This window comes from Podarcis bocagei (genome assembly GCF_964188305.1).
Source record: "Podarcis bocagei genome assembly, chromosome: 1".
Taxonomy (NCBI): Eukaryota; Metazoa; Chordata; class Lepidosauria; order Squamata; family Lacertidae; genus Podarcis; species Podarcis bocagei.
The window spans coordinates 118,960,521-119,032,609 of NC_138125.1; the positions used below are offsets into that span (position 1 = coordinate 118,960,521).

Here is a 72,089-nt window from a genome sequence, read left to right on the forward strand (position 1 = left end):
GAAGGCTATGTGAAGGTGGTTGGGAACCTGGTTAGGAAGCCCTGGTGCTTTCATGCAATTACAACCCCCAAAGTCCTTTCTGAAAGAGAGCTGTGACAGTTAATAATTTTATTAGTTTTCAATTACAGTCCAATAATACCCTCATTATAACAATGCCAAATTATAATACAATTAGATACCATTCAGATACCAAATTATATAATTTAGGTTGCCCCCTGCATGCTAGAATTGATGGTTTGATTATTTTCTTTATTTCTGCATTCCAAACTCTTATTAATTTCAGTTACACTCCAGTCACGATTACAATCCCTTATGCAACAACTGCAAGATTAGCAAGTTCCATTCGTATTGACACATTAAATTATTTATAAAACTACAGATGAAGCACTCAAACTATATTCTTATTCTACGTGTGTGTGGCAATTATTCTGTCTGTGATGTTTCTTCCTGTCCTTGTAAAATGCTATGTCTATCTTTTCCTGGTTGTTGCTGTTTTCCATCATGCCTTGGGCAGAGCTAATATCCCATTGTTGTAAGCCATGACAACTAAGCAGTTTTCAAACCAGCTTGAGATTGGCTGTATAGACATGCCTTAAAATGCAGCAGATTCCTCTGAGGTAGTGTGTGCTTAAGGTGTAGTTATGGGGGGGGTGCGCGTGCGCGCACGTGTGTGCATGCACACACACACACACACACACACACACACACACACACACACACACACATGAATCACCTCCAAGTTTCAGCATTGCACAGCAAGTGGTATTTTGACTAAACATAATACACTCAGATAGGTGTTTCACTGGTTCTCAGAAGAACAAATACTTAAAACCAGCTCAGGTGAAAGCTTGATACAAAATGGTTCGTGGCAAAGTTCATACCTTAAGTTGACAGAGCGGTGCAGATTATTGCAAGGACAATGGCCCGCGTACGTCAACCAATTTGCAAAATAATTTATGTCACCTTCTCCTCCATTATTATTATTATTATTTTGCAAAGGACATACACTGTGTCACCACTACGAAGCTGCCTCTCCCTTGAAAGCCTAGCTCAGCCTTTTTTTTGCCTTCCTTCCTTCCCCTCCCACCAGGCCAAGGCTGCAGAACCATCTGTGGAGAGACAAACATGCATATGGCCATCATTTGTCCAACGCTTTACACAATGTGAAGGTTTTTTTTACAATCCCCCCCCCCAACTTGAAACGCCAGCCCATGTGGCAGATGATGTATGTGTTTCTTCAGGCCTGTGATTACCAGCGCAGGAATGCTGTGCAGTACTCTTCACCTCATCAGTTCCACAAGCTGCACTCCAAGGTGTGTGAAGCATTTGTAGCAAGATGGCTTCTGACATGTAGCCAGGCAGAAGCGTTCTGCTGTGAATATTTGACTCGATAGATTTTCTTCCAATCAAGGTCAGATTTTGACCCGCTGGAATTAGTGTGCGGCTGCGCATGTGTGTGCATGCGGCCCGCGCGTGTATGTGGGTGGATTGGCAGCGAGATGAGATTTAGTGCAGCAAAACAGCAATTTGAAACCCAGGATGAATGAATTTGAAGGGAAGGGTAGCAAAGGGCACCAGGGGTTGTCTGGCGCCTCTTAAAACACCCTTAACGCTATAAGGAGAAAAGGAAGATTAATCCAGTGTGATGCACAACTTTTTAAAGTGGAAGGACAACCAAGGGGAGATGGGGGGGAAATCAATCTGGTTCCGATCAAGTGATTTACCTACTGGCTTTCCAAACACAAATACGTTTTTTGTTTTTTTTTTATGTCTTATTAGATGTTGTGTTCTATCACAAACCTGCATAAACTTCCTTTTTGTAGGTTTCCTTACTGTAACTTGAACGTTGGCCAAAACTCAACAGTAAGCGAAGACTGTCTGGCAACTGTGGGTTAGTTTAATAAACGCTATTCATTCATAGGTACCACTCTGGTGGAAAGGTAAACGGCATTTCCGTGCGCTGCTCTGGTTCGCCAGAAGCGGCTTAGTCATGCTGGTCACATGACCCGGAAGCTGTACACCGGCTCCCTCGCCAATAAAGCGAGATGAGCACCGCAACCTCAGAGTTGGCCATGACTGGACCTAATGGTCAGGGGTCCCTTTACCTTTACCTTTATTCATTGCTGACTTAAGACATTCCAGTAGCGTGTTGGTATGGATTGGCAGGTCAACTTTTTAAGCAACTCTTCAGTGATAGTGAAATGAAAATTTTGCGTTAAGTTTCCAAATATTAAATTTAAGAATCTGAGAATTTTCCATTCGTAATTGATTTCAGGAACTGGGACATTGAAATTTGAAGCAATCACATTGGGAAGTAAGGAGGAATGAATAAAATAATGTTCTTTGAATCTTTGGAATCAGGTTCAAAAACCCAGCTGTATTGCACAGATGTAACCCACCAAGCAAATCCAGCTGTAGTGCTGCAATAGTTTCCATACCAACTGGTGGAAAACCTATGGCCCTTCAGAGATTGTTGGACTCCAATTCCCATCAGGCCAAAAGCCCATCTTGTCCACCATTCTGTTCTAACAGTGGTTAACACCGGATGCCCACAAGCAGTAGAGTTGCATCATGAATTTGGGCTTCGAAACCTGAGTTTCGTATGCGCTCTTGCCACTTGTAGCAGCTTCTACTAAACTCCTTTTAATAATATGTATTTTGATTTTATAGCATTTTATCTTAAGTTTTGCACCATCCACTTGAGGGGTCACGTTGTTGGGACAGACAGGCAGGGTATTTTTGATAACCACCTAGAAATTCTAAAATATTTCGGCTCTTAGCAAAACTGCTCTTTTGTGTGTCAGAATAAGATGATCTGTTCTATCACAGGCCCACAACCTTTTATTTAGCTTAAGTAGCCTAAAACCTATAAGGACATTTTGTTTCTCCACACATATAGAGGCCATGTGTCTCAAGGCATCTGTTCAAAAAAACAAAACCCCATTCTTTACCGGAGAATTTCCCACCCAAACTTGCCTCTGGAATGCAAGTGACACATTTCTCCCCTTCCTCTAGAAAGTAGATGGATCTGCCATTTAAGCCATAGTTGCAGCGGAGATGTACTCAGTGAAGTGTAGGTGGGTTCCCATGAGGCAAGACACAGTGATAACAACAATAACCTTTATTGAACTAACAGAACTGGACAACAGGGGCAAAGCAACTGCTTATATACATTTCTGAAGGCCTGGGCCACTCCCACTCTCAACGTGATTGGCTGTCTAAACTTCCAAGCTGCGAATCATAACTCACGAGTTTAAGGGCCAATGGCAGAGGCCCAAATCCTGAAATGTTCTGTGATTGGATATCATGTATCAAATCAGAGCACAGGGGCTCAGAATCCTTAGTCCAGACTCAAGCTCAGGCAAACACAGACCACTGAATACATAACACTCAGGAAGGTGCAAGAGTGTTGCTTTAGCAGTTCACTGCTCCCAAGTATATTTGCCTGTGAACAGGAATACTGGCACACATCGATCAGGATTTTTCTTTGTGCATGCATCCTGTAAAGATGGATAGATACATATGTAAATAGAACAGCACCAGAGCAATAAAGGTGAATAAAGCCCAAACTGCAGCAGAAGTTGACTCTGATGCTGACATAGGTTATGTCTTGGGCCCTAAACGTACTTTCTTGACAACTGCAGAATGGTTATGAAGCCCTTTGGAATAAGTAATATGCAAACGCTTAATTATCATTAACATGCTTAGAGGCCCATTCATTGCTTTCAAGACAACATCCATCTATTCAAGGCAAGTTGCTCAGATGCCCCCTAATTAACTATTAATCATGATGCAATTTGCTACCAAGGGAACTGGTACCCATGCAAATGTTTCCTTTAGGTGATGTCTATGCAGCAAAGTAGCCATGATGGAGACACATCCCATGGGCTAGAATGAGGACCATGCCCAATTCCTATAAAGCAGAGGATGGACAGAAAGGGGGATAACAATGCCTGGTCTCTCTTCCTCCCTCCCCCCACCCCACCTCACCCCAGCAAAAAAATGCTTTTTTCCCAGCTTAAAGGTTTTGCCTAAGACCTCAAAGCTGCAGTAGGAGAAAAAGGATCTAGGTCAGGCATAGCTAGGGATCATGGGAGTTGTAGGCCAAAAACATCTGGAGGACTGAGGTTGAGGAAGCCTGCTTCAGAACAACCTCTAAACAACAGGATTTTTTCTCCATGTGATGACTGTAACATTCATTTTACTCTATCTATGCATGTTTATTTTTTTCAAAAAATCTACATGTTGTTGGGTTGTAGAAAACCTCAAAGCTTTCTTATTGAATTTTTCAGTAAGAAAAATTCGCAACCATACTTTAAAATAGGCATAGGCAAACTCGGCCCTCCAGATGTTTTGAGACTACAATTCCCCTGACCACTGGTCCTGTTAGCTAGGGATGATGGGAGTTGTGGTCCCAAAACATCTGGGGGGCCAAGTTTGCCTATGCCTGCTTTAAAACATACAAAAATTAAAATGCTAAAAACTTATCAAAATCAAACGCACACACCGCTTGATTGTAAATGAACCTCTAAGCAGTTTACGAACTACAAAGTCAGCATGGATCAAAGAGCTCCACTTGACATGCTCCAGCAATATCCATGCAGAAGGACACAAAAGGGTCAAACTGAAGGAGGCAAGAGGCAAGAATGATTCCAGCGCCTTCTACCAGTACAGAAACCTTTTTAGAGTATCTGAAATGAGATCCCCATTATCTCCAGGCTGGTCGCCAAATGCTAGTTCAAAGAAGAATGTTTCAGCTAAATCAGAGGAATAGACCCAAAGGGAGCCTAAGAAAGCCTTTAAATTAAGCTGTTCTGCTGTACCACAAAATATAAATTCAACACATATATTGTAATGTAGACATGTTTTTGATATTACCTCTTAGAACTCCCTGTCGGTTGACATCAGACGGCTTCCTTCACTGTACTCTGTACACTGTATTTTAATATTTTGTTGGAAGCTGTCCAGAGTGGCTGGGGAAACCCAGCCAGATGGGCGTGGTATAAATTAATTTATTATTATTAATTATTATTATTATTATTATTATCATCATCATCATTCTATTCGGTGCCTGCTAAAAATATTTTTGTTTACACAGGTCTATCCAGATATCTAGAATGTTGGTGTATCTTTCAATCCATTTTTAGTTTATTGCTGATTTTAATTTTTGGGGTGTTTAAAACTGTTGTTTGTAACTATTTTTACCAATAATTCTATTGTTTTATTATTTCTGTAAACTGTGGTTTTTTTAAAAAAAACAATCAAGTGTTGTAGAAATTTTATGCAATGAGATAATAGATAGTATTGATGAAATTAATGGACCTAACTTACTCATGCACACTAATTTCTTCAATTTTACTCCAAGTAAATCTTAGTTGAATATCACTCATGGACATTGTATATGCTCACACCAGATAAGTGAATTGGTTCTGTATAGGGTTACTTCTGGAGGTATTTTCAAGAAGTATGCAACTGGTGCAGAACATTGACTTTCAGCAGGGTAGATCACTGACCATCGCTCTGGTTTGCAATTGCCCCACCTCCTCCTCTAAGTCCACTCCAGGTCTTTTCCCCAAGCAATCAGAGACTGTACCTGTGTGTAGCCTGACACTGCTCCACCCTATTCAGCCCTCTTCTGATTCTGGGAGATGTAGGGAGGGAAGCTTGTCGCAACAGGAGGGGGAGACGCCTGTGACTCTTCACCAGCCTAACTCATCTCTACCTACTGGCCTCCTTCCTCCTGCTCACCTGCTTCAGTTTCTGATTCTGGACGACTCTCCTCCACACTCTGTCCCAACTTCAGCTTCCAATAGCTCCTCTTCCCCATCTTCTCCCTCTGACCACTTGTCGCCCCACCACTGTTCCCTGGGCTCCCTGAGCCTTCTTCCCTTACTGGTTCCCCTGCTAGTTCCTCTCATCATTCATCTACATCCAACCAGCCCATGACACCGTCCGGTAGCCTACTTCCACCCCTTCCTCAGCACAATTTAAGCTGCCAAGGGAACCAGGAAGGAGCACAAGTATTGTCCTCAAGTGAGGTGAGCAGTCAGGCAAGTCTTCAAGCCAATCAGGCAAGTCTTCAAGGAAAGAAATGATGTCCATGCAAGCCTCTTCCCCAATGTTCACAGGAACATGGACAAGCTGGGGATGGGGAAGGGGTATTCGCAAGTTCCGGGGGGTTGGGCAGCAGAGTACGGGAAGCCTTTCCTGCAGTGCAAGTAACAACCTGGTTCATCAATTGTTGGTCTAAACTGCAGCCTAAACCTTTAATGGATTAATTACACTGATTAAATATTACAATTCTAACTATCAGTGGTATGACTTGTGCACAGCTTCCATTCCTTGCTGCTATAAGAATACATTGCAATCCAATGGCACTTCCAAACTTTGTTATACGGCAGTTTGATTAGCTTTCAAAATTAATTTTCCAAACTTTGAAACGCTAAGCTTTTTAAACAAGGCATACACTCAAGGCAACATGATTGCATTAGTTATTGGAATGCCACTTCCTCCGAATTAAAAGAGCGTAGGAAGTACTTAGTCCTATATCCTTTGAACAAGCGTTCCTGATTCTTAACCTAATTCAAATGGAGTGTTCTGATAACTCAATTAGAGCAACGGAAAATGGGGTGATACAGGGGACTGAGAAGAAGACAGCTTAGTTTACAAAAAAATATTTATCTGCAATAGTCTTACAGCCTTGCAGCTCATCTTCCTTTAGTTATCGAGTTTGCAACATAATTCACTCATCTCCATATCCTTAAGTGCAGTCTGAGTGGCTCAAATAGATTTGTGCATGCTTTATTTGCTTATAATAGATCAGTATTCTCTTGCTAAATCGTTTCTAGATAGCTGGGATTTCTAATCTGAAAGACACTTCCAAACTGAGTTAATGCATAGTGTCAGACTTTAAGAAGAAGTTAAAAGGTTGATGGGATGCTGCTGAACAAGACATGCAGTCATTTTCTGCTGCAAATTGGCATCCAAGAGATTACTGTTGATTCAAACAAGAAACATATCTGAACAACACCAACACAAGAAAAATAACAACAAAGAGAGCCACCACGTTACAAAGAATAAAATCAACTGGACATGGGAAGCATAGGCAAGAACCTATGGTGGTTGTTCCATATTTGAATAATTATTTTTCTATGAAGAACTCAAATCTGAGCACTTTAAAAAACACACACACAGAAAACACCTTTGATTTTGAGTGACAAAGCTGAGCTAGCTGGGTTTATCAATCTGAGAAGGGCAAAAATGAGGCAAGGAAGGGAGTGCTCTGAATGGGATTTGATGGTTCTATTTTGATTAAGTTTTTGAGAGTTTGTTTGTTTTAAATCTAATAATCCTGAAGCAGGGCAAAGTCTAAATGATCAGCTAAACTCAGCATGTAATAAACAAGATTTAGAGGAAAGGTTAGCAAACTCTTTTTTGCATACTGTGCTTATTTACAGAAATATACAAAAATTAAGGCAGAGCAGAAACTTTCATGGTACTTCAAGCCATGGAGGAGAGGAGATGAGGCTAGGGTGTTTATTAAATCTGGCCTGTAAGAAATTTCTTCTTTATCCTTCTTAATGATGACTGGTTAGATATAGAAGCCCAAATATTTTATTCTGGGTGAATCTTAATCATGTATTCAACTTTTAACTCTACAGAATAAAATGAATATTGCAGTAAGAATCTGAAGACCCCAAGAGAATGCAAAAGGAAAGATTACAGAAAGGTTTTTGCAGAGTTGTCATAAATTTTATTGTTGTTGAATTCTGATACAACGTTGTTTTTCAAGGACACTTTAGAGTTATGTTAAAACAGCATGCAGGCTAATATTACAACAAAGCCCACTCTTAATTATTTCATTGTAATGTGTGTTTGTAGAATTAGTCACAAGGACATACTCTTGGGCTACAACAGTTTTGGCAGTTTTCAAACAGAAAGTGTGCAGTGCATCCAATTTTCCAAAGTCGTTACTTGCCTCTTTTAAACAATGCACAAATCAAAGATCCGTTTGCCAAATTTCTGCCACCAAAGAACATTCAGGTCATCAATGACCGCCTCAACGTCGGAGATGGAACAGTTGCCAAGCTGTCTTTGTCACGCCCCTCAAAGTAGTGCTGCTCTATTCTTCTGCAAAATGCAATGAGGTTGCTATAGCCTTTCACTTTCTCCGATAGTTCGTCACTGATCAGCTGGGTAGTAAGGATTGTAAACAGGTGCCCAAACACCAAGGCATCTAATTCAGTTGGCCTAGGAGTAAAGGGGAAAACAATATTCTGAAAAGAGACAAATAAACCATTGCATTTCATACTAAGCATCAGTAGAAGCTCCACATACAGACCACAGAGTGTGCTGAACTGTCATTTTAAAGGACAAAATTCTACCAGACACCATCAGGGAGGGGATTCATAACAACAACAACAACAACCCTCAGGGAAGGGTGATTGCTCAGTAGTAGTGTATATACTTTGCATTCAAAGATCCCCACGTCCAGCGCTTGGTGTTTCAAGGTAGGGGTGGAAATTTCTCCTGCCCCAAACCATGGAGAACCACTAGCAATCAGTGCCATCAGTCCTGAGCTCTATGGACCAGTGATCTGACTTGGTAGAAGACATCTTCCTATGTTTTCTACTACCTCTCCTGGTTCCTCTGGCATCCACAAAATAAAAATATGAACCCATTTCTACTCTTTGCTTCAAATTTGGTTGTCAAAGCAATTCCACAGCGTAGGAAATAACGGAAGCAGTGGCAACAGCACATCCACTCCGGGATTACTCCACACACATCACATTTTATCATCAATGTAACTTGGGCTTCCTAGTACTGGAATCATTTTTGCATTTTAAAAGGCGGCTATACCATTCTCGAAAGCAATATTTGAACTTCAAACCTACCAATGTATGGGCAGAGCAATCCTAAGCCCAGCCAGGGAGTAAAGGTAAAGGTAAAGGGACCTCTGACAATTAGGTCCAGTCATGGCTGACTCTGCGGTTGCGGCACTCATCTCGCTTTATTGGCCGAGGAAGCCAGCGTACAGCTTCCGGGTCATGTGGCCAACATGACTAAGCCGCTTCTGGCAAACCAGAGCAGCGCACGGAAACACCGTTTACCTTCCCGCCAGAGTGGTACCTATTTATCTACTTCCACTTTGACGTGCTTTCGAACTGCTAGGTTGGCAGGAGCAGGGACCGAGCGACGGGAGCTCACCCCGTCGCGGGGATTCGAACCGCCGACCCTCTGATCAGCAAGTCCTAGGTTATGTGGTTTAACCCACAGCACCACCCATGTCCCTAAAGCCAGGGAGTAGCAGGGCTCAAATTAAACTATCCGTACATACCGCAGAACTATACAGCAGAGCTTCCTTTTGTGGCTTTCAGGGGCTATCTGCAGTAAACACTGCCAGTGTTGGGCTGATAAACTCTGGCACCCTTTAGATCAGGCTTCCTCAGCCTCAGCCCTTCAGATGTTTTTGGCCTACAACTCCCATGATCCCTAGCTAGCAGGACCAATGGTCGGGGTGATGGGAATTGTAGTCTCAGAATATCTGGAGGGCCGAGGTTGAGGAAGCCTGCTTTAGATGTTGTTGGACTACCAGCTCCCCTCAGCCCCAGTCAGAAGAGCAAACAGAGATGATCAGAGCTGTACATCTGAAGGGTCGCCATATTGGCTGCCACAGAGCTATAGGGTAAGAAAGTATTTTCCCCAGCCTAGGCACAGTCCTAGTTCCAGCAGTGCAAACAACGCCTGGCTTGCCCTTGGATGTGGTTCAGATAAGAGAGGGTGGGGTGGGGGAAAAGATAGGAAGGACGTGGCAGAACAGACTCCACACACCCATTCACTTGGGAAAGGAGGTGCAGGGGTTTTTTTGGAGGGGAGAGGGATTGCCTTCCTTGGCTCAATAAGCACTCCACAACCATCAACGACTAAAAACTCCTTAATATAAATATGAAAGCAACTTACTTCTTATTGAAGAAATACTGCTGCGTTCCAAGCCTTTGAGAAAGGGCTTGGCAACACTGATCTACGTCTTCTAGCACCTAAAATGGCAAAGAGAAAAAGAAAGCAGAATGCATTTTTTATTTTTTTGCCAGGTGGCTACAGGACCATACAAAACTAGCTGCATGTTTAGAACAGATTGTAGATACCGGAGAAATTTGGACTTCAAATAGAAGAGTGTTGCAGGTGGAAGCTGAAGTGAAATGCAAAACAGCTTCAGGTATGCAGAGATTCGTTTTTGTGCCCAATGTGGTTCGGGGAAGGGAATCGCTCTTTATTCTGGTACTAACACTGCATGAAGCAGCTCTTGGGGATTTCTCAGAATACACTGTTTTTGTAAAATAAAATAAAAAACCAAACCAAAGAAACAATAGAACGAACAGGAACGACTAATACAATTGGCACGTTTCTATAGCTGTAGCTAGTCTTTAACCAGAATACGTAGGGTCACATCTCTGTGCATATTGGGACTTTCCAGTTCCCCCTTTGATGCCCTCCCCTCTCCAAACCTCTTCACTCCAGAGGGGAGCGGCAGTTGATCAACTTCTGCCACCAGAAAGAAAAGATCCCAGTTGCACACACTGAAGAGCTTCATGAGCTGGTCTCTCCCCAACCACATTTTTATGCTAGCTCTTTAGATGGCTTTTAATTATTAAAATAGGGGAAACAAGCAAAATTCAGCTGAAACACGCCGTGGGGAGGATACTGAGGACATCCCCATGGGAATCCCCATGGGCAATCCCATTTCCTTTGCAGGATTCATTGGGAGAAGCCATGTGCTTCTTCCCAGCAGTCACGAAATTAAAAGACGCCTGCTCCTTGGGAGAAAGGCGATGGCAAACCTGGACAGCATCACCTTGCTAACAAAGGTCCGTATAGTTAAAGCTATGGTTTTCCCAGTAGTGATGTATGGAAGTGAGAGCTGGACCATAAAGAAGGCTGATCGCCGAAGAATTGATGCTTTTGAATTATGGTGCTTGGAGGAGACTCTTGAGAGCCCCATGGACTGCAAGAAGATCAAACGCATCCATTCTTAAGGAAATCAGCCCTGAGTGCTCACTGGAAGGACAGATCCTGAAGCTGAGGCTCCAATACTTTGGCCACCTCATGAGAAGAGAAGACTCCCTGGAAAAGACTCATAAGATTGAGGGCACAAGGAGAAGGGGATGACAGAGGACGAGATGGTTGGACAGTGTTCTTGAAGCTGCCAGCATGAGTTTGACCAAACTGCGGGAGGCAGTGGAAGACAGGAGTGCCTGGCGTGCTCTGGTACATGGGGTCACGAAGAGTCGGACACGACTAAACGACTAAACAACAACAAATGTGCTTTCAACATATGGTGTGGATGGGACCTCTATTTCCAATGATTGGCCTTTCTTTTCTTTTTTTTCTTTTTGCTAGCACAGAAGAAGCTTCCTTCTTGAGAATAATTAGGACGGTTCTGGAAGAGGAAGCGCCTCTGGATTCAACCCAACCATTTCATATCCATGCAGATGTAAATCAGCTGACTAAGCAGCGCAATCCTACGCATGCTTAATAAATTATTTATTTATACATACATGCATACCCACCCCGTCCATCTGGCTGGGTTTCCCCAGCCACTCTGAGAAACTCCCAACAGAATATAAAAAACAGAATAAAATATCAAACATTAAAAACTTCCCTAAACAGGGCTGCCTTCAGATGTCTTCTAAAAGTCAGATAGTTGTTTATTTCCTTGACATCTGGTGGGAGGGCATTCCACAGGGCAGGTGCCACTCCCGAGAAGGCCCTCTGCCTGGTTCTCTGTAACCTCGCTTCTCGCAGCAAGGGAACCGCCAGAAGGCCCTCAGAGATGGACCTCAGTGTCTGGGCTGAACGATGGGGGTGGAGACGCTCCTTCAGGTCTACTGGGCCGAGGCCATTTAGGGCTTTAAAGGTCAGCACCAACACTTTGAATTGTGCTTGGAAATGTACTGGGAGCCAGTGTAGGTCTCTCAGAGGTTAAGACCCACTGTGCTCAAATGCGGATTATTTCGGAAGAATTCTGTTTAGGGTTGCAGCCTGAAACTCATACGATTTATTGACAAAATTTCTTTAATCATGTGGTAACTGTTCTAAGATTATGGATTACATATGTGTATGTGTGTGCACATGTACTAAGAAACCAACACGTCCTTGAAGCCTTGTTTTTTAATATTTCATTACTATAGGAACCATTCAGGTTTGGCGCATAACCGACTGACCTGATCAAGCGACTTGCTGCCCCAGCCAATAGCTTTCATTTTACGTCGGACCTCCCATTGTTTCTGATAGGCCAGAATACGATTCAAGGGCCAAGGATAAGGAGATCCATATCTTGGATGGGTAATCTTTAAAGTGGAAAAAAATGTCACTTTTACAAAGAAAAAAAGATGCTGTGGCTTTTATTGCCACGGCACTGCTTTCATACACCATTTTATGCAATTATTTATAACTTGCAGCTAAAAAAAAAAGCTTTTAAAATTATATTAAAAACATTTTCACTTTGAAACCAGTGTATCCAGTAATGACATAGAGCTCCCCCCAAAATGTGTATGCAAGCAAAATTAAAGTGAAAAAAATATGCTATCATTAGTGGTATAAACCTCTATGTTTCATTTATGAGTAGGGACTTGCAATTGTGAGCAAAAGTGTTTTCTCATTAAAATTTAATTAAGATAAATGTTGCAGAATCACTCACCTCCTGGACTGTAGCATCATCACACCACTGAAGATACAGCTAGGAAACCAAGGAATACTAAAATTTCATAACATGTAAGGTTACACAGACAGCTTATTCCTTGCAGCTTTGTCTTCCCTCCCTACCAAGCAAGCCATTAATAATCATATTTAGAACACAGAAAGGTGGTTGCCAGTTCTGTCATGGAGCAGGCACAAAATCCCATTTGACAGAGAAAACGGAATTGAGATTGCAATATGTAAATTAGCGGTGTGCTGCTTTTTGAACCTAGCTGGAACCGTAAGCCCACCCTTGTGTTTTATTAAAAAATAAAGTAGGTAGGAACTCGCTTGCAGCATCACAAAGAAAACAGCATTCTATTTCCCCCCACCCTCCAATCCCCAATATCATTCATTTCACAAGACTGACAAATTACTAGTGTTTTGCCATACCTCTGCTGTCAAAAGCATATTATTGACTAATTCCATGTAGGCTTTCATCTCAGCTTTTTGGACTTCATCCAACCCATCACTAAGTGAATGGCCCTTAGGCAAGGAGAGAGAGAGAAAAAAGAGGGGGGTGAGAAAAGGAAGGGCAGGGAAAACGATCCGTTTGGGTCCCTTCCAAAGCCCACTCAAGTTGAGGGCTCTGGCTCACTCCAAAAGCTCCCTGCATTGCAACGTTACACGTTAAAATGCTGCTTTGTAGATCATAAAGGCAATTGAAGTTTCACAGAAAAATGAAACAAATACTGCAAAGTTCCTAATACAGTGGTACCTTGGAAGTCGAACGGAATCTGTTCCGGAAGTTCGTTCGACTTCCAAAACGTTTGGAAACCAAGGCGCGGCTTCCAATTGTCTGCAGGAAGCTCCTGCAGCCAATCAGAAGCCACGTCGGACATTTGGGTTCCAAAGAACGTTTGCAAACCGGAACACTCACTTCCGGGTTTGCAGCGTTCGGGAGCCAAAACGTTTACCTTGCAAGGCGTTCAGGATCCAAGGTACAACTGTATATATACAGCTCTATAATAAACCTTATATATTTACAAAAAGTACTGGGCAATACTCAATTATTGTGTCCTGCTTGTGCAATGGACTTCTGGTTACTCAAAGGGGTCTTCCCACCTCTCTCCACCCACCTTGAAAACCCCATGCACCCCAAAAATCTGATCCAGGGAGTTGGGGAGTTGAGGTTGAAGACAAGAGGGAAGCAAAATGAAATCCTGTCACATCTGCTAGTGCAATGTTGGATTCCTATAGTTTGAAATGCAATATTTTAAAGCTTAAAAGCGCCAGGTACACCCGTATGCAGGATTTCCAACTATCCGCCTGTTTTGCTTCTGCTTTCAAGCCAAGTAGCCTTTCTAAATACCACAGCCTCCTTGTAAATAAACCTAAGTAAATTATGATGATGCAGATGCCTTATAAAAATGCACCGGCATTGATCCACAGGGCTAAAGAAAGAAAGCAGGAATCAACGTGAACATTGATTACGTGGAATTTTAAGATTCAAACAAAGTGAATCTCTGTTCCGCAAGAACTAGTGTGTGGACGCCAAGGAGTAAGTGCAAGTTCCAGGCCTGCCAAAATGGCAGGAACCCACATGCAGCAATCTTCTAGACAAGAGCGCAGGATCAGAAGGGCTACTGGAACTTCAAAGGTCCCCATCTTCAAATAACTGCAGAACTGGAAGGGACCCAGGTTGTCTAATGAATACCTTGCAAAAAAAATTGGGGTGGGGGGGAGAGCTTCAGAATGCAGCTATAGTTGGAAGAATAATTAATAAATATGTGGAAGAGCTAAAACCCCACCTAAACCAATTAATATTTAGGTGGAGACTGTGGAAGGCCTGGTATATGTGCAGACACATACAGGAAGACAGGCATTGTTCAAGGAATTTTCCCATTCGGACAACATTCCAACACATTCCTTTGATAAAAGCAGCAGCGTTCAAGCTTTTTATATATAGAATTGTCAACCTATAGTATCTCAACTAAAAAGACAGACAAGTAACTATTGGAATAAACCATGATGAAATTTGGCCACAGGGACAGAATTAGCCAAAATGCTCCACAAAAAGGACAGGAGACATCAAAGACATCTGCTCGTCTACTAGACACTTAAATGACTCTGTCATTAGTTGAAATAAAAGCACTTCAAAGTAACAGGAAGGAAATCAAACATTTTATTTTATTGTTTCTTGCATCTGGCTCACGGACCCCTGATGCCCGTCCATGGACCCTCTAGGGATCAATGGACCATAGGTAAGAAGCCAGGATACAGATGTTATATAGCATTCGGGACAAGGTGGAACTCTGTAGGACACCACAGGACAACTCCCATGGTGCCAAACAGCAGTCCCCCGTAATGGCTTTCTGGAAATGGAAGTAGAAGAAGAGTCACTGAAACATGGTACCCCCAGCCCCTTCTCTCTCTCTCTCTCTCTCTCTCTCTCTCTCTCTCTCTCTCTCTCTCTCCCCCTCTCTCTCTCCAGTATCGACAGGCTCCAAGAGCTCATGGAGAACAAACAGGGTGACACTCCCCGCATACCTGTCCTAACTAATGTTATTAATCAGGGTTACCCAAGATGGTTTCAGTGCCATGACCAGGTCTGGAGAAAGACTGGGATGAGTCCAAGTGATCAGCTTCCTCTAAGCAGGGCTGAGGAGACTCTTGAGAGTCCCATGGACTGCGAGAAGATCAAACCTATCCATTCTGAAGGAAATCAGCCCTGAGTGCTCACTGGAAGGACAGATCCTGAAGCTGAGGCTCCAATACTTTGGCCACCTCATGAGAAGAGAAGACTCCCTGGAAAAGTCCCTGATGTTGGGAAAGATGGAGGGCACAAGGAGAAGGGGACAACAGAGGACGAGATGGTTGGACAGTGTTCTTGAAGTTACCAGCATGAGTTTGACCAAACTGCGGGAGGCAGTGGAAGACAGGAGTGCCTGGCGTGCTCTGGTCCATGGGGTCACGAAGAGTCAGACACGACTAAATGACTAAACAACAACAAAGCATGCCTGAAGCTGTACCACCTGTGGGCACCTCTTTCTGAGAAGGAAGCGCTCAGAAAAATACAGGTGCACACATGAATGATATATCCATGCCCCTCTGGTTCACAGAAAGGACAAAAACAAAAGCATTTCATGTTACCTATTTTGTATTCATTCTCACACACACGCACATACAATCTCTCCCTGTCTCTCTCGCACAGGCAGTATTTCACACCAAGAAAAGATTCTGTCCTGGATTTGAAGGGCACCAGATTTACTCAGCTGACGAGAAAAGAATAAGGGACGTGACAGAGGAGTAAAATCTTGCCCTCGAGAGTTAAAAAGTTTAAATGAACAGCTACAAAAATATCCTTCTGCAGATGTGAGCCTGCAAAGCTCTCCCTCCTTTCCCCTCCTCTCTCTGCTAAACTGGAACCTTTCCTAAAGCTTGTTAATAAATTATTTTTGTTATGAGCCATTAGAAGAAGCCTTACTATGCAAAATAAATGATGCCATCCCGTCTTCTAGAGCTCTGGTTCTCAGGATAATTTCATCAACACAAACTTAATTAGCCCAACTGCTAAAACAAGAATTTGCTGAGGAAAAATAGGTTTCGTATATGCACCTTACCTTGGCTTTTACAAACTGGACAATGGGGCCAAGTTCAGAAACAACTTGATTTCCTACGTGAATAAAGGGCACTTTCCCTGCGAGTGAAAAAAGAAAAAACAGCACACTTTTAACTCATTGATCTAATTAAATCTGAGAGGTTGCTAGATGAAATCAGCAAGAATTCAACAAATGCCATGTTAAGGGGGGGGGGTGTGCCAAAACTTCTGCGCCTTCATAGCTAGTATGGAAATTATACTTCTGCCATTTGTTCCATATAGTGATTGTTGATCCCATCTTAAATACAAAGCCCCGTGAAATGCAAAAGCCTGGAAGCAATTAAAACATGTGGATCAGTGTTGGATATCTGAATCCCTTTGTGTCCTTTTGCAATGAGATGCTCTCCATCGCAATCGTTCTGTGATCTGCACAGCCCACCCTGACCCTCTGCATACCCAACAAGCAGAATCAAGGAACTCTGGACTGAACACCCTCAGCCACATACCCAAGAAGTAGATTGGCATCTCCCTGCGAAAGATTCCCATGCTTACTTCTGGTTAGGTGCCAAAATCACAGCAGAGAAATGTGGGGGGGGGGTTGCTACAGCGCACCTTAAAAGAGTCTTCAGATATAGCACACAGCTGAACCCGAGAGCTGCCCATCTTCCAATATATCTGCCTCATTTTTGTGCTGTACGCCTGCAGTGACAACTGACTGCCACCCTTCGACTCCGTCAACTAGTTGTCAGTGTATTCTTCAAGGCATTTCAAAACCAATTAGACTCAGTAGAGTAACAATTGATCAAAGACTGCTAGGACACAGGTTTGACACAGGTTTGCCATCTCTCCATGGCATTCAATGCCAACCTTGATCTGCTACGTATCTTGATATTCCACCCATTTTGTCTCTAATCTTCTGCTCATATGTTAACTCCTGTTACTTGCAGGTTAAATTGAATATTCTAGCCTTGAATATTGTTGTGTGTCAGTTTTGTCGAGGTATCACCACTTAATCAGGTGAACTACACCCATTACGTGTATTATATACTTTTTAATTTTGTTTATTGCATTTATAGACCACCTTTATCTTCCAAGGATCTCAAGGTGTGTACATGCTTCTCCTCCTCCACATTTCAGCCTCACAACAGCCCTGTGAGGTAGGCTGGCGAAAAGATGGTGACTGGCCCAAGGGCTGAGCTTCAGGCCTTAGGGAGGATTCAAACCCTGGTCTGACTATGAGAGCTGTAAAACAGAAATGGCTCTCCTGTACCAACAAGGGCTTGGGCTTTAGTTTCATGTACAACCTTTGGTGCTGCTCAGCTGCAGAAAACTGAGCACCGAAAGGAACTTCATAGATATCTGAGGTTGAGATAGTATGTAATCCTGACACTCCTGCAGTTATCAGTCTATTTGGTGAAGGACTTTGTTCCTTGTTCTATTTTTTTATTGCTGCCGAGAAAGAAGATTTAATGTTTTAAAGGCATAATTGTCACACTTGCACATCATACTAAACCAAGGGTAGTCGTGCCCTCCAAACAATGCTAGACCACAACTCCCATCATCCCTAACCACTGGCCTTGTTGGCTGGGGCTCATGGGAATTGGAGTCCAGTGCTATTCATGTTCCCCACTCCTCGTTTGGTGCAACATGAATGAACACAGGCAATTCTTGGACTTGTCTGCTCCCCCTGCTCCTCCCAGGCGGAGGAGTTAGTAAGCTTTTGGTTTCTGGTTTTGCTTAGCCACAGTTTGGCTTTCAGTCCCAGCAGAAACACTGTAGCCAACGTTAAACTATGGCTTGTTTGAAACAAACCAACTTGAAAATATGGTTTTGCATGACATGCAAACACAGCCCCTGAATAGTTAATACTGTCTAGCTGTCTATAGAGCTTTACTCAGGTTCAAAGTAGCAGTCACAAGAATCGCTGCATCTGCACTATGGCATGCATTGCAAAAAGAATGCAGGGTCTTTTTGAGCTTACAGATCTCTCAATGGTTTTATCGATCCAGACTTTACTTCCACAAAGCTACTATATAAAGAATGGTCTTTTGGTGTTTCTGCGGCAGGAGTCAGCGTTTCAGTGCTCTCAGAAGGCTCTTAACAGATGGACAGAACGAAAGCAGAGCCAACCATGAAACCCTCAGGAACAGAATCCCATAAAAGGGAAGAGGCCTTCACAGCCAAAAGGTGATAATTCAAGTAATTTTTATTCAGTGTAGACCCACTGAAAGGAATGAACATTACTGAGTTAAGTCTGTTTAGCAACAGAGACTCCCCTCTTGGTTTCAGGTCCTAAGGAAAGGAAACCCCCAGGTGATAAATTTAGGGGGTTGAGCACACTGTTTCATCGAGTCCACTCTTACAATACTTCTAATCAACTCAACTGATAAAGACCCAACTCAGACGTTGCTGTTGGCAAAGCTGGTTTACTACAATCGATGCGCACAAGTGTGCAACTATGTTTGCCTCGGGCTGGGCACTTCCATGCTGCTAGCTCTGTAATAAAACTCCAGCAATATGGGAAACTCCTCTCTGATAATAAACAATATCACACATGGGTCCTCCATCCATAAATAAATTTTTATCCTTATATCGCCCTCTACAAGAGATGCAGTCTGCGTCTGGAATCAGGGTCAATTTCCAATCAGTTGTCAAAGCTCTGGTTGTCTATGAAGGATGAAGCAAATGATATTCAGACAAGTCAGAAAAGCTGGTAGGAAAAGTGAAGTCCTTTGCAGTAATCTGGAGCCGTGAATGTAATAAAACTGCACCAAACCACCACAAAAGGGTCCATGCATGTCAATTCTCAAGGCAGCCTCAGAGGCTGGCCTGTTTTTCATCAAATTCTAGCGGCCATAACTTCTTGTACTGGTTTGTCAGAGAGGCCCCTTCTAATATCTAGCTCTCCATGGGGTCCTTTTGAAGTTAAAAATCAGACTCTCACAACCCCATTCACTATGATTTGAATCATTCAGTACTTAAACACATGGAACTGTCTGCCTTGGCCCTATGCCTACTGTTATAATGCAAGCAAATAAAAAGGTAGAAACACATTATTTTCATTCCTTTCTAGCAGAACAAGATGCAAGCTCACATGCATTCATGGTCTGCGTGATGAGATACTGTTGCCATAGTTTCCAACCACAGGTGTGATGTAAATGAGTGTTGCACTTACCAGATGGGGACATATATTCAGCATTTGCCCTACAAACCACCTGGACTGGCAGGTTGCACATTTGCAAAAAGGCCTGGAAATAAAAGCAGAGCAAATGAAAAGATTGCACTGGTTATCTGAAGGCAATATTTTTTTAAAATTAAAATTGTCAGGGGTTTTAACCTACAATATAGGTTTTTCTAAACGCTGGTTGCCAAAGCAGGTAAATATGGGACTTGTCAGTATAAGGTTCCAACATTTTGCACACCAAAATCCCCATTTTTACTACTCTAGTTGCTGTTACAGCAAATACGTTAGTATCAAAGATGGTCTGTATTCTTTATTCAATTACTTTTGCATAACCAAGACAGCCTGCTGTTTTAATGGCCTTTGAGTAAGTTTAACTGGTTTAAATTGTAACGCTTCAAAATTAATGCATTTTTTTATTGCTAATACCTTAGTGATTTGGATGAATTTGTCAATAAATTTGGTAGCTCAATGCAGATATCGGTGACTGTTCCCATTTTCGACAGGAGTACTTTTCATATGTTTAAGAAATTTTGTAATTATTACGCTTCTGCTAGCTTGCAAGTAGGGATTTCGATATAATGAAATATATTTTACATACTTGTTTACATACTTGAGCTCTTTTTTAACACTTGTATATACTGTTTTGGTCATCTGCTTTGAGCATAATCCGGAGGAGCAGCATGCAAATAAATTGTTGGCGACAATTATATTCCCTTTCTCTATACCATACTGAAAATGAGAATATTTTTACATGAAGTGTGTTTTCGCTTACTGTCTTTCATTTATTGTTTCATACTTTGTTTTATTTCCTGGTTCAGAAGTAATGATTCCTGCAGCTTTAAAATGAATGAATGAGAACACAACCAGTGCAAACACTGCTACTTTTACCTATCCTTCCAGGCTTAAATCTATTTGCAAACAATTGTGATTTTATTTTCCATCCAACTCTACCCACAAACTAAATGGCAGCCCACTATGCATTTAAACGTATGAAGCACGGAGAAATGTGCACTTTCCCCACCACCAACACCAGTGGTCAAGCATGAAGAATGCTCAGCCTATAGAACAGGAAGGTGACATGCACCTGTGTCCCCTAACATTACTCAGCTGAGCTGCCTAAAGGCTAGATCCTGGCTCCACAAATGGATTAGAATCATTAAGATCTGAAACTGTGGATTAGGGAACCCTGGACTGTGAGACATCTTTTTGGCCTCTTCTAGCCACATCTGAAGCAAAGTCCTGTCTAGGTTACGCCATGTGGATCAAATCCCAGAGAGGGCTCTTTTGCCACAATAGAAAATTAAAGGTAAAGGGACCCCTGACCATTAGGTCCAGTCGTGGCCGACTCTGGGGTTGCGGCGCTCATCTCGCTTTATTGGCCGAGGGAGCCGGCGTACAGCTTCTGGGTCATGTGGCCAGCATGACTAAGCCACTTCTGGCGAACCAGAGCAGCGCACGGAAACACCGTTTACCTTCCCGCCGGAGCGGTACCTATTTATCTACTTGCACTTTGACGTGCTTTCGAACTGCTAGGTTGGCAGGAGCAGGGACTGAGCAATGGGAGCTCACCCCATCACAGGGATTCGAACCGCCGACCTTCTGATCGGCAAGTTCTAGGCTCTGTGGTTTAACCCACAGCGCCACCTGCCTTAGGGAGACACAAATGGAGAGAAAGGTGGCAGTGAAGCACTTTGGCTAAACCACCCTTTGTGCCCTGGTCCACAGATTCATGCACAGTAGCAAAGCATAAGGATCTCCACAAACATTCAAACATGCGTTGGGCAATAACAGGAGAGAATGTGCCCCTAAAGCAGTGATGGTCAAACTCGGCCCTCCAGCTGTTTTTGGACTACAACTCCCATCATCCCTAGCTAACAGGACCAGTGGACAGGGATGATGGGAATTGTAGTCCCAAAACATCTGGAGGGCAGAGTTTGGCCATCACTGCCCTAAAGGAACAAGGGTACATGGGACGCCCATGTACCAAACTGTTTGGGGTTTTTTTAAGCTGCACATTATTGATCTTACAAATATATTGAAACAGATTCAAGTTAAATCACAATGAGTAATATTTTAAACGCGGCTCCAGAATATGCCAGCGTGACAGGGGAGAAAAAAAGGGGATTTGCTTTTTCCTCTTGTTCTCCTCCATGAAAAGCACAACAAAGGGGGAGCTGGGTAATGACAACTGAGGGATTATTCTCCAATTTATCTGGGGTGGAAAAGCGTGTCTGAATTTTTTTTTAAAAAAAACAACCCCTGGACAAATGTACGAAATATTCCAGCTTTCCTATCAAGCAGTAGCAGACCCTGTAAAGTGAAAAGTCTGTCTGCAATTATAAATGAAAACTGTTCAGTATCGTACTTGGAGTGACAGATTATATTCCTAATCCAGTTATGGTAATAGCCACATTTGTAGTTTAACATAAATTAAGAGTTTAATTGTATTTGTGACTACTTTAAACAAAGTAACAAATTCCTTTGTACCTGTAAATGTAATTTATTGCAAAGCCAGGTTCATTTTCCAAAACAATCTATTTTACACTGCACTGGAATGCTGCTATAATGGTATAATGTAATTCCTGCTGCAGAATGTGAGAAGGGTAGACTCACTGGTAACACAGAGGAGGGTTTGAAGATAAATGAAGATGCTATTCATTCAGGGGTAATTTCATCTTAGAACCATATGAAAGATGTTTCGCTCAGACACAGTGGATGCCTGGCTAGGGATTTCAGTCTATTTTCAGCTACAATGTAATGTTGTTAAATCGATTATGTTGATACTGTATTTCTAATCATGAAGAATTCCAGCTATTATTCTGGTTAAAGAATAGGTTGTCAGGCTTTCATTATACTGCTCAGACCCTCTCTCCTTCTCTCTCTCTCTCTCTCCATAGTGAAGAGCAACAAGCACAGTTTCAGGTCACAAAGTTGAAATTATACATTCACATTACAAGTCACAAATCAGTAAAATCAAGACCAGGTTGCCTGCAGAGTTGTCTTTTTTCCTGCATAGTAATATATAAAACAGTCTTCTTTTTCATTGTTAACAAAAAGCAAGCTGCTGACCTTCAAATGCGTCCTGAGACTTCCTCTTACACGGCAACATTTTCCTCAATCATGTTTATGTTTCAGGGGAACAGGGGCATCCATTCCTACTCCCTCAACTCTGGGAAACAATGCAGTTTGGAGCACTGCATAGAATACGGTTGTGCCAATATCATGGTCTCCTATTGGCTAGTGCCCATGCCATCCTGTTGCAATGACTTAGTAATGTTATGGCCCATATTTGAGAGGACTGGGGTGGCAGGTGACTTACACAGCTGATTAGAAGGGCCTCTCAGCTGGCTAGTGGCAGGGTGACAGACAGTGGAACCTCATGTTACGCACCATCCTCCTTGCAAACGCTGCAGCTTACAAGCTTTGCTGACCCGGAAGTAGATGCCCCTTGTTGCGAACATTGCCCCGGGATGCAAGCGGAAGTCGCGCGCTGGCAGCACAGAAGCAGGAGGCACCATTAGCAAAAGCGTGCCTCATGTTACGAGCGGTTTCGGCTTAAGAACGGACCTCCGGTACAAATTAAGTTCATAACCGGAGGTACCACTGTACTCGGAAACATCTCTATTTGCTGCACGGCCAGTTGCAAATTATCTCAGGTAGAAGGGGCTACAAGGGACTTCTGTCCAGGCCTGTGGGATGTGACTGCCTGTGCTAGGTGAGACTCACTATAAGGAAGCCCCTGACAAGAGATCGCTCCCTTCAAATCCACACACGCTGCCCAGGCTTGCACCCCAGGGAAGTCACTTCGGTGCTGCTAACACAGCAGTTTGACTTCACCCCCGGGGGCGCACTCGATTGTCCCTCAATGGAGGTTTGGCAGATAGATGCCAACAATGTTATTACAGAGTGTTCCTAGTTCATGGGGCAAAAAAAGACAAAAGGTTGTATCCAATTAAATTCTACTCAGAAACAGGTCCAATAATTTTAATCGTGTAAGTTAGCCACGTCCATTAATTTCAGTGCTTCTACTCTGAGTATGACTAACATTGGATACAACCCACAGAAAGCGAAGTGACAAGAGCCTGACCTTCTCCAGTGTTTAAAAGCCCCTGCACTTTGGCAAGAAAAAGAGAGGCTGGGAATTATTTTTCAAGATGCTCCTCTACCCTTGATTTCAAGCAGGAAGAACATATGGAAAAAGAACAGCTGAAACAATACTAATAGTGCAATGTCTACTCAGAAGCCAGCCCAGCTGATTAGGATTGCAGCCTAAAACATTCACACTATCAAGCATATCCCATTTTTTAAACAGCAAGAAATCAGAATGAGGGGAAAAACCACCTAAAGTAGACTCATGCAGCCTTCCTTAACTGTTAGCTATTCACATAGTAAGGTAGAAGTGGATCATATTGAATTGGTACTAAATATATTCACCCTCACATACAAAGAAACAGCTTCTAAATGGAAGCTATTCAAAATTCAACACATTTAATTGGTGTGACCCCCCTTTTTTGCAATTTCTCATATTCAATAGTGATAAAACTGAACTTTGGTAGTAAATGAATGGTATCTGGGGCCTATATCAAACCACTATTGTGAATTCTACTGAAGCTGACTTTCAACTTAAATCTTCTGGCGGGTAGGAATAAAAAAACAGAGCAGACTGGTTAACTTTGGGTAACTTTGGACTCAGTATGAAATAGCTGTGGCTTTTGCTACTGAGCTAGCTCAAAGTTTGGACCACAAGGACTAATATGCCTGCAATAGAGTTATGGGTAGAATATGAGCTTTTGCAATCCTGGATCATTTAAACTCCAGTATTTGGATGTAAGGTAAAGGTAAAAGGTAGAGGACTCCTGGACGGTTAAGTCCTGTCAAAGGTGACTATGGCGTTGTGGCACTCATCTCACTTTCAGGCCAAGGAAGCTGGCATTTGTCCACAGACAGCTTTCTGGGTCATGTGACCAGCATGACTAAACCGCTTCTGTCGCAACGGAACACAGTGATGGAAACCAGAGTGCACGGAAATGCCATTTACTTTCCTGCCACAGTGGTACCTATTTATCTACTTGCACTTGCATGCTTTCGAACTGCTAGGTTGGCAGGAGCAGGGACCAAACAACAGGAGATCACCCCGTCGCGGAGATTCGAACCACCAACCTTCTGATTGGCAAGCCCAAGAAGCTCAATGGTTTAGACCACAGCGTCACCTGAGTCCCAGTATTTGAACGTACAGCATTTCCGCCCCCGCCCCTGCCGCCATTCATTCTAAAGTGCAACAGAACTTATTTACCTTTGTAGTGAAACTCACAATTAACAGACACACGCACTCAGAGAAAGAGACAAGGGTTAAAACACCACAGATTAATCAACATTTCAGATGCTCAGGTGTACAGTGGTACCTCGGGTTAAGTACTTAATTCGTTCCAGAGGTCTGGTCTTAACCTGAAACTGTTCTTAACCTGAAGCACCACTTTAGCTAATGGGGCCTCCTGCTGCTGCCGCGCCGCCGGAGCACAATTTCTGTTCTCCTCCTGAAGCAAAGTTCTTAACCCGAGGTACTATTTCTGGGTTAGCGGGGTCTGTAACCTGAAGCGTATGTAACCTGAAGCGTATGTAACCCGAGGTACCACTGTATAGGTGCCTTGCAGATGTATGACAAAACATGTCCAGTGGTGGGGAGACAAAGCCTGCCACTCTCTTCCTAAATACTTTCAGAAACTCCCTCCTTCCAAATGTCCGAAAGGGGCTCTTGTTGTAAATGATGACCTTCCCAACCAGTGGCCTCCAGATGTTATTGGACCGCAGCTCCCAGAATCCCTGACAACTGATCCTCCTTGCTGGCGATCCATGGATACCCAGGAGACATCAGGAGCCATTCCGGTGTCCAAGCATCTTAACTTGATCACAAGTGGCTGATAGCCAAGTGCGAAATGCGCCTTGGCACCTGGCAATTTTTGTATGGCCTGGCCATATATAGAGCAGCTCCACAAGAAACACATTCCACATTATGGGTGGTACGCAGGTGGCGCTGTGGGTTAAACCACAGAGCCTAGGACTTGCCGATCAGAAGGTTGGCGGTTCAAATCCCTGCGATGGGGTGAGCTCCCATTGCTCAGTCCCTGCTCCTGCCAACCTAGCAGTTCGAAAGCACGTCAAAGTGCAAGTAGATAAATAGGGACCGCTCCAGCGGGAAGGTAAGCGGCGTTTCCGTGTGCTGCTCTGGTTCGCCAGAAGCGGCTTAGTCATGCTGGCCACATGACCCGGAAGCTGTACGCCGGCTCCCTCAGCCAATAAAGCGAGATGAGCGCCGCAACCCCAGAGTTGGCCACAACTGAACCTTTACCTTTACCTTTTTACCGCAACTAAGTTTCACATCAATCTAACCAAGATGTAAGAAGAATGTTTTGTTCTGTGAACCGCCCTGATATATAGGGTGGTATATAAATTCAGTAAACAATAATTACCATTGTCTCCACCACAACATGCAAGTCTGAACATCAGAAAGAGATAACCAGACTGATATTTTCATTAGTCATTGCTTAAAAATAGCTAGTAAACTAACTTTAACAGATTGGAGCAATATTATTATTTAGAAAAAAATAAGTATGTTTTTTAAAAAAAGGAATCAGCTGTGTATTCTTAATACAGATTCTTAAAACAGATACCATCCCCTTACATCAAAGAAAATTGTTCCATAAAGTTTAAAATCAGATATCTGTTGAAATCATATTTATAGTCATGGCTACTATCAGCTGTCAGACCAAAGAATATTGAAGATAAAGAAGTTCTTTTAATATATTATGGTTAATTTATCATCTAAGTGACATGTGTAGAACAACAAAATGGAAATAATCAAACAATATACTCCTTCGGGAGGGGGGACCTTGTTTTAAAAAGATTATTATGCTGATGAAGGTAATTATTAACACTTGCTCTATATACACATGTGTATTCCAAAAACTATAATATAGGGTTTAAAACTTTTAATGGTGTAATCTACTTCTTTATCCAAGGATTAGCTAAAATGATTATATATTACACTAATATTTGCTTATCAAAATAACAGCACTTTCCACATTAGTGGAAATCAATATTATTAACGACAATTGCACCCCATAATTGGGGGTGCTTGTGATCAGTGTCACCCATCAAAATTAGTATTATTTATGTATTTTATTCACTTCCCCCATCTAACACCCCTTTTTGAATTAAAAGTTGAAAAACACTTTTTAAAAAGATTGCAGCATAGTTTTACTAACATGTAAATTTCTTGCTTTTTTCAAACATTTCTCTGAATGTGACTTTTTACATTTTGGGCTTTATTGTTATGTATTACTTTTAATAAACCTTTACATCTTTGTATGCTTTCTGATAAGCACAATCCTGCACATGTTTACTCAGAAGTAACTCCCGTTCAGACACAGTAGGTCATATTCCCAAGTACATGTGCCTAGGATTCCTGCCTCTGTGGGACTTACTTCTGAGTAGTCATGTATAGGATTGTGCTGTAAATCTCACTTAGTTCTTATTTAATTGTCCTAGATCAATGTCCAGTGAGTGGACCTATTAAAATCAATAAATAGACTTTCAAGTCCATTGACTTCATGAAGTCTACTCTTGAGTATGACTAAGGCTGGCTATCACCCTCGGTTTTTGGTCTTTTTTACATTTCACGTAGTTTGCTTACGTTTTAAGAGTGTCATTTTGATACAGAACATTGAAAGATTTCAAAACGATTATGAACTTTGTTTTTTCAACACTGCAAACAGTTACGTCACTGTTCCCTCCCCCCCATTTATAAATGAGAAAAGAGAAAACGAAACACCTTTTTAACAGCGCTGTTCAGCTCCGAAGACATTACTATTATTATTATTTATTGAATTTATATACCACCCTATACACAGAGGTTTCAGGGTGGTTCACATCTGTTTGTTTCAAATTCCAAGTACAGTGCTACCTCGGAAGTCAAATGGAATCCGTTCCGGAAGTCCGTTCAACTTCCAAAATGTTCGGAAGCCAAGGCGAGGCTTCCGATTGGCTGCAGCCAATTGATTGAAGCTCCTGCAGCCAATCGGAAGCCATGAAAGCTGCAAAAGCCGCATTGGACATTCGAGTTCCAAAGAACATTCGCAAACACTCATTTCCGCGTTTGCGGTGTTCAGGAGCCAAAACGTTCAAGTCGCAAGACGTTCGGCAACCAAGGTACGACTGTAGTACAATTCCGAGTAGTATTAAGTTTGTATCTGCCCTCTATGGTACACAAAATATCCTTTTTCACTTCGCCTTCGGCTCAGTTTGCATGCAATGCTAACCCAAACCACTTCTTCAGCAAACGCTTATGGAAAAACTGGGCATCCAACCCAATTTTAATTGTGAATAAGGCACCAGAGGCTGCTAGTTCTTGCATATAAACTTTTACAGAGTACAAGGGTTTAATTTTGTATACAAATACTCCTCTGACTGCAAAAGCATGAACTTGGGGGGGGGGTCAGCTATAAAATATAACAGAGGATAAATATCCAAATGACATCAGTGGGAAGCCTACAGGTATGGAAGGGGGGGTGTACAGTGGTACCTCGGGTTACATACGCTTCAGGTTACATACGCTTCAGGTTACATACACTTCAGGTTACAGACTCCGCTAACCCAGAAATAATACCTCGGGTTAAGAACTTTGCTTCAGGATGAGAACAGAAATCATGCTCTGGCGGCGTGGCAGCAGCGGGAGGCCCCATTAGCTAAAGTGGTGCTTCAGGTTAAGAACAGTTTCAGGTTAAGAACGGACCTCCGGAACGAATTCAGTATTTAACCCGAGGTACCACTGTATATGGATACAGTGGTACCTCGCAAGACGAATGCCTCGCAAGACGAAAAACGCGCAAGATGAAAGAGTTTTCCGTTTTTTGAGTCGTTCTGCAAGACGAATTTCCCTATGGGGAAACTCGTCTTGCGAGTTCTTGCGAGTTTGTTTCCTTTTTCTTAAAGCCGCTAAGCCGTTAATAGCCGCTAAGCTGTTAATAGCCGCTAAGCCGCTAATAGCCGCTAAGCCGCTAATAGCCGTGCTTCGCAAGACGAAAAAACCGCAAGACGAAGAGACTCGCAGAACGGATTAATTTCGTCTTGCGAGGCACCACTGTAGATTATTGTCTATTTATCTCCTTGCACACACATCCCAAAGCAATGGACAGAGGGCAATAAAAACAGCTAAAAATAGTTTAAAACTATACGCAAAATAGCAGAAGATTTTTAAAAAACACACACCAATAGTAAACAGGCACTCATAGCAGAGACCTATTCATCCAGCTAGGAAGGCTGGGGTTAGTGGGTGCCTGTTGTATTTTGGCAGAAATGTTCCACAAAACAAGGTTGGGCGAAAGATTCCTGCATTGCAGACGGTTGGACTAGATCAGGGGTAGGCAACCTAAGGCCCGTGGGCCGGATGCAGCCCAATCGCCTTCTCAATCCGGCCCGTGAACGGTGCGGGAATCAGCGTGTTTTTACATGAGCAGAATGTGTGCTTCTATTTAAAATGCATCTCTGGGTTATTTGTGGGGCATAGGAATTCGTTCATTTCCCCCCCAAAAATATAGTCCGGCCACCCACATGGTCTGAGGGATGGTGGACTGGCCCACGGCTGAAAAAGGTTGCTGACCCTGCACTAGATGATCCTTGGGGTCCCTTTCCAACGCTACAATTCTATGAGTCTATGAGGAGCAGCTACACTTAAGGCCCTGCTTTGAGTCAGTGCAGATTGCAAGACATCTAATGCTGTACTCGTACGGTTCTGGATAAAATACATGAGCTCATCCTGTGTTAGGAACAATATTGCTGCTTGCTACCTTGTGTCCTGCTGCTCCTCTCTCAAAAAGTACGTCTTGTCATGGATCATTGGCCCAAATGTCACTGACAACGCCTAAGGTGGGGACAGCGGTCCCGTTTGGATGCCGTGACGAGCCCTAAACCATGGCTTGCCGTGACAGAATGGCATCTGAGTTCATGCTACCCAATCATCCATCAGCGTGTTCCTCCCCTAATGCAAGAGGAAGCAGCAAACCATGAGCCAGGACTTAATACGATGCACAGTGATTGTGACATTTCTTTTCAAAGAAACCGCAATCTGAATCCAAGGTTTGTTCTTGGCTTCCGGGTCATAGCACACTTGGAGAGAAACAAACCACAAGGGCTGGTTCAGACCTCATGGAACGCCAAGGCTTGTGGTTTGTTATTTCTACTCAATCACGGTGGGAACAATTCGGAAGCATGTATTGGTATACTACTCTGTCACAGTAAGCCCTGGTTTGTGGCTTACCACGTTGTCTAGACGCAGCTGAAGTGCGATAAAATATTTTGCTTCACATTTTTGCTACGCCTCCAGAGAGAAAAGAGCATTGCCTGTGTACATCCAACGGGAACACAATACAGTGCTACCTCAGGTTAAGTACTTCTGGAGGTCCGTTCTTAACCTGAAACCGTTCTTAACCTGAAGCACCACTTTAGCTAATGGAGCCTCCTGCTGCTGCGGCGCCGCCGGAGCACAATTTCTGTTCTCATCCTGAAGCAAAGTTCTTAACCTGAAGCACTATTTCTGGGTTAGCGGAGTCTGTAACCTGAAGCATATGTAACCTGAAGCATATGTAACCTGAGGTAACCACTGTACAACACAACGGTGCAAAAGTCCTTTTCATTTCAGTAGGGCATGCATTAATGAAATGTTCAGTGGATGGGGCCAGTTGTTCTCGGATACATTCACACGTGCCAAGTAGGAAAGTAGAACGAGGCTTTTACCTGAACAGCAAGACAAGCAGCATTATCAGAAAGCAAAACTTGTTCGTCTGCAAAATAAATAAATAAAGTGCGGGACAATTATTGGAAATAATGACTCCTTCCCCAATGGATAATTGCAGATCATTTGGGGGTGCAAAAATAAATGGTGTACAAACATAAGGAGACAAACTGATTTAACACGAATCACATGCCCCATTACATTAATGTAGCTTTAGGAAGCCTGTGGTCTCAGAAATATTTCCTTTAGCTCTGCCTGCAATTTATCGTATGGTCCCAACAGTTAAATCCCTAACCGATATGCATGTGTGTCTGAGTGTGTGTGTGTGTGTGTGTGTGTGTGTGTGTGTGTGTGTGAGAGAGAGAGAGAGAGAGAGAGAGAGAGAGAGAGAGAGAGAGTTTTCTTGTGTGTGCGTATGCCTTGGGCTTTTTCTTTTTAAAAAATAAAATAAATGGGCAATTATTCATTTCCTAATAGAAATAAAAACAAACAACTTCATAATTCCTCTTGCTAAAAAGTAAAAGCATACAGAAATCTATATATATATATTAAAAAACCAGCTTGCAGTTAATATTGCGCACTGTGTCTAGGTCTGTCACACAAAAGAAAGATGACAAGTACACAGCAATAAAAATCCCATGCTTAGAAGACTAGGGCTGCTACCTATTAGTCTTCATTACTTTGCAGTCTTCTGACAACTGTAGCAGGCTGCTGAGCCCCAAATGGGGGCCATAATGTGATCTGATGATATATGAAGAGCTGCTAAAGGGAGCCTGAACCATCCTAGCCTATACATTTTAACAGTTCCTTTTTACCGGGAGCCCACTTTACCACAAGACTTCAAAAATCTGCTGCCTCAGCTATTGGCGCAGTAAATCTGCCAACTGGGCCTGCAAACCACATCATTTTACACTGCCTACAGCAGCCAATATAATGAGTCAATAATAAACCAAGGACCTTATAAGGCCATGAATAGCTGGCTTATATTGGCAGGTACAAGTTTAGCAAAAACCTATGGCCGGACGACCACCACAAAGGATGCTCGTTTTGACAAGGCTCTTTCTCCCCACTTACCCCCCCCCTCTCACCCGCCAGGCTCCAGTTAATTACATCGCTGCATATTTAATGAAGCGCCCCCCCCCCGTTAAGTGCAAAAAATAAATAAAGTACTCACCTTTCAGCGGCTGATACAATGCTGCGTTCTGAGGCCAAGGTTCTGCAGCTGCAGAAGGAGAAAGAAAACAATTGGATTCATTCAGAATTTAAAGAAGCCAAAATGAGCATTAGTCATTAGGGGTTTTTATTATTAAAAACAAAAACAAAAAACACCAGAACCCTCTCTGTTTAGATCAGGCTTCCTCAACCTTGGCCCTCCAGACGTTTCTGAGACTACAATTCCCATCATCCCTGACCACTGGTCCTGCTAGCTAGGGATGATGGGAGTTGTAGTCCAAAAACAGCAGGAGACCCAAGTCTGGGAAACCCTGTCCTAGACAGGTGAGGAGTCAAAATCTGCACCTTAACAAACATTTTCCAATATAACCACCATAACATGCCCATTATACGATACACATCAAATCGCACATCTGCCAAACCATTAGAGTACGTTACTGCTATAATAGATTTATATACCACTTTGGGGCCCAAGCAGTGAACAGAAGAAGAAAGATACAATGGGTGGTATCCAGCTAAAATGATCTGTTAGTACAAGGGTTTCCATCTGCACCACAGAACTTCTCCTCCCTATCCTCAACCACTTTTGGGGATTCCCCCAATCACCCAGAGCAGATTTGGAAAGGTGTGGGGCAGGGAAGAGGAGAGGGAAAGTTGCCTTTCGCAAGCAGAAATCCTTGCACTTGTTTAGCTGGATACTGACTATTACAAGTATGTTAAACACAATAAATCAATCAAAACAATATAAAATAGCAAAACCACAAAATACCTACCAATCACGACAACATGTGGTCATGAGCTTCTCTAGAGGTAAGCCCATCTACATCCAATTGCCCTAACCCCTTTATTCTCCTTTCTACAAACAGCTTCAGAAGAGGGATTGACTTCCAATATGCCAGCAGGACAAAATGGTTAAGATTCCACCCTTCTCTGACCCTGTCAGTTACCAGCTCCCCACCCAGCTGATGCCATTTGAATTTAAAAACAACAACAACAACCCTGCAAAAGTTAGGCGCATTTAAGCCAAATTCAGTTTCGACCTCAATGAAGTGGAAAAGGCCTGGCAAACTAGCGCTGCAAAATTAAAACCCAGATAATATAAAGATGAAACCTAGATAAAATGGCAAACAGGTTTCTGCCGAAGATGACATGTTTTAGAAGAGTTAATCAAATTGATATTGACATGGTTGAGAAAAGGATGAATGGGGGGGAGCGTCAAAATACACAATTTTGAATGAAACACCATCAAGCGTTAAAGAAACAGAAGAATATTATTAAGGAGGGTGCATTCATGCGCAAGGGGAGTACACCTTCTGAAGAAGGTGCCAAAATATTTTTAACAGGCTCTCGCCTTTCAAGTGAAGCAGGAGGAGAATAACGTTTGAAGAACAACTGAGAACTTGGGAGTGGAAGAAAAGTTTAGTGTGTGCTTTGCTTTGTTGTTGTTTTATTGAACCAGCTTTACTTTAAAAAGTTGTCCAGAAAGCTAAACACATATGGAGCCATTCATAAAGATAAGATTCACATGAAATACGGTATATGTGGGAGGAACATCACGGGAGGTGCGTTTACAGGACCAAACTAAAACTGTCAAGCTCCCTTGTTGTTTCTGCTGCTGCCGGGATGTGTAATGTACACTGTTGATATATTTGCTATTAAGCTGCTGTCTCATTATTCCTGCTATGATGAAATTGCTCCAAAGTTTGATTTTGAGATGTGTTGCTGTTTTCTTTCTGGTAAGCCACTTTTAGCACGTTCGTTTGTTTATTGTTTGTCTGTGTGTGTGCAGAAAGACGACTTAAAGATAAAATTATGTTGAAATGACTTAACCAATGAAAACTGTGGGAGTGGGGAAAGATGCCTTTTTAGAACCCACCGTGAAAAGCAGTTACGTACATTTCTTCGCTATGCTATATTAAAAGGGGAAACAAGGAAGTATAAATTGTCTTTACTCTTGAGAATTTGCGTCTCACCAATTCATCATGCACCATACGAATGCATATCACTGAACAACTGATCAGCAGTACTGATATGCTAGCATTGCCAGCCGCCGTACACTTTGCAGTGTGTGGTTAAAAGGCATGGTGGCCTGATTCCCCGAATTGCACACTGAACTAATCCGCATTCAAATGCGTTGTCTATGAGTAAAAATTAAGATACTGTTCAATTTAGCTGCTTTAGATACCACTTGGCTGGATACACAGGATACAAATCATTTTCATATATAAAATAAACTTTAAATGATTGGCTCAACTTAATCACCACAACTAATGCTTTTGCTGCAGTCAGAAACATTACTCTCTACATGATCCAGAAACCAGAATACTAACAAAACCACTCTAGTGTATAATTATTTGCCCCTTCCACTTTTTGCAATATACTAACCTGTCTTTTAAGAAAAGTTGGACGGGACCGTAAAGCATCTAGTATCGCAAATGCAACCTGACCTTTAATATTAAATACATTCACACACATCTGTAACTCTATGCGCCTGGAAAAAAAACCTAATCATATCCAAGTGTTATAGCGAAACTTTCTTTCGTTACAACATTTATTACTTTAACACCAAAGCTTGCACCCTGGAGAAATAAATTCTGGAGATGAGAGAGGCAACACAAATGTATTGTATAAAGATTTCTACGGAGTACTGAACAGGAAAAATTAGTTTTAGAAGCTTGTTTTTAATAAGTACAGTTAATAATAATATAAACAATTCCTGTGCCCCTTGAAAGAGGAGAGGTTGGGGGATCCTTCTGAACAGCATGGGAGTCATGGAAGGGAAAATCAACTGAAATCTTTTCCTTCCCCCTTCCTTGGGAAGCCTCTACAGGATCCCTGTTTTCACCATGAACGGAAGGACTATGTCTCTTGTCTATGGAAGGACCACTCTAGATTCTACCCATACAAATAGATAGCATAGTTGAGTTGCCAGTCCATAAAGCTGATGGAAGTATTAATGCATTCAGAAGATTTTCATGACCAGTTTTTAGAATAGCCTCTGAGGGTCAGGATTAAACAGAAGAAGCATAGAGAAACTTCGGCGAATTCCATTATTATTTTTCTTCTGGAAGGGGGTTGCTTTTGTTGCCCATTCTGAGCTTCTGGAATGGGGGGGTTGGCTATAAACCCAAATAAAAGCAATCAATTCATTTTAAATGAAGGACAGCTCACCAGTATTACTCATGCTTTTTCTGATCTTTGGATTTAAGGCAATAGCCTCCAAATTAGCGAGAGCAAGAAAAACAATGAGAACTGTGAAGAGGTGGGAGGTATCTTAACAAGAGAGGGGGAAATGTGCACACAACATTTTTTAATATACAGCATGACTCTTGCCTTGCGAACAATAGGTGAAGGCATAATTTGTAGAATAATAGGCACTAATATTACACGCTGCTTCAGTTCTGTCATATTTCCAATCCATCAGGTTGATTAATGTTATAATAAGTCCACACAAACTTATCATTTGTCTAATAATGAAGTCAAACCAAGTTTATCCTTCAGGAACTAGATTCTTTCGGTCTTTAGCTGTTATTTGCCCATCTCGCCTAAATCACACTAATGCCAGGGGAAGGGAGGGGAAGGGTGAAAGCCAAGCACATGGCTGGTGACTCAAGAAATGAAAACTGGTTTTAGTTTGAAGGGGGAAGCGTCAAGAATGACTTGCAATGATGCTCATTGCTCCAAGCAATGAGAAGCTTCAGGAGTAGTGCTGGCTTGGATATGGATTCATCTGGAAGACTGGAGACTTAGATCATTTTGGTTTTATTCACAAATGTAAAGATTGAACGTAGATCTCCAAAGAGACACCTCAGCACCTCTGTAAGCTTTGCAGCATTTCACCAAGGTCCTTCCTTTTCCTGTTTCCAACACAAAAACATGTCTATTTTTCCCAAACATGCATACCTGATGCAAGCACAATATTCTTGTTATTTTGCCCGTACAGATTGCCTGCTTTGCGGCACAAAGGTGGAGAACACATGAAAGTTTGACCTCTGGCCATCCTAGCTAGTAGAAATTAAGACTTGAGAGAAAAGAAGTCCTTTGCTAGCAAACTATATCAATGCCTTATTCACAGGAGAGAGGAGAACTTTATGGACTGATCTGTGTGATCTTTCTCCACAGCTAGGAAGTCTGGGTTGGCATCCATCAGTCTCAGGAGACAATGGAGGAGTGCACGTTTGTTGGGTGAAATCAAACCTTTGGAGAGTTACAGCACCTGCTGTGGCTTTAGAGACCAATATAGGGGAGACATGTTTTGTTGCAGCTGGGGCAGATGAAGGCATCTGGTTGTGCTGCTGCAGATTCACCATGCCATTTCTTCTCTCTGCACTCCTTGTGACGTTAACAGATATGAGAGGGGAAATAGTTAACAAGGTTGCCCAGTCAGGACCCAGGGGGGTGGAGTCAGTGGGACTATAAAACCAGTTCTGGGAGGAGTTCGAGGAGGAGTTGGTTGGGAGTTGTGGGTGGGTAGTTGGTTGGATTTAGTGGGTTGGCTGGTTGGGAAAGGCAGTTGGTAATAAAGAGATAGTTAGGCCAGTGGGTTCTTGAGTGTGGGGAGGTAGAAGAGATAGAAAGAGGAATATAAGACTAAGAAAGTAAAGAGCAACAACATTTGGAATGCCTTAAAAGTTTTGTTTGTGTCTGAAATAAAATACACTCTTCTTTATTAATTGAGAAGCTGACTGAGACTGAAGTGATTTTACCAGGGGGAATCTGGTTGGTGGCAGTGGTTTAGTGGTGTACGGGTCAATAGTCCGTGAGACGACCGGGGGCCCCGTACGAACGCCACACTCCTCCCACCAGTCATTCCTCCTCTGGTCACTGCTATGGGAACGCAACTTAGATTGTCTGTCTCGGGGCATTGCAGTTGTCTGCAAGGAATTCCCACATGGCAGGGCTGATGTTGCCAGCCTTCATGTCACTATGTAGACATAGTGCTGGGCTGGTCTGCCAACAGGCCTGGTGCCTGAAGGCAACTCCCCATAGAGCACATCCTTGGGGAACCTGCCATCTTCCATTCTGCGGACATGACCGAGCCAGCGTGGACATCCTGGGAATGTGAGCTTGGGAGAGCACATCTTTGTCCTGCCATATGATGCCCCAAATCATCCAGACACAGTACATGTGGAAGGCATTGAGGCGTCGCTCCTGGCGGTTGTAAGTTGCCCACAACTCACTTAGGGCAACGTGCTCAACGCACAAGCCTGGTAAACCTTTGTCTTGGTATTGATCGTTGGCATCACGTTCGCCCATACCCTTTCAACGAGGCAAGCCATTGCTGTAGCTGCCTTGCCAATATGCTTGTGTAGCTCAGCATCAGCTAGGAAGACTTACAGCACAATCCATACCCAAAATCAGTCAGGATGAGCAAGTTTGGAATGGATGGATATTGGGCTGTCCTCAGTCAGCCTGGACCACACCAACAATACATCTTCATCCTGGCTCAGCCAGGGATCACCCAGCATAACTTTCACAACCCAACTGAGCAGGGGTCATGCTGGATCAGCAGGCAGAACTTGTACCAGCAGGACTTACATTGGCAGGGATGTGGAACCTGTGGAACATCTCCAGATGTTCCTAGACCACAACTGCCGTCACCTGTGGCCATTAGAGATGGCCATATCTGCAACAACTGTGAGGGTTTTTCAATCAAACAGTGTGTAAATTTTATGAAATAAAGAAATAAATGATGATGATAATTAATAATAATAATAACAATAATTAACAATGCTGGAGGTTGGAATCCAACAACATCTGGAAGGCTATGGATTCCGCAGGAGATTTCTTTAAAAAATGACCTGTTTCCTAGAAAGATGTATAGGCAAATCTACCACCTGTTTGCTATCCTTTAAAAATAGAAAAGTTAATTTTAAACCATACTTCTACTGCCTCACAGGCACATGAAAATGCTGATAATTTTAAACTAGCCTTTATTACTTCAATAAGCCTGCAGTCAGTTTGGAACAACAGTTAAAAAGAACTCTCATCCATTAGGAGAGATCAATAAAGAATGCACAAATACATCCCTTTATGAATTAGCTGCCTCATCATCGTCATCCAACGTAAATACCTATATGAAGGCACGATCAATTTCAAGATGTACTCAGACCTTTCGCCAGAAAGGGTCAAGAAAACAAGTTCATTGAGATGGAGATTCAAAGGCTCTTAAAAATGTAGCAAACCCCTCCCCCACACATACACTTTATTTTGAAAATGAAAAATATTCCTGGGTTCAGAAGTAGGTGAACACATCTATCATCTTTCCTCGCCCTAACTGAGGCTGCAACCCTATACACACTTAGGGAGAGTAAGTGCCACTGAACTTTACTTCTGAGTAATTACCGAGAATAGCACAGTAAATCAGTTGCTAGCCCAATGACAAATTCTAGTTAAAATCCATAGTTTGGATCCAAAGGTAGCTTCCCACATAAGAAAGGAGAACTTAAGCTCATGGAAGTACATCTTTCACAAACAATGTTTTTACATTTTTCACTCAACAAAATCCCAAAATGCTATTCTGCTTGCAGAGCATAATACAGAACCTATCTATTAGAGTGTTCCTCTCGTGCGAGAATTTGCAAACGGAAGCAGCAGAAATTTCCCTCCTGCTCAGTTCTCTGGATGCAACCCCATGCCCAAAACTCAACTGGGATCATGGTACAGTGGTACCTCGGGTTAAGAATTTAATTCGTTCTGGAGGTCCGTTCTTAACCTGAAACTGTTCTTAACCTGAGGTACCACTTTAGCTTCACCCTGAAGCAAAGTTCTTAACCCGAGGTACTATTTCTGGGTTAGCGGAGTCTGTAACCTGAAGTGTCTGTAACCTGAAGCATCTGTAACCCGAGGTATCACTGTACAAGAAAAAACATGGCACAGGATCCAGAGTTCACCTTCTGCAGATAGAATGGGAAGGCTTTTGAGGAGTCAAGCTGGCAGACAGGCAATGCGACTTTTGCAGGTTCCCCCTCCACCTGCAACCCCCAGTGCCACCAAAGGCCTGAAAGTCACTCAACCCTCTATGACACTGGGGGCTGCAGGGGTAGGGGAAAACTAGCAAAAAGTAACCTCCCATCCCACTAGCAGGGGCATCCTCTGAATGCAACTGCCCTTGGGGGTGCTCTCATTGACAGGAGTGAATTCTGGATCCAACACATGGCCTTTAAAAAAAAACAACGGGTAACAACCTGGTCGCCTACTCGACAAGATGAGCGTTCAGTTATTCTTAAGAGTATTCCACTGGCTCGCATGAGTTTGTTTTCTTTGCTTTTTCCCTCTCCTCATAAATCCAAGTGCCAGTTTGTTAATATACGTCTGATAACATAATTCCAAAAGCAGAGTGCAGTCGTACCTTGGAAGTCCGTTCGACTTCCAAAATGGTCGGAAACCAAAGCACAGCTTCGAATTTCGCTGCAGGAAGCTCCTACAGCCAATCGGAAGCCGCGGAAGCACCGTCGGACGTTCGAGTTCCAAAGAACGTTCACAAACCAGAACACTCACTTCCAGGTTTGCGGCGTTCAGGAGCCAAAATGTTCAAGTACCGAGGCTTTCAGGATCCAAGGTACGACTGTACTTGCTTATATGCTGCTGTCAGGTATCTGATATTATGGCCCAGTATGCAGCTCAAGATGTGCTCTTCATACTGCCAGTTGCCCTCTTGGACAGATATAGGGAGGGTACCTGGCTCTATAGGCTATAATCCGGCTTGCAATTCTACTTGCCTTCCTATGCTGTGCTGTTGATCATTCTGCAACTCGGGCTTTGGGTTGGGCGATATATAATATACCACACAAAACCAGTTTGAAGCCCATATTGTGATATTGGTTTCTTAATTTTTAACCTGGTAACACATCATGAATCATGACACATGTTAGGGTTGGCCTATATATCACTCAAAACCAGTTTGAAGTCTATATTATGATATCAGTTTCTCATTTTTGACCTGGCAACATATACCGTATTTTTCGCCCTATAGGACGCACCGTCCCATAAGGCGCACCTAGTTTTTTGGGGGGAAATAAAGGGGGGAAATTATTTTTCCCCCAGGCACGGGGCTGGGACAGGGGAGGCCCGAGCTTCCCCCGACCCCAGCCCCCAAACAGGCAGCTCTCTGCAAGCCGTGGGAGCCCAGCGCTGGCTCCCACTGCTTGCGGAGAGGTCCGCGAAGCCTGGACGTGCTGATCTCAGCACGCACAGGCTTCAGCATGCAGGCAACTCTCCGCAAGCAGCGGGAGCGCTCCTGCTGCTTGCGGAGAGGTCCGCGAAGCCTGGAGAGCGAGAGGGGTCGGTGTGCACCGACCCCTCTCGCTCTCCAGGCTTCAGCGAAAGCCTGCATTTGCCCCGTAGGACGCACACACATTTCCCCTTCATTTTTGGAGGGGAAAAAGTGTGTCCTATAGGGGGGAAAAATACAGTATGTGTTTGTGTGCGCGCGCGCTATGCAAAAATCACAATGCAGGAAAAACTGTGAAGCCAGCCAGTGCCTCTACGCAGCTCCATCCTTATTTCAGACATCATGGTATATCAGTATATCACAAAGCTTAGCTGGTGATATATCACAATGTTGAAAAACATATATCGCCCAGCCCTACTGTTCACCTCTACATAGTTCCATACTTATTTCAGACAGTGTGATATATTGGTATATCACAATGTTTAGCTGGTGATATATCATGATGTGGAAAACCAGATATTACTCAGCCCTATTTGGGTTACAATCCTACAAAAGTTCAAGAGAGGAAGCCCCACTAAACTCCATAGGATTTAGTTCTGTGTAGGCATGTATAGGGACGTGGGTAGCACTGTGGGTTAAACCACAGAGCCTAGGACTTGCCGATCAGAAGGTTGGCGGTTCGAGTCTCCGCGACGGGGTGAGCTCCCATTGCTCAGTCCCTGCTCCTGCCAACCTAGCAGTTCAAAAGAACCTCAAAGTGCAAGTAGATAAATAGGTACCACTCCAGCGGAAAGGTAAACGGCGTTTCCGCGAGCTGCTCTGGTTCCCCAGAAGCAGCTTTGTCATGCTGGCCACATGACCCGGACGCTGTATGCTGGCTCCCTCGGCCAATAAAGCGAGATGAGCACCGCAACCCCAGAGTCGGTCACGACTGGACCTAATGGTCAGGGGTCCCTTTACCTTTACCTTTTAGGCATGTAAAGGATTGTACAGTTAATAGACTGTTAATAGACAGTTAATAGCAAACCTCCACCAAATGATGGGTATGTACTGCAGCGTATATCACAGAGGTACTCTCAAATTTTGAGTATGGTTTGTGACAGACACTTGCCAAAGATTTGTTCAAGGTAGGCTGCCTTTACTGAATCTGAAGAATTGGATTATCAATGAAAACCCATTTCAGCCTTGGAGAAGTTATATAAATTAGAAACGTTGGAAATGCAGCTTACATAACTGGTTAAATGAAAAGGTTTCCAACATATCTGTGTATTTGAGGGATTGCCTTTTATATCCAAATTTTCTCAACACTTTGGTCGCAGACATTGTACAACATGTCAATTTAATACTGTGTTTTTTTAGTTTAACATAGGCACATTTGTTATCCTGTCCGCTTTGTTACTTGAAGCCTTATTGGAGAGAGGTAGCTTTTTGTCTACAAAAGCACTTTGTGTGGCATTCTACATATTTATTATGAGTGCAATCAGGGTTCAACCTCATACATCAAAATTACATGGAAGAGATTTATTTTTAAACAACTCTGTGATGCTCGGAAGGTGAACGTCTGGCAAATATAAGGGATCAGCCAGCATGCAGTGAATGTCTGGCTTTTGTTTTCATTTTAAGTCATTTCTCACAGTATAAGATTAGAAAGGAAATCTCTCAACTTTGGTAAATAAATATGTCCCTCTTCCCCACCCACTGCAGCAACCACAGAAAAGAAAATCCCCTCATTTTCTTTTTCATTTACCAAGAGCGAATGAGAGCTTAGGAAAATTCTCTCTTCTTTGCATCCACTAATCTATCACATCTGCAACAGTTTTTTTTTTTTTTTTCTGGCCTAACACTATCGAGCTGATATTTCAGCAAAGTTGCCGCTTGAAGAAAGATTAAGGTCTGATACCATCTGAAAACCAAGATGTTCACTTTCCAAGTGGCATGGGAAATTCATTTTCTTATCCTGAGAGTGATACATATACGATTAATCTCTATAAATCGTCACGTGTCTATGGGAGAACAGGTTACACTAGACGTCTCCACAAAACAGAACACGGCACTGCCTTGTGTGACAACCAGTTTGAAATAAAGGCATACGATTACCATTTATAACATTACAGAGGAAAATACGTTGCTTCCCTGGTGTGAGAAAGCAGTGTTTTGCTGATCCGCAGCTAAAACCCGTAAGATTTTGCAGAAAGAAACGCAAGCAAATGATTTCTTCATTACCCAGTCAACATAATCGCGAAAAGCCTCTTATCACTTCATAAATGATTTGGTCATCATTTTATATTTAATCATTAGTGCATTAGAGCAACAGACTCTGCTCAGCATGTTCAAACAAACGCAACTTCCCAAGTGGAGGGGGCAATATTTTAGAAAACTAACATTCTCTGTGCTTTTAAAGGAGTCCAGATGAACAAGCATGAAAAGCAAAGCTATTAAGACCGGGAGAGACTGTATACACTTTCTCCAGAGACGATGAAGGCCATTAAAGAAGGGGGGGGGGGCGGGGAGTCAACATCCAGACAAAAGTCATGACCCAATGTTGGGCCAAGAAAAATCTCCTAAATACATTTCAAAAAATTAAAATATAATATAATCACCCTAGAGCAGTTTTAATGCACATGCAGTGAAGATCAATGTTTTATAGCTGCTATATCACCACAGCAGTTTCAGTTAATTGGAACTGCATGACAAAGTGATTGTTTTCACGAACAGGACCTTCTATTACTAGCCAATCAAATTTCATTTTTATTACCGATATAAAAACTTTCTCAATTATGACTGCACCACCATGCATACAAAATAAGGGACCTGGTATTACAGAAAACAGAGAAACAGAAAATAAATCCATTATCCTTTTAAGAGGCACTTATTCAGATTTTCATTTATTTCTATTACTGAATGACATCTGTGTGAACACTAAAGCCCCATTGGGTTAGAGTGATGAATGCATGAACTTCAACTATTGTAATAATTATTATTTATTTATTTATTTATTTATTTATTTATTTATTTATACCCCGCCCATCTGGCTGGGTTTCCCCAGCCACTCTGGGTGGCTTCCAACAAAAGATTAAAATACAATAATTCATCAAATATTAAAAACTTCCCTAAACAGGGCTACCTTCAGATGTTCAGTGCAGTATATATGAAGGAGTACTGGATATCCAATTCTTTTTTTACATTTGTATCCTGCCTTTCCTTCAAAGGAGCACAGTGTGGTGTATACAAGGTTCTTCTCATCCATCCCCATTATATTCTCACAACAATACATCTTACGCCAGAACAGCTCAGTCAGTAGAGCATGAGACTCTCAGTTTAAGGGTTGTGGGTTTGAGCCCCACGTTGGGGGAAATGTTCCGGCATTGCAGGGAGCTAGACTAAACAACCCTCGTGGTCACTTCCAACTGTACAATTCTATGATCCTGACACACCTTTGGAGGAAGGTCAAGCAAAGAAAAAGGGACTTATCTAAGGCCATCCAGAGAGCCTTATGGCTCAGCAAAAGTTTGAAACACTGTATCTATAACCAATATTACAGATTGGCTCTTATATTTTTCATTCCACTCACTTCTGAAACACTAGATTATGACGGGCCATATGGGGAACATGTCCTTGCAGTGCAACAGGATTTTGCAGATTTATGTAAGAATCCAGGAGATGGTCTTCTGGAAGATTTGGTGGGATCCATTTTATTTAATCTTCTAACAGTAGGTATCAACAGCAAAAGGATTATTATTTTGCTGATATTTCCAAAGTATCCAAAACATTTATCAGCTTCTAAGCAAAGCAACAGCCTTGCATTGTGCTGAGTACCTTACTAGAAAAGAATTTACAAACATTTCAACAGAAACATTCATATATTCTAAGTTAAGGAAATTTCCTGAGCATTGTGGCAATAGTTTTCCAGTGGACTGATGTCATATCTAACACCACCCAAAGCAGCCAGGTTGGCTAACCTCTGAGGCCTGAGTGGCCCAATTAAGTTCCCTTCACATCACTGCACTACATTGCAAATTACAAAACTAACCAAACTATTTATCCATGTATTTCACAGGGAATCAGCTATATGGTATGCAGTTGGAGAGCCAACCTCAAGGAACAGGAGAACTTCTATGTTTGGATACAGTTGGATGCCATTTTGAATTAAGATGGTGGACTGAACCTTCAAAACTGCCCTGAACTTTTGGATTCTTAAAATTATTGAGCAAAGCCGGGTACATGGTTGCTAGTATTTAATGAGTCTTATTAATCCAGGGAACTATTGGCCGATTATGAATGTATTAACAACCAGAGCCAGCCCAATACATTTTTGCACCTGAGGCAAACCACAAAATGGCACAACCAGCCCCACCAGGGAAGAAGGGGTGAGTGACAATCTAGATCAGGAATAAGGGCGGAATAAAAATATACATTGGGAACTGCTGCTCTTGTGGTTCCTGCTGCCTGAGGCGGTCCCCTCACCTTGCCTCATGAGTTGGCCAGCCCTGTTAACAACTAGTAAACTGACTCACACTTACAAACTGTGAATTAGCAAACCTAGGTTAAAAAGAAAGTTGTGATAATCCAATATTATTATTATTATTATTATTATTATTATTATTATTATTATTATTATTATTATTATTATTATTTATACCCCACCCATTTGGCTAGGTTTCCCCAAGAGAATATTAAAAACACGATAAAACATCAAACATTAAAAACTTCCCTAAACAGGGCTGCCTTCAGATGTCTTCTAAAAGTCAGATGTTTATTTCCTTGACATCTGATGGGAGGACATTCCACAGGGCGGGTGCCACTACCGAGAAGGCCCTCTGCCTGGTTCCTTGTAGCTTCATGTCTTGCAGCTGGATCTCAGTATCCAGGCTGAACAATGGGGGTGGAGATGCTCCTTCAGCACTTTTCAAAGGAGATGTCTCATATATTATGCCAGATATTCACATGGTAACAAATCATGTACACATGTTATGTGTGAACTAGTCGTGTATGGATACCTCATTAAAAACTGTAATCCTTTGGAAGTATATCAACACACCCCAAAATAATGTTCTTCACAAATTCAGAGGAGTAAAGAAGCCTTATTTTCCAAACAACAAACTGCAATCTTACACCTGGGTGTAAAGTCCCACTGAACTCAATGGGACTTGCTCCTCTTCACATCCTTACTGTGCAGAATATGAATGACGGAGCCTTGCGATGATTTATCAACTAAGCAGAAAATGAGATTAACATCCTGGTTTTGGGTGAGAGGTAGAGACACCTGTCATAGGCTGCCGCAAGAAATTATTTCTGATGGCAAAGGTGGCTGTGAGCTGATGCAGCAGTCACATAGTGTGAACAAGCAATATGCTGTAGTCAACTATGATGTCTCTACTGACAAACACTTGGTGAAACATTTAGACAGTTCAAATGAAAAAAAAAAGGGTGAATTATATCCAGATTCAAGAACACGACATACTTGATGATTAACTGAGATTTGGATAACATATCCTTGGTGTAATTTCTGGCTGGTACCTTTACAAAAAAATAAAAAATAACGAAACTGGATTTAAGCGTAACATTATCAAAACAATAATATCTAGCTATATACATAAATTCACATATAATTTTTTTTATTCTTGAATATTCTTTTTTTATAGTTGCTCTGGGTACATATTACAGAAGATCAGGACATAAACCCTAAATCATCAGCTGCTGGAGCAGTATTTGCTAGTTAGCTTGGAGGACAGGTTTGGCCTGGTAAAATTTCCATTTGTTAGATTTACAGGAAAAAATAATTAAAACATACAATGAAGAGCATATTAAAAAAGTTAAAAACAGACACCAGTTAACCATTGTGGTAATATGCTTTCTTAATTGCCTGTATAGGCCTAGTGCAATAAAAAAGTTTTAGGCAGGCCATTTGTTCCAGCTTTTTGGATTCATTCATTCATTCATTCATTCATTCATCTTACAATATATTCCACTCTTCCTCCCAAAGAAGCCCAGGGCAGAAAACACACCAAGACCAAAAACATTATTAAAAGCATTTTAAAAACACTTTATCAACCAGTGATTTCAAAGTTGCCAAGAAGAGTGCCTTTCAGCCATCAAACACGTGGGTAAACAAGAAATGTTTTTTAGATTCCTCCTGAAAGCCGGAAACGAAGGAGGCAGATGTACCTTACCAGGGAGGGCATTTCACAAACAGGAAGCTACCCCTGAAAAGGCCCTGTCACAGGGTGATAAAAGTGGCAACAGCACTAGCAAGATCTCACCTGCCGATCGTAGTTCAAGATGGGAAAGGCATTATTTTAGATACTTGGGCCCTAAGTCATTTAGGGCATTGTATTCCAGGAATGCGGGTGGCGCTGTGGTCTAAACCACAGAGCCTAGGGCTTGCCGATCAGAAGGTCGGCGGTTCGAATCCCCACAACAGGGTGAGGTCCCATTGCTCAGTCCCTGCTCCTGCCAACCTAGCAGTTCGAAAGCACGTCAAAATGCAAGTAGATAAATAGGTACTGCTCCAGTGGGAAGGTGAACGCCGTTTCCGTGCGCTGCTCTGGTTCACCAGAAGCATCTTAGTCATGCTGGCCACATGACCCAGAAGCTATACGCCAGCTCCCTCAGCCAATAAAGCGAAATGAGCGCCGCAACCCCAGAGTCGGCCATGACTGGACCTAATGGTCAGGGGTCCCTTTACCTTTACCTTATTCCAGTACTGAATTGGGCCCAATAGCTCACTGGCAAAAAGTGCAGGGCTTTCAGATAGCCCCACCGGGCTGCCAGAGCTCACCAGCCTAGCAGTCACATTCCACACTAGCTGCAGCCTCCAGATGGTCTTCAAGGGCAGTCCCACATACAGCAGACTATGTAGTCCAGACGTGAGGTCACTGTGGCCAGGCTATCCCACACCTGGCAAATCAGCCTAAAAGGGGCCTTAGCACTCCTAGTCCCTTGAAGCCACAGGCAGGGCTGGATTTAGGTTTGATGAGGCCCTGTGCTACCGAAGGTAATGGGGCCCTTTCTATGTCCAGCTGTCCTTTGTCAACAACAAATTGTCACTGTTTTTTTGTGTTGAATATATGCTATATGGTAATTTATGGACCTAATAGGTATCTAAAGTCATTTGCACATGTTGCCAATGCAACCAGTCCATGCAGAATGTAGGCACCCTATATAGAGAAATGAGCAAACCAGTGATATTTTAGGGGGCAAGCTAGCGGACAGGGCCCATTACTTACATCATAGAAGCCTACACAACACAAACCACTGTTGCTGTGTGTAGGTTTTATTTTGTTTTTAATTATATTTTGGAAATGTACACCCAGTTGTTGTTTTTTCCTTAAAAAAAATTTTGGGCCCCCAAGAGAGTGGGGCCCTATGCTATAGCTTGTTTAGCTTATACTGTATGTAAATCCAGCACTGTCACAGGAGACCCTAGCCACAAATTGGGACTCCAGATATGACTTCACTCCAGGGAACATCCACAAAGTAGCCAAAGAGGCTCCTGCTGATGCTATGGCAACCAAACAATGAGAACTCAAAACAGTTCTTAAGGCCTATTAGATTTCCTATGGAGTCCCTACGGTTGCTTTATTTACTTTTTTAGAGAGGCAGGCAGGTTTTCAAGCAATATCCCTCAAAGTAGCCCGACCAGCTGGGAGCAAGCAAGACCCCAAGAAAAACAGGGGGTCCACTTTGCCTTTCGCAGCCCAGCCACTCCCACCAGGTCAAGGCGCCTTTTTGGAAGGGCGCGCGCAACGCACCTCTATCCGTGCTCAAAATCAATTTTGCCTGGGCGCTGCTCCACGGCCCCTGCTGCCCCACTCCGGCCCCCGCCACGGCCGTTTCTTCTCCTCCTCACCTGCTATCTGCGTAACGAAAGCTTCCGCCACCAGAGACATGCTTCCACGCGGGAGGCGGGCGGGTGGGCGAGCGCAGCTCCCCCGCGAGCGTCGCCTTCTGCTTCTCCTCTTTTTCTCTCTCTCGCGCGCACACCGTGCGCCGGATCCTCGGGCCGCGCCGCAAACCGCGCAAGGTTAAGGGCACCCACCGGAGCACTGCGGCTGCGCCGACAACCCTGCGAGGGAAGTGCATCCGGGGCCTGCTCCACCCCTTCGCCCGGCTGGCGGCGTCGGTGCCCTGGAGAAAGAGAGAGGGAGAGAGACAAGCGTGCGCACGGCTGACTTCAGGCGCCTCAGCAGTAAAGCGCAATGCTCCCTCTGTGCCACCGCGCTGGAGCCCGCTCTGCCCGCAAAACCTGCCTGAAACACCGGGATGATGACGATGATTAGCTATTATTTCTGGAACCCCAAGGCTGAGAGTGAAACCCAGGAATAATAATAAACCCCCACTGTTTTCCCTGTACGCTCAAGTATTTGTTCAGCCGTTCCAAGTATTTGCTCATGAATTTGAATTCAAGTATTTGTTCAGCTGAGAACAATTCATACACCTGCATTGCAGGGGGTTGGATGACCCTTGGAGCCCGTTCCAACTCTACAATTTTATGATTCTATGAAGACCATGAAATCTTACGTCTTTTTCTTTTCTTTTTTAAGTTGCTAATGTGCCACGAGATGCTGGTTTTTGCTGTGATAGACTGGAAAGGATGGTGATTATTAGCAAGCTTCCAGGATGAAAAGCAAAGTTTTGCATCCTGGTTTCTCCTCTCCCTCTCTCTCTCTCACTCTCACTCTCTCTCACACACACACACAAGCTTTTTTGGAAATTTAACATGGAAAGGCAAGCCTGGAGTTGAGTTTTAGTCCTGGATATGCTGCTCAAAGCAGCATGCAGAGCACTCCATAAGAATGTAACCCAGAAATAAAAACTTCATAACAAAATAGCATTGATCTGAAGCATGTAACTGCCGTTAAGCAAAGCAAGAATAAAGGGGCTACTGAAGAAATAACACCACATTGAATCACAACTTTGATGGCCTTACATGACTTCTTAAAAATATGAAAGCTGATGCTTGAGGTCAGGAGTGGGGAACCTACAGTCCACAGGCCAACTGCAGACCTCAAGACCTCTCAGGACTCTTCCCAGTCCATGCCACCTTCCCCAGGTTGCAGTCCTCACTGGCACTGCTACATCCCCTCCTCAAGTGCTTTTCACCTGGCATGATTATGTCCTTGGAACTGTAATAATGCCACTTGCTTGCCTAGATGGAGAAATGGGCGGGGAGCGGGGGAGTTAGCAACCTCTGGGTTTTTTGCAACTAGAATTTAGCCTACCGTACAAAGGTAAGAATCACACTGCCCCACTGCTTTTGGGTCTGGACCCACCCACCACAGACATGTTGTACTGGGAAAGCTGTTCTCTAGGGAATGCGCCCCTCAGGGTGAAAAAAATTGCCCACCCCTGTTTTAGGTAATGAGTTTCAATATATATCCCAGCTCAGCAACTTCACTCCCCAGGAGTATCCCATGCCCCATAGGTGCATTTAGTTTGCAGCAGAAACAGGGTTTTTAGTGTTGTCACTCCAGCCCTCTGGAATGAACAAAGATTAGACACCCAGTGCCATGATGTTTAGACACCTACTGAAGATGCTTTTGCCTAAGAAGGCTTTTCCTGAGGTGTGATCATGTCATTTATGAAATATCAATTGTATATCTGTAGCAATGTTTTTCTTTTTAGAGTCTATAGAAATGATTTAAATTGTTCTTTGAAGTTTCTTTTTCAATTTTATCTTGGTCTCCTTGGGCTGTATAACAGTTCATAAATTTGTAAAATAAATAAGACAATAACTCTATGGGGCTACCACTGAGTAGAATCGTCCTGCTCATGCCCTACACACTCACTGACGTAGATAAAAAAAAGAATAGGTCTGTGTGCCCTCTCACAGCTAAAGTCAGTGGCTGAAGTCAGTGCAAACAGGAACAGAAAAGTGGCTCACATTTTCTGCTCCCCCACGTATCTTTATAATGTCTGAATCATTGCTGCATTGAGAACTTGATCACTGCCAATGAGGGCCAGAGATAAATGTGAGCCACTTTTCTGTTCCCATTTGCACTGTGAGACATCCAAAGCCATTGACTTCAGCTGTGAGAGGCCATACACACCTATTCTTTCTTGAATTTGTGCTGTTAAGTGACTTATCTGGAAAGGCTTTTACTCAAATTAAATTCATATCATGACAAAATTTAGTAATTTTAGGCTTCTTTCTTCTTCTTTGGCGATCACTCGTAGCTGAGTAAGATTGTCTTCCATGAATATGGTCTTAACAGTGAGTCACTGTGGAGGCCAATTCTGGATCCACACGTCCTTCCACATAGGTTTCCAGGTGGGAGTTGATCACGGTGAGGATTTGGCAAACATGCCTTCCTCTTAGTATGTTTCTCCCTTTCGTTCTGAGTTCAAGCATCTTCAAAGTCCATGGCACCTTTGGTAAAGGCTGTTTTCCCACTGGAGCGCTCATAGGCCAGTGTTTCCCAGTTGTCAATGTTTATACTACTTTTTTTTAGATTTGCCTTGAGAAACCTAGTGGTCTTATGGGGTGAGGCTCTTTAGATGGTAATGTCATTTTCAGTTCCTTAAAAAACTGATGGGGCCCTGTGACTTTTGACCCGGAGTCCTGCGCTGATGAGACCACTGATGCATGACTGAACTTTAAGAATATACAGTTTGTTGTTCTGTATCTTTATGAAAATCTGCTCTTGCATAATTATTTTATGGGTTGCTTCCACATTACGGAACAACCACAATACCGGAGCCCTACAATTCCGCATGATTTAGCTGTATACATCAAGTCACCTTGATTCCAGAGTACCTTTCATGCAACTGACTTTGACCAGCATTGACTAACGGCATGGCTGACGCTGTATACCCCAATAATTCCAATGTCCGCAGGCTTTCTATCCCTCTTACTTCATATTTCATTTTAATAGCAGAAGCAGAATTAAACTGTCAGCAATATTCGAGAAGCCAACACTGTTTATGTTACTAACGGGTTTTACATCCGTCATGACTTATGTTGTAAATGTCATCACCTTCAAACATATGCTTTGCCTCCATTTGTTGGATAGTTATGTGGCTAATCCTCAAACCAACAATCCATCATAATGAACAGAATTATGATAAATATCCCCATCCGTTACAATATTGGCCAGTGCTTTTCATTACTACATTGTCTAGATCTAATTTCAACATGGCTCTTTCTCACTATATTTTCACAGTGAGCTAGTCATTATCTCCGGCCTAATCTTGCAGCTCTCAATGAAGGAGAGAGGGAGGAAGCAATTTAATGAGAGATTTTTATGGGGATTTCACCTCAGGTTGTATCTACCATGAAGAGTGGTATGTGACCTTATGGAGAGTAGCTATTTATATATTAAATAAAGGTTTGTTCTCCACTCAGTATTTATATCTGAGTTTTTAAAGACAAAGGTGTCACTTGGTGGAATAAAGTGCAATCTGTGGGCTGTATAAATTATGCCATTTCTGTTGAAGCTTTTATGTCATGGTGCACAGTGGAACTCTAAGGCACTTCTGCATTTCTGTGAAAGCGGGGGCTGGTCCATGCACATCTATGTTCAGGGAAGCTCTGTGCACACAGTATTTATTGTTGCTTAATTGCATTACATAAAACGTGGGTAGTAATAGTAGCAGCAGCAGCGGCCGCAACATTGCTTAGCATTGAATGTGTAATTATGGAGTTCTGTGGAGCTTCTCCCTGCACCACAGGCCTGCTTTTCACAGAAGGCAATTCTATCTGTGACCATATAACACCGGTCCTGAAAGACCTACGTTGGTTCCCAGTACGTTTCCAAGCACAATTCAAAGTGTTGGTGCTAACCTTTAAAACCCTAAACAGCCTTGACCCAGTATACCTGAAGGAGTGTCTCCACCCCCATTGTTAAGCCCGGACACTGAGGTCCAGCTCCAAGGGCCTTCTGGCAGTTCCCTCACTGAGAGAAGTGAAGCTACAGGGAACCAGGCAGAGGGCCTTCTCGGGAGTGGCACCTGCCCTGTGAAATGCTCTCCCATCAGATGTCAAGGAAATAAACAACTATCTGACTCAGTGGCGTAGCGTGGGTTGTCAGCACCCGGGGCAAGGCAAGTAATTTGCGCCCCCTAACCCGTGGATTTGCGCCCCCTAACCCTAACCCCCAGATGTTGCGCCCGGTGCAGCCGGCCCCCCCTGCACCCCCCACGCTACGCCACTGATCTGACTTTTAGAAGACATCTGAAGGCAGCCCTGTTTAGGGAAGTTTTTAATGACTGGTGGTTTTTTGTGTTTTTAATATTCTGTTGGGAGCCGCCCAGAGTGGCTGGGGAAACCTAGCCAGATGGGTGGGGTATAAATCAATTACAGTGGTACCTCGGGTTACAAACGCTTTGGGTTACAAACGCTTCAGGTTACAGACTCCGCTAACCTGAAAGTAGTACCTTGGGTTAAGAACTTTACTTCAGGATGAGAACAGAAATTGGGCGGCGGCGGGAGGCTAAAGTGGTACCTCTGGTTAAGAACCGTTTCAGGTTAAGAACGGAACTCCAGAACGAATTAAGTTCTTAACCAGAGGTACTACTGTATTATTAATAATAATAATAATATATCTGGGCCACCCTCAACAGGGTCCATGGTCTGTCTGCCAGGACTAAGTCAGGCAATAGCAGAGAACCAACATGGTGCTATTGGCTGACAAAGTTTCCAGCTCTGCTGTCATCTCTTGGGCAATCTGTTGGAAAAGAGGAACCAACAAGTCTTGCCTGTGCACCATCAGACTACAGTTTAGGAGAAGGGGAAGGGGAAGGGGAAGATTTTGCCGCCCATCTGACTGGATTGCCTTCCAACAATTTAAACATGACTTCCAACAATTTTTTAAAAATCACAGTAAAATATCAAACATTAAAAATTTCCCTATACAGGGCTGCCTTCAGATGTCTTCTGAAAGTCAGATAGTTGTTTTTCTCTTTGACATCTGGAGGGAGGACATTCCACAGGGCGGGTGCCACTACCGAGAAGGCCCTCTGCCTGGTTCCCCATAACCTCACTTCTCGCCATGAGGTAACTGCCAGAAGGCCCTCGGAGCTGGACCTCGGTGTCTGGGCTGAACGATGGGGGTAGAGATGCTCCTTCAGGTATACAGGGCTAGAAAAGCAAGGTGCAAGGCTGATCCCCCCCTCCCTGCCCTCTTTTTAAGTCTGCACACAACATAGATGAATATTATGGTTACATTAATATCTCACCTTTCCTCCAGTGAGCTCAAGATGACATGCATGCTTCTTGTAGGCTGAAATACAATGGCTGGCTCAAGGTCACCGAGTGAACTTCATGACTGTTTGGGGATTTGAACCCTGGTCTCTGAGGTCCTCTCGCCACTACACCACACCACATATTTTGCGCTGATCTCTGTCCTTTCCTCAACTTACCAAAAAGCACTAGTTTTTATTTGTATTCCCAGACCCTCTTTGGGCTTTACCCTTCCACCCATAACAGAATTGTTGACTTCTAACAATTGACAGCGCTTACTTCAGCCTGTGTGATTTCTGCCTCTCTGTTTGCTGCTTGCCCCGGGGCCTGGGTCCCTGACACCAAGCTCTATCCCAGACTGGCACTCAGAATTCAATCACATAAATTAAATGTTCGCCCTTTCAGATCAGGCATGAATAAAAATGACTTTCCCCCCAGCTGATAATATCTTGTGTCCAGTTTCCTACTGCAACTGACAAAAAAAGACATAATAAAAGGCCCAGCATTGTCCATGTGACAGGAATCTTGTGTCAAGATCTTCATCATCAGCATCTGCCTTTTCAGCCAACTGCTCATCTCTTCTAATTTAAATCTTGGATTGTGATCAATGGTGAGGGGAGCCCCTGGGGAGTTGCAATAACTTCTCATAGATGGTAGATATAGTTTATACTGGAAATATCAAATTAATCTGACACATTACCTCATTTCAGTTCTTTTTCAGGCATTTCTGGCAATAATGAAATATGCCACTTCATGTGAAGCAGTGCACATTCAGCAGTCAGAATCTGATCATGACATGCATTGAATCCAGTACTACAGAGCTCCAGGATTCACTGCTGTGCCAATAATTACAGTTAACCTGTTAAATCCATAGTAATCTACCATGGTTCCTAACAATTCCCACACTGCCATTTAACTGTACAGTGGTACCTTGCGTTAAGTACTTAATTCATTCCAGAGGTCCGTACTTAACCTGAAACTGTTCTTAACCTGAAGCACCACTTTAGCTAATGGGGCCTGCTGCTGCTGCCGCGCCGCCGGAGCACGATTTCTGTTCTCATCCTGAAGCAAAGTTCTTAACCTGAAGCACTATTTCTGGGTTAGCAGAGTCTGTAACCTGAAGCGTATGTAACCTGAAGCGTATATAACCTGAGGTACCACTGTATAGGTTGGGCTGTGCCAAGATTACATTATATGAAAAGGTTCTGATGAGCCACTCAAATAGAGATGGGAGTGGGTAACTAAATTGAAGTTCCAGTGTGATGCAGTGGTTCGAGACCTGGGAGACTCAGTCATAAAGCTCAGTGTGGGGGCCTTGGGCCAGTTGCTGTCTCTTAGTCCAACCTACCTCACAGGGTTGTTGTGAGGACAAAATGGGGAAGGGAAGAACTTTGTATGCCACTTTGAGCTCCTTAGAGGAAGTATAAACCAAATACTGTAAATAAAATGCTGGTGGTAAGTAGATTTCCTATGTTACTGGCAATACTTCATTTATTATTTACTTATCCTGCCAATCCTCCAATACCTGAATCTCCTCCTTCTCTGGCATATTATGTGCATAGGATCACAGAGTTGGAAGGAAACCCTGAGGATTGTCTAGACCAGCCTTTCTCAACCTGTGGTCCCCCCGATGTTGTTGAACTATAACTCCCATCACCCCTAGCTAGCAAGGTCAGAGCTCAGGGATGATGGGAGTTGTAGTCCAACAACATCTGGGGACCCACAGGTTGAGAACCGCTGATAGTCCAACCGCCTGCAATGCAGGAATATGCAGCTGCCCCACTTGGGGATCGAACCTGCAACCTTGGTGTTATCAGCACCACGCTCTAACCAACTGAGCCACCCAGGTGTTCTTGTTCTTGTTAGATTTCTTGCCCACCCTTTGCCATGAGGTCCCAGGATGCGTTGTGGTTATTTAAAAATACAATATTAAAACCAGTGAAAATAAATTATAGCCCAAAGGGTAGGGTGAGCCCAGCATGTCTTCTTATGTTCTGTGTGGTAGGCTAGGCTGAGAAAAGGCAATTAGCCCAGGGTCACCCAGTGTGCTTCATAGCTGAGTGGGGCTTTAACCACCACCCCCCCCGCCCCATCTTCCCAGCCTGACACTCTAACTTTTATGCTATACTGACTTTCACTAATAATAGCTTGAGTTTGGGAGACGGAAGCAATCTGCAGTCATGTTGTACCTTTTAAGAAGAAGAATTTTGATTGTGATTAGAAGAAGAAGAAAATATTTTCATTAAAAAATAATTTATACATAAATATAATTAAAGAGCATCCTACATATATATAATTATAGTAATGCAAAAGTGCTGTGTTATCCTGAAATGTATTGCTCCAATACATCACAAATAAAGTCAATTGCTCTAAAAATCCATTTAGCTGATCATAAATTGTTCTTCTATAATATGTTAATTTAGACATTGTTGCAACAATCCATATTCTGACTATGGCATGTGTAGATTTAGCATTACAGGGCTGCTGGTGGCTGATTTCACATAATCTCCCTTAGATTATTTCGGTTCTCCAAAATTTCATCCGTCTGTTCAGCATGTATCTGAAGCTACATCACAATAATATACAAAGTTGTTTGCAATGCATATTTTTAGAAAAAGCCACTCTGAATAAGATTAAATTGTTTGTGTTTGTTTGTGATGTGTGGCCATTTGGCTGGCCTTATGGGTGTTTATTCCCTTTGCTGTCACTATGGAACTTCTCCCCACTGAGTTATCCACCACTGGCCTGTCAAATGTGTCTTTTAAGTCTGACTACCACATGGGAACAATGCAAAGGAACAACAAATGATTTAATAGTTTGGCAATCTGCTTATTGCTTGTCTATCCTCCTCCTCCTCCAAGGATATCTGAATGTGTGCAAGAAATTGTCATTATTCTGGATCATCTGAGTGTGTATGAAAACAAACATGCCTTTAAGCCCCCTTCCTTTTATCTGGCACATCTTCAGTTGTTGCAATCTCAAAAGCAGTTGCACAATAAAACCTAGCTCACCCTTTTACAGAAGGAGTAAAACCACCATAGGGTCACCATGTGTTTTTACAGGGATGATGTGAAGCAGCTGTCTATTATTTCACTGTGTGTTCACTGCTCAAAGATGCTTCAGGCAGTTGGGGAATCGTTGCTAAGTGTTCTTGCGGAGAAATAAATGTGATGGGTTTCACTTTCAAACAGGGGTGACAACTTGAATAAATATGGGGGGGCGGATTAGCCCCACTCTGCATAATCTATCACATGACACAGTACACACACACTATTTGAATGGCAATGCCTATCAACTTTTTGGGTGGGGCCCTCAAATATTTTATGGGTTGGGTCAAAGACCCCTTATTCAATAATAATAATAATAATAATAATAATAATAATAATAATAATAATGTGTTTGTTTGTTTATACCCCGCCCATCTGGCTGGGTTTCCCCAGTCACTCTGGGCAGCTGCCAACAGAAATATTAAAAACACAATAAAACATCAGACATTTAAAACTTCCCTAAACAGGGCTGCCTTCAGATGTCTTCTAAAAGTCAGATACAGTCATACCTCGAGATAAATACGCTTCAGGTTGAGCGCTTTCGGGTTGCGCTCCGCGGCGACCCGGAAGTAACGGAGTGCATTACTTCTGGGTTTCACCGCTCACGCATGCACAGGCAGTCAAAATGACGTCACGCGCGTGCACGGAAGCGGCAAAACGCAACCCGCGCATGCTCAGACACGCTGTCATATCTTACATTCTGTTCGGGATGCGAACGGGGCTCAGGAACGGATCCCGTTCGCATCCCGAGGTACCACTGTAGTTGTTTATCTCTTTGACATGTGATGGGAGGGCGTTCCACAGGGTGGGTGCCACTACCAAGAAGGCCCCCTGCCTGGTTCCCTGTAACTTCACTTCTTGCAGCAGGGATGTTAAATTGTTAATATGTGAAAGTAGCAGTGATGAAACATTCTTCACTAAGCAACTTGACGTATTTCGAGCCATTTTGGGGTACCATCTGATAGCGGCACACTTACTTGTTAGTAAGCGCCGTTGAAGTCAATGGGGATAAGTGTGCATTGAATTGAGGTGCACACAATGTGTATAATCCAGTTTCCTGGTTTAATCAATGTATGTCACAATCAATGTTCAGATATTACTTGCCCTGGAAACTATTTGAGCCAATCAGCTGAGGAACTTGAATGTTTCACTTAATTTTCCCAGCTAAAATGACAAATTTGTAATAATTAAGTGTCCAGATGGGACAAATTCAAGTGCTTTAGTTTAACTGGACTTTAGAGCAGGCTGCCCTTTTCATTAATAACTCTGCACCAATCTATCATGGCTTAAAGAATCTTGGAAAGTCTAGTTTGCTGCAGAGAAATTTATTTTAGGGTGCTTCCAGATGACCTGTTTATTGAGCATTCATTTCAATTTGTTTGCAGGGAGGTTAGACAATGTTGTTGTTTTAATGAGCATTCGCTTTGTTTCACTTGCAGGGAGGTTAGACAACGTTGTGTCAAAGCAAGTGTCATCCCACACTTCACAGTGGTTTCCCCATCATTTTCCTTATCTCAAAAAGTCTGATTCTGGAGGGAAGAGGAATTGTTGTACAAAAGCTACAAATCAGGTTTAATTGTGTTACCTGAATTTACTAATATAAGATTGAATCCCACCCCAAAAATATTAACAGTCTGGAAACGGCTATCCTAGTGACCCTCAACATACGACTATGACTATGTACACAGTATACCTTTAAACTATATTTGTTTGGCCAATAAATAATTTCCAGTTAATCTCATGCTGGAGATTGGTCCTTGTGAATCCAGATTTGACTCATCCAGGCAAGAATCTCTTTAGTTGGTGAGTTGCCAGACACAACAACTCACCAGGTACACACTGCGTCACTGAGTTCTTTATTCACAACTATTTCACAAAGGCAGAAACTAAGGTAAGGAAGGGAACAACTGATTAGGGCAGTGGAGGAGGTAAATGATTGCATCTTACTAAGATACTCAGAGTAGAGCCGTTAAAGTCATGACTAACTTAAATCCATTGTTTACAGTGAGTCTACTCTGCGTAGATGCAAATATACCTTTGTCATCTTGTTACTTATATAGTGTTACATTATAGAGTACTCTAATGTAGCACTAAGTAACAAGTCTCAACTTGTAGGTCAAGTGTGTCTGGAGAAGCTCAGACCTCTGTCATGGGAGACCACAAGGTTCTGGTCATCCCATCTATCTCTCTGTTCTCATCTTTCTCTTCTTCTACCTTTGTTATGTACTGAGCTGAATTCTAGAACAATAAGATCCATAATGCAGCAGTCTGATTGGTCCCCAGGAGCCACCCAATCCAGCTCCAGGTGGAAGTGAATCAGTGACCTGACTGGCCTGCAGGAGCAGCAAATCAGGCTCCTGGATGAAGTGAATCAGCAACCTGATTGGTCTGCAGGAGCAGCCAATCAGGCTTCTGGAGGAGGTGAATCTGCAACCTGATTGGCCTACAGGAGCAGCCTGGAATTAGCCAATCATGCGAGGCCCGTTGTGTAAATAATGTATATAGCTGGACGTTTAGGGGAAAGTTTCATTCATTGCTACTATGAGCTGAATAAAGAGCATGAAATTCACACTCACCTCTGAGTACCGTGGTACCTCGGGTTAAGGACTTAATTCGTTCTGGAGGTCCGTTCTTAACCTGAAACTGTTCTTAACTTGAGGTACCACTTTAGCTAGTGGGGCCTCCCGCCACCACGCAATTTCTATTCTCATCCTGAAGCAAAGTTCTTAACCCAAGGTTCTATTTCTGGGTTAGCAGAGTCTGTAACCTGAAGCGTCTGTAACCTGAAGCATCTGTAACCCGAGCTACCACTGTATATTTCAACCTTCTTTTTTCTTTGTCTGCTGCCCATCAGTCCATCCATTTGCTCGTTCTATCTCTCCCTGTTTTTTGCTCATAGGTTTAATGCTGAAGCAAATTATGACAACTCTTAGAGGATGGTCCTCACTCTAGCCGGTGTCGTGGTAGAAAGGACCTTCTGCTTCTGTACTAAAAAGAAATGCCATTCTCTGCATGTGGACTGGTTTGTTCAGATGTGAAACGTGGTTTTATATAAGGCTGCTTCAGTGTTTATACAAGTGGAAACTTACAGTATATTCCCATCATTGGAAAAGTGTTGCAGTTAGAACAAGTACTTAGTACTACGATCCAATCCTCTTGTGCTGGCAAAACATCTAGGAGGGAAGGGGTATTTCTTTATCTCTATAAGCTCAATTGCCACTGATATTTCCTAAACCCTGGAAGCTCACAGATCATTGGGTTGTTTCGGGGGGAGGGTCTAAATGTTTTGTTGTCTTTTAATGTGAAAATATATGCACTTCTCCATACCTAAAATGTCCCCCTGGTATTCAGAAACCACAACCTCATTACTTATTTGCCCTGTTACATTTCCATACCAATAGGCACTCAGTCACTCAAGTTTGCTATTAAAACACATTATGTTTGGAGGTAAGATCTAGTGATACAAATGGAACGTACTTTTGCAGAGCATGCTTATTGTTTCTATGCTCCTGGCCTGCGTTTCTCACTTCATCTAGTGGCCAGATTGCTTTACTAAATTATCTATAATCTTCAGGCATCCCTAATTATCATTTTGAGTCTTTTCTTATCTAGAGTGTCCTTGATTCTGTATAACATTGGAGAGTGATGTGGTAAGATATAAGAAAACTGTAACATAAAAGAGCTTTTTTTAAAAAGAGCGTCTGGGGAGGGGAAGTAAGACCAAACAACTAGACGTTATAGACTTATAAACATGAGAATCAAGAGGTGTTAAGAACTCACGGAGATGATGGCAGAAGCCTTTTCTGTGAGTTCCGATTCCATTGAGAATTCTGAGCCAGGCTTTCATTCCTTGCAGCATAACCTACAACCTGCTTCCAATTGTTTGGCATCGGCAGAACATATGCGGCACCCAACTGCTGGGCTTAATGTTGTATGAATTGAATGCTAGACCCTTATCTATCATTTATTTGTCTCATGTGTATATGCCCATATATATTACAGACATTTTTTATTTAATTATTCAGGAATTGGCACATGAGTTGCATTATCTCATTCCTCTGGGTCCCCCTCACTGACAGAATAATGCAAAGGAGCCGTAGCTAACACTTATACTCTTTGGGTTGTTCATCAGGAAATAAGGCCTCATTAAACTGCCTGTATCACACAGCAAGAAATTATCCTTAAGGAGTGCCTGGCATCGAAAGCCTCTCTCATCCCTTATCCCTTCACCGGCTGCTGTAAGAAAAGTTGCGCGGCTCAGTCATAATTTACAGGCAAGTCTCAATATTTGGGCTGTGTCATTTTGATGGATATAGAGCTGTCCCCACTACAAGGTCAACATGTGTATCTGTTTATTCGGGGAAATATATGGCACGAGGGAGAGAGAGCAGCGTGTCAGAAGGCTCTTTCTCAGTTTGAGGCTTCCTTCTCTGCTTACTGGGTGGCCTTTGGCAAATTCCTGTATTATAGCTTTCCCTTCTTTCTCTGAAACGTAAAATGGGAATAATGGCAACCTTACTCTACGAAGATGTACAAAATGAAGTCTGTGCAACAGTCTCAGTAAAGGTGGTACAGTGATACAGACGCTTCAGGTTACAGACTCCGCTAACCCAGAAATAGTACCTTGGGTTAAGAACTTTGCTTCAGGATGAGAACAGAAATCACGCGGCGGCAGCAGGAGGCCCCATTAGCCAAAGTGGTACCTCAGGTTAAGAACAGTTTCAGGTTAAGAACAGACCTCCAGAATGAATTAAGTTCTTAACCCGAGGTACCACTGTATATAATAGTCACAGTCAAGAAATAGGCCCTTCTGCACAAAACAATTGAAATGAACAGGAACTCCAAGGAAGAACTGTCTGAGCTCGCCAAGTTTTACTGGCTATCAGTTCTCAGTTTTGTCCACTTTATTTCACCATAAGGGAGAGTGGAAGGCTGCAGTCCTATGCATATCTACTTGGAAGTGAGTCCCACAGAGGGACTTCCTTCAGTGTAGAAATGAATGGGTTTCCACTCTTGATCTGAGAGCTGGCCCATGACAGCCCACTATTGATAATGCGTCTACTATGTTCTTGCGCTATTTCCATTCAATGGTGCTTGTGCAAAAGAATAGCCATGCTAGGTAAAGGTAAAGGGACCCCTGACCATTAGGTCCAGTCGTTGCCGACTCTGGGGTTGTGGCACTCATCTTGCTTTATTGGCCGAGGGAGCCGGCATACAGCTTCCGGGTCATGTGGCCAGCATAACTAAGCCGCTTCTGGCGAACCAGAGCAGCGCACAGAAATGCCATTTACCTTCCTGCTGGAGCGGTACCTATTTATCTACTTGCACTTTGACGTGCTTTCGAACTGCTAGGTTGGCAGGAGCAGGGACCAAGCAACGGGAGCTCACCCTGTTGCGGGGATTCGAACCGCCAGCCTTCTAATCAGCAAGCCCTAGGCTCTGTGGTTTAACCCACAGGGCCACCCGTGTCCCAATAGCCATGCTAGTAGGTGATAACTGTAGTTATTAGACTCCAGCAGCATCTGAATGGTACCACATTAGCTTCCCCACTTTATATTATTTCTACAGTTCTGTTAATTATTTATTTTTTAAGCTTCTTTGATTAGAAATTATAATATTGATTTCATGATGCATCCTTTTTTCATTATTACTACTATTATTATTGATGATGATGATATTAATCACAGAGTAAAACCCAGTGAAATCAATGAGCTTGAATAACTTGGGTTTACTCTGAATATGACTAATGTTGGAGATCATCCTTTTTTGTATTTAAATTGCCTGTCGCTGTTTCACTATGTTCTTGTTCATTTGATATGTTCATATGGATATATTGACTAACCTGTCATTTACCTCTCTTGTGCTTTATTATTGTTGTGACCTGCTTTGAACTCAACTTTCTTCTTGGAAGAACAGCACACAAAAATCAAAACAAATCATCATTTGGCAAAAGATGTATATATGAGCCATAAAAGTGGCGAGATAAGAGCATCCCAATGGATCTTCGAAGCTTAAAGCAATCATTTTCAAAGAATATTGTTAGAATGTTTATAATACATGAATTTCTGAGTGGTTTTGGAGACTTGAGACTGGTCTATAGAAAAGCAGAGAGGAAGCAACACAGAGATTTCCCAATGCTCCCCAACCATTATCTCTAGATACCAGGAAGGCAGGAAGAGCATCATTCTGTCCTTAGGTCTGTTCAGCTATTCATCAATTCAACAGAAACTCCACAGATTCCAATTATAATAATTCTCTTACTGTGTGGAAGTTACCTAACAAAGTGCTCAGCAACTGTCAATGACTCCTGGACTCTAGAACCTGCAATGACTTCTAGCCATTCTCTGGCTGAAAACCAATTGTTACCTGATTGTAACTTCCACAACAGCCTGTCCACTGCTGGAAACAAGACACTGGGCTGCACGGTCCATTAATCTGATCCAACACAGCTCTTCTGTTTGAGGGATTTCAAATTTCCCAGCTAACCTAACACTAAGCCAGTTGAAACACATTTACAAAGCACTAATGAAGCACTTCTCTGTGGGCCACAACACTGAGCATAAAGAAATTCCTCTTATTTCATTGGGACTTGTTCCAAAGTGTGTGCTTATGACTGTAGCCTTAGTGTGGGGCGGGGGTTAAGTGCTTCAGAGCTTCAGGAAGCAGAGTGCTTCGATGGGCACTCTGGAGAACCAGCTCTCCCATCCTGCCTTGAGGTCAAAGAGTGAAGAAAGATACCCTCAGGGTAATAGGAAATTGCCTAGAGTCTAGAGTGGCTGTAGGCAACTGTGAGCAGCTGATCAGGTGGGCACTTTGTAGGGAGCTACAGTGCTGCATGCCGTTCTCCCCTTCTCATAACCTTCTTTGTGCCTATGTGTCTTCCACTTGGGAACCATAAAGGCAAAAAACAGTAAGGTGAATCAAATGGGGAAAAACCAAGCAAGGGATTCATTGAGCCACTGGGCAAATAGCAAACCAAGACTAATCCAGGGTATTTTGCCAGCCCATAAGGGACCAGGGTGGCGCTGTGGGTTAAACCACTGAGCCTCTTGGGCTTGCCGATCAGAAGGTTGGCGGTTCGAATCCCCGTGATGGGGTGAGCTCCCGTTGTTTGGTCCCTGCTCCTGCCAACCTAGCAGTTTGAAAGCACCTCAAAGTGCAAGCAGATAAATAGGTACTGCTCAGGCAGGAAGGTAAACGGCGTTTCCATGTGCTGCTCTGGTTCGCCAGAGGTGGCTTAGTCATGCTGGCCCCATGACCTGGAAGCTGTCTGCAGACAAACGTCGGCTCCCTCGGCCTATAGAGCGAGATGAGCACACAGCCCCAGAGTCGGTCACGACTGGACCTAATGGCCAGGGGTCCCTTTACCTTTAAAGATGTGCCATGTATGAACATATGAAGCTGTCAGGCCATTGGTCCATATAGTTCAGTGTTGTCGACGCTGAGTGGAAGCAGCTTTCTGGGGTTTCAGGAAGGGGTCTTTCCCAGCCTCACCTGGTGATACTAAGAATTCTACCCTGAGCTCCATGAACTCCCAAGACCCTTCTCAGTTCTTCAGAGTGCATCGTGCTGCATCAGCATTCCTAACAATATTGCCACCCTAAGCAACTGCTTGAGCTCTTTATGCAGTTAGGCAGGCCCTGGCCAAGGAGTATTGAAGTGAATCCAAACATCTCAGCACTCTCCTGCTTTGTCATTGTTCCATTGTGAGGTACCTACTAAACCATTTTCAATAGGTCTGCTGTAGCATTGTGGTAACTGGGCTTTTAAGCAGTTGCAGAGAAACAAAATGAGGAATGTGCTGGCTGCACAGCCTGTCACACGGTGAACCCCTTTCAATTACATACCCTCCAACATTTCTGCGATGAAAACAGGGACATCCCATTCCATAATGATAATTTTACTATTTAAACCCCACACATCTTACTGGGCTGCCCTAGCCACTCTGAGCAGTACAATATTTAACTAACTCAGGTTCTGCCCTCAACATAAATCCTGGCTATGCCTATGTCACAGAATCCTATATTTGTAGAGTGGGAAGAGTCAACCTTTAAAGTAGAACAAGACACTTCATTTGTGTAGCAACTTTATTTTATTTCATCAGTTTTATATCCCACAATGTAAATACAATCATAAAACTTTTTTAAAAACAAAAACAAACAGCATTATCATCCACAGTTCGAAGACAAGAAGCAGCAGAGTCAGTAATAATACCCACTATATCCCAAAGTCCTGAGCAAATAAAATAGTTTTCAGATTACACCTCTATACTGCTAGTACAGGGCACAGTCGGATTTCACTCCTACTGGGAGAGTCAGAGACACCCCATCATTGTCATCATGGCCATGAAGTCCAGCCCTGGACAAGTCAAGGCCGTCCCAACACGGACAGTGAAGTCTCCCAATAGGATCCTCCAAAACCACATTGTAAACTACCTCCTGTGGGGGCAGTGGGAGGGGGAGTACACTAACAGCACCATTGTTTTCTTACCCAGCACCAAATGCAGACCCCCACACCCTGCTCCCAAGTCGGCAGATTTCCTGATGAAGAAGATGGAAGCTCTATGTATTGATTGCAATATCCCACCTCCCAGCCCTCCAGTCTGCACAGATGGGGTACTGAATATCAAGCTGGGCAAAGCTGGGTCAAGTCCACCCCCCCCCCAAAAAAAGTTGGCCACCCAAGTCTCTGTAATGCAGCCAAATCGGCCCCTTAACCCCCTGTCATCTTGCAACTAAGTGAGATCTTACTGTGGACTGGCCGGGAGACACCAGAAGCAATGACAGAGAGAAAGGCAGGATGAGATTTTGACTAAACATTAGGAAGAACTTTAGGATGGCCTCTTTGACGGTGGAACGGACAACCTCAGAAGGTGGTGGATGCTCCTTAAATGGTGGTTATTTTTTTTAAGACAGAGGTAGATGGTCACCTGCCAGCAATTCTTGCATTGTAGGGGGTTGGATGAGCCTTGGTGACCCCTATCAGTGCTATGATTTTATGTGGGGCAAGATAGAGAGGGCAACAGGCTTAGCCCGTTTGCTGCCCCTGTCCCCGTGCGGAGAGCACTTCACTTATCTTGACATCTGAGCTCAAGCCAGCACCTTTACTCCCGAGGCTCCACGATTGGGCTTATACTCCAATGCCTTTTCCACCTGTGCTCCTCTCATAGGCTTGCATTCAGAAATACAGGCAGGAGAGGGAGCCCACCCCCTCCCTTCTCTCGCATGAACTCTGTTTGACCCCTCTTCCTTCAAGGGCCTAAGACGGCATGAAAGCAGTCGTATATTTTACAATATATCCCACTGCACATTAAAGCCCTTTTTCTTGCTGCGTTTAGGCAGACATCGCGCGGGCTCTTTGTCTGCTCTTTGCCTCTCCCAGCGATCAGAATGATCAGGTTGTGCTCCAGGATTTTCCCTAAATTAAAACAAAGGCAACGGTATACGGTGTCTGTAATTTCAAATTGGAAGCTGAAGTCCTAAGCTAGAGGCAACGCGAACCTAAACGAGGTTTCTCAGAAGCAATTATTTAATTAATAAATAATAATATTATTATTATTAATAATAATAATAATAATAATAATAATAATAATAATATCTGGCTGGGTTGCTCCAGACACTCTGTGAGGCTCCCAACACGTATAAAAACATAATATAACGTCAAGCATTAAAAATTAAGTTAAATGGGTACGTTTAGGATTGCAGCCGTACTCGATGATGCCCCCTCCGAACACAGTAAGACAAACTTCTCCATAATTTGCTTAGGATCGCGCTGTGCGTAAGTAGAAGTCAGATCATCCGACCTCTTTCTAGAAAAGGTTGTGCGCCAGCTTTTTCTTGCTATAGTTTTGCTTGCTATAGAAAAGGTTCCAACGAACTAAGGCAATGGGGTGTGAAAGATCGAAGAGCTTCTTCCAGGTGTGACTGGCCTCCAGCCATGGGCGTACCCATGATTTTTGTTGGGGGGCAGAACCTCAGATTTGTATTGGTTTTGATTGATTTAGGGGCGGTGGCAGCCCCCTGCCCGCCCCCCCCGGCTACGCCCATGCCTTCAGCAGCAGCGGAGCAACAGATTCCACTGTGGTGCCCCCAGATGCTGCCGAGTCTGCTCAAGTTTACTCGGAAGTAAGTGCCAAGCGGATCCGCTTGGACCTACTTCCGCTGCGACTGCAAGCCTGTGCCAAAATACTTGGATTTGAGATTTTTTTTTTCTAATGGTTTGGAAATAGGTTAGTGACAGCCAGCGTTAATATCCAATAATTTGGACTTCCTTACACGAGGCATGAGTCGTGCCGCTCTATAGATCCGTTCCCTTGGGGGCAGACCTTAGTGCCCCCCCCCCCAAAGGAACATTGCCATCTCCCAAAGCCCTGGAATGGGAACCCAGGGACCCCTTGAAAACCTGAGAGTCTGGCATGGCTCCTTCTTTTAAAAAATGACTAGCATTCAGTTGTTGATGCACAGATGCCTTTAGAAATCATCATCATCATCAACAACAACAGCAACAACGGTATAACTAAACGACATATATAAATGGGTTCCCAGTCAAACTTTATTCTTAGATTTCACTTTTTCTTAAAGTCATGGTCTTCATTTAAAAGGGTTCACAACAGGATCCGATCCCCACCCCCACTTTACATGTTTACCTGAGACACAATGTTTTATTCCCGTTCATCAGTCATGGGTTTGCTTCCCCCAAGTATTAAGGCAGGATACATTATTTAACTGACACCGCCCTATATTCATACACAAAGAGAAGGGGGGGGGAGGGAGAAGCTGCAGATCCTAACCCCGTTACCTGGTAGTAACCTCCATTGAATCCAATAAGACTTACTTCTGAGTAGACATGGTTAGGATTACTCTGCGATTTATCTTCGAATTCCTAAGGGGCAATGTCGAAGACTTTGTACTAAATCAAGTGGCCAATATCGTACCCAGAAGGTCTTTACCAGGACACCAGTTTAAGATTACCCAAGTCTAGGAGTTACCTGGAAGTTATAATCCTTACTCCTCAGCTCCCCGTGCCAACTTTGGTTGTTATTCCACAACTTTCTTTTCCACTTCTTTTTATCACACGAACGATCGCCATGAAAAACTAAAATAGGCCTCGTGAGGAGTTGTTGTTAAAGGAATGGAAGAAAGAACCTCGCGGGCTATTTGAGGAACTATAAAGAGAAGTTCTTTGTTTTGAGAAACCAGCTGAAAACTTAATTAAGAGAAGCATTTTGCCCAGCCAACACAAAACCAAAAGCAAAGAGTGACAATCAATGGAAAGGAAGTCCATCCATCTCAGAATCTCTTTGCTTTGCTACATAACAGTCAAGAAAATGCATTTATTAATGAAAAATTAAAACCAGTATTTATATTAAAAAACAAAAAAACCGGCACGACATTACTTACACTGGAAACCCCATCTTAAGCCAACGTGCTTAATTGAAAGCCTCACTTGGTTGCGCCGGATGTTTCCAGAGAGCACAGATTTGTTTAGAACCACAGCCGAGCCCTCCAAAGCAAAAGGAATTCAAGTCACCCACCACTGCTTTCTAGCTAATGATTGCGTTTACATGCAGGCACCTCGAAGCAGCAGCACTGGGGAGCCCTGGAGTATTTCAAAAGACATTTCGAACCAAGGCCTAACGTTTGAAAAGGAAAGTTTTTCAAAGAGCAGCCCTTTTATGAAACACATGGCTCTCCATCTTTGGTTTCTTTTGTACAATATACACCCACACACCCACACACCCACACACACCCTTGGGTTCTTTCCAAAACACATACAAAACAAGGAAAACACAAAGATTCAAAACAATCAGAGGTCCAGCTGAGCAAGCCTAAGATCTTCTGCCCGTAGTCTTTCCCACGAGACTTCCTCGTGAGTAAGCAAGCCTAAGGTCAAATAAGCTCAGCAAGGCCAATCACAAAGTTTAGCAGCACACAGCGGCCTAAGAGCAGCTTTCCCTGAAATGCAAATAAATAAAATGTAAACAAGTCAGACGGTGCCATTTGTGCCTTGAGCGAGTTCTGCGTAAAAGCAGCAAATGTCCTTCATCCTACACGTGATAAAGCCAGCCTTTCCCCCAAGGGGAGTGCAACAACATCAGTGCAATGATTGTCTTTCTAAATAAAACAAAGCAATCCCCTCGTCTTAGAATGTGCACGATTTAACACCATTCAGAGCTTTCCGATTTATTTGGAGTTTTTGTTGTTGTTTAATTCTCTTGAGTCTTTTCAGCCTCCTGCTGTTCCTAACGCCTCTCTGTGTTTCCACGGCCGTCAGGGCGAGCCCTTGGCTGGAGAAGAGGGAGCAGAACGCATCGCTGGCTGTGTCGGACTCGACTCCGAGGGGGGGCTGTGAAAAGGCACCGCAGCGCAAGGGACGACCATCCCTTCCCGCTCCCTTTTCTTCTGTTTCATCCTCCGATTCTGGAACCAGATCTTCACCTGAGTGTCATTGAGGCCCAGGGATTTGGCGATCTCCACGCGTCGGGCCCGGGTAAGGTACTTGTTGAAGTGGAACTCTTTCTCCAGCTCCGTGAGTTGCTTGGTGCTGAAATTGGTCCGGACGGCACTGGGAGGGCTGGGAGATCCATAGGTGGAGAGCTTGCCTGCTATGGGGTAAGAAGAGAGTTGAGCTGTTAGGGAATTAATGCCCAAATCATGGGACCTGGCGCTGGTTCTAACCACACAGCGTCTGAACGCATCCAGGTCTGTTGATTAGAGCGTAGTGCTGATAACGCCAAAGTTTGCTGGTTCGAGCCCCGTATGGGACGCCTGAATATTCCTGCATTGCAGGGGGTTGGGCTAGATGATCCTCAGGGTCCCTCCCAACTCGACAATTCTATGAAACCCGGATTAGCTTATGCGGAAGAACCGCCACGTGTGATTGTTTTAACTTCAAAGTCAATGTGGCTTGACAAAGTGGGGATACGCACATGTCCGTTGAACATGAATTATGTTAAGCAATAAGAACCCCCACCCCCAACGCGTTTCATGGCTTTCAACCAGCTGCTCTTCCAAAGATATGCGCTTAGGGTCGCAGCCTTAGAAGCAGGTAGATGGAAGCGATCCAAGTTCAGGAAAGGCTCTTTTACATCGGGGAAAAAAGGAAGCCCCAGGTCCATGCTTTACGAGGGTTTGAACAAGTTTCCTTTCATTTCCCGCCAGATCTTAAAACCCTTTTCCATTGAATGGAAGAAAAGTACCGTCAACATCAGCAGAACTTGTTTCCAGAATGGAAGATTGCACAGGTACTTGGGAGTAAGCCCCACGAAGTTCAGTGGGGCTCACTTCCGAGTTAACCAGCGCAGAACCAGGAGGGAGGGGCGCGAGGTGAGACGTGTCGGTTTCAGACTCAGAACCCAGGACCCAAGGATGACAACTTGAATAAAATATTGGGGGCCCAAGTACGCCCTGCCCCGCGTAATAGATCACAAAACGTGGCGCGCATACACCATTTTAATAGCAATGCTCATTAACTTTGGGGGAAGAAGGGACTCTTAAGAGTTGCCTCCTACGCTAGGACCCGAGTATTGGACAGCCCACAGCTCACTTGGCGCGCCCAAGGCGCGACACTTACTTTTCGGGGGCGCGTTCCTCTTGACTTTCATCCACTCGAACGTGCTGAGCGCGATCCGGGAGCCGGCCTTGACGCAGAAGTCCGAGGAAGGGAGCGGCGGGGGCGGCGCATCCTTGGCGCAAGGCTGGAAGGTGTCGCTGAGCGCGCCGTAGTCCACTTGGAGGTAAGCGCTGCCGCCGCCACCACCACTACCCGCAAAGATAGACGTGGTGGCGTAGTGGAGGGGAGCGCCGGCCTCGTCTGGGCCGCCGGGGGCCGCGTAAGGCGCCTCGGGCCGCAGCAAGCTGTACTCTGCCGCCGCAAAAGCGCTGCGCGCCAGGGCGCAAGGCGCCAGCTGTTGCTGCGGTTGCGCCGAGCGCGGGGAGAAGTCCGGCAAGCTTCCTGCCGCCGGCGTGGGGTAGGCGCCTTCCCCGCCTGCGGACAGGGGACAGGGCGGCCGCAGAGCCACGCCACCGGGCTCGGAGCTCCCGAATTTGGTCGCCAAGCTCAAACCATCTCCGCCCCGCGCGAGATACTCCAGGAAGGAGTTCATGGCGGGTCCCTGAGCAAGCGGAGAGCGCGCCGGAGAAGGGGCAGCAGGGCGACTACGAGGCAGCCACGGCGCCCGCTGCGCTCTCTGGACCACCTCCTCCTCCATCAACCATGGTAAAGCCGGCTGGGAGGGTAAATAAGTGCCCTAATATAGAGCCAGGGGAGCTGGCACGTGCTCGCCTGCTGGCCAATGGGAGCCACGAGTTAGGCGCGCGACCTGGGATGCAGCCGCCCGTCCCGGGCATCACCAGCCACAACTTTGCCAACGGAGAAGATGATGCAGGAAGCAGCAGCGATGTGGGCGGGGGCGCAGGGAGGTGCCTAGTCATGCCTAAGCCTCCGAGGAGGGTTAGGGACCCAGAGAGAGAGAGAGATCACGGTAAGTGTGGTAAGAGATCCGTTTCTCTCACTAGCGCTGGAATGAGGTTGCTTTTACGGAGAGGGGACTCTGACCAAAGTTTGACTTTGTGCAAACGGGATCACCACCCGAGTCCATCGGGCGAGCCTTCTCAGCATAGGGATAAGCCGCTGGGACAAGGGATAAGGCGCGCGCGAAGGTCAAGGAGGGCTGGGAAGCAGCTGGGAGGGAGGGTAACTAACTAGTCCGCTTCCATTAAGCATCTCGTCCACCCCACTCCAAGAATGAATGGAAGAGTGCCCGGGTTCAGGCTCCAAGCCAGAGGTTATTCTAGGCTGGAAAATAAGTGAGAACCAGTCTGGTGTTAAGTTTAGGCGCGGGGAGAGAAAGAGGTCCCCTTGACCTGAAAGTAGATGTTAGTGAACTCTACATAACTTGCTTTCAGGGTTAGGAAGGGATTAACAGACAGAATCCTCTCTTTATCCGCTTGCCTTGGCCAAATCGCTGTGGTCTCAACATCTAACAGTAATGGTTATGAAATAAAATATTAATTTAAAAAGTGGGACTTTAATCCTGTTTAATGCTCACTGATGAATTTAGGCGCACCTAATAAGGTCGGGGCTCTAAGAACTGCTATTGCAATCATTTATCTTCTCCACCCCATAGGAACCAACTCTTAGAGGCTGAGGTCCCTTCGTGTCCGCCCGCCCCCTAAAACAGTTGAGAGGACCGGGCCCCCAAAGTTGATGGGCATTGTCATTCAGGTGCGTGCGCCCCATGATGAACGCCGTGATTATGTAGGGCGGGGCTTACTGGACCCACCCCCTCAATATTTCATTCAAGTTGGCACCGCTGCCCCAGCTACACACACACACACACACACACACACACACACACACACACACACACACACATCTTTTGACACTGTTCTCAGGGAGTCCTCTATGATGAGCGAAAGGCTGAATAGTTTGTTTTGTGTCTCCTCTGGCTTCGCTTCCCAAAGAGCGGATAACAAATAACCTCAGCTCGGGGTTCTTCGATCTCCAGGCTGACGAGGCTACAGTCTTCTTTACGCGCACCGACTTGGGAGTCAACCTGAACTTCTTGGAACTGCTTTCCTCAACTGCGCTGAGCCAATTCTCCAGCAATTGCTTCCTCACTCCAGTTTGGGGCGGGGAGCTCCAAACCTTGGCGCGCTCCCGCACTGCTGCCGCCTTCCATCCTGCCCTGCCCTGCCCTGCCAAAGACGTGTAAGCTCTCGTCCTGCCAGGCTGGACATTAAGACGGGACTCGAAGTTCTTCCGGAACATAATATAGCAGGTGCTTCCACGCTGCAGCAGCTGTAGTTCAAAGGGGAGTGGGGTGGGCGAAGTTCTCCACTCAGTCTAAAGTCCTCGGTCCTCCCTGTCTTGATGTGAACGGCAGCACTGTGGTTTCCAGTGAAACTAAGTTATTGGAGTGAGGGTGGTTCGCTACAACCTTTTCCTTCTGTCTTTGCTCCAAGAACTGAAGCACATCATCTCTCCCCCCCCCCCCCGCGTGCGCTTTCGAATGACTCTTTGAGCTAGGCTAAAAAGCATCCGGAAGCCAAAACAGACCAGGATGGTGTCAACAATGCGCGCTACTGCACGGAGCAGCTATTAATGGTCCTCGGGCAGCCAGTAAGTGCTCTGTGGGTCTTTGCAAGTGAATCTGAGGCCTCGCTATGTTAATGGGATTCCTTGTTTCCCTTGATAATAATAACAGCCTTGTTGCTTTAATGACTGCTTTCAGTTGGCATAGTAGAAGAGAAAGGAAGTGGGCTTACAA

General features: G+C 43.8%; 2 protein-coding genes across 3 annotated transcripts; both read right to left on the reverse strand.

The window, feature by feature from the left end:
• Positions 1 to 7,730: 7,730 nt before the first annotated feature.
• On the reverse strand, positions 7,731 to 47,656 carry MTX2 (metaxin 2). The gene is made up of 10 exons (XM_081183506.1): positions 47,442 to 47,656; positions 31,421 to 31,468; positions 30,249 to 30,295; positions 19,452 to 19,524; positions 16,299 to 16,375; positions 13,129 to 13,221; positions 12,698 to 12,736; positions 12,222 to 12,347; positions 9,961 to 10,037; positions 7,731 to 8,250 (listed from the first exon to the last, which is right to left on the reverse strand). Exons 1-10 carry the CDS (start codon positions 47,479 to 47,481, stop codon positions 8,040 to 8,042), a joined length of 831 nt encoding a protein of 276 aa, XP_081039632.1. The 5' UTR covers positions 47,482 to 47,656; the 3' UTR covers positions 7,731 to 8,039.
• A 17,781-nt stretch (positions 47,657 to 65,437) lies between these two features.
• On the reverse strand, positions 65,438 to 70,222 carry HOXD1 (homeobox D1). 2 transcript variants are annotated; one of them, XM_081183138.1, is made up of 2 exons: positions 69,392 to 70,222; positions 65,438 to 68,423 (listed from the first exon to the last, which is right to left on the reverse strand). In XM_081183138.1, the coding sequence occupies exons 1-2, from the start codon at positions 70,026 to 70,028 to the stop codon at positions 68,089 to 68,091; spliced, it is 972 nt and encodes a 323-aa protein (XP_081039264.1). In that variant the 5' UTR covers positions 70,029 to 70,222; the 3' UTR covers positions 65,438 to 68,088. The 2 variants fall into 2 exon arrangements, with proteins under 2 accessions (XP_081039264.1, XP_081039265.1); XM_081183139.1 differs by having other exon boundaries at positions 68,087 to 68,420; positions 69,392 to 70,217.
• Between the last annotated feature and the right edge of the window lie 1,867 nt (positions 70,223 to 72,089).

Bases quoted from the DNA above. Each gene is read 5' to 3' on its own strand.
- MTX2 (XM_081183506.1), bottom strand. From the start codon at position 47,481: ATGTCTCTGGTGGCGGAAGCTTTCGTTACGCAGATAGCAG. The intron at 12,737-13,128 runs GTATGGCAAAAC...TTGGTTTCCTAG, and splicing joins ATATGCTTTTGACAGCAGAG to CTGTATCTTCAGTGGTGTGA. The intron at 12,348-12,697 runs GTGAGTGATTCT...TCCACTTTAAAG, and splicing joins ATGATGCTACAGTCCAGGAG to ATTACCCATCCAAGATATGG.
- HOXD1 (XM_081183138.1), bottom strand. From the start codon at position 70,028: ATGGAGGAGGAGGTGGTCCAGAGAGCGCAGCGGGCGCCGTGGCTGCCT. The intron at 68,424-69,391 runs GTAAGTGTCGCG...CTTACCCCATAG, and splicing joins GAGGAACGCGCCCCCGAAAA to CAGGCAAGCTCTCCACCTAT.